The 72,089-nt window shown below is 35.3% G+C and overlaps 6 protein-coding genes and 2 pseudogenes across 6 annotated transcripts in view; 6 read left to right on the top strand and 2 right to left on the bottom strand.

Moving 5' to 3' along the window:
* The window catches only part of LOC707644 (olfactory receptor 6C1), a 7,938-nt gene extending 2,944 nt beyond the window's left edge, over positions 1-4,994 (top strand). Inside the window, exon 2 of the mRNA XM_001110573.4 lies at positions 3,176-4,994. Within this exon, the coding sequence (XP_001110573.2) occupies positions 3,209-4,147 (939 nt within the window). The 5' untranslated portion in view covers positions 3,176-3,208 and the 3' untranslated portion in view covers positions 4,148-4,994. The remainder of the gene's footprint in view (positions 1-3,175) is intronic.
* Positions 4,995-11,998: 7,004 nt separating this feature from the next.
* Positions 11,999-14,641, top strand: LOC705745 (olfactory receptor 6C3). Its single transcript, XM_015151908.3, has 2 exons — positions 11,999-12,311; positions 13,617-14,641. Exon 2 carries the CDS (start codon positions 13,661-13,663, stop codon positions 14,639-14,641), a length of 981 nt encoding a protein of 326 aa, XP_015007394.1. The 5' UTR covers positions 11,999-12,311; positions 13,617-13,660.
* Positions 14,642-23,810: 9,169 nt separating this feature from the next.
* On the top strand, positions 23,811-24,749 carry LOC705872 (olfactory receptor 6C3-like). Its single transcript, XM_015151944.3, has one exon. It carries the CDS (start codon positions 23,811-23,813, stop codon positions 24,747-24,749), a length of 939 nt encoding a protein of 312 aa, XP_015007430.3.
* Positions 24,750-40,279: 15,530 nt separating this feature from the next.
* LOC100425229 (olfactory receptor 6C75) lies at positions 40,280-41,218 on the top strand. Its single transcript, XM_015151945.3, has one exon. It carries the CDS (start codon positions 40,280-40,282, stop codon positions 41,216-41,218), a length of 939 nt encoding a protein of 312 aa, XP_015007431.3.
* Positions 41,219-45,528: 4,310 nt separating this feature from the next.
* Positions 45,529-46,350, bottom strand: LOC707979 (large ribosomal subunit protein eL8 pseudogene; annotated as a pseudogene).
* A 6,568-nt stretch (positions 46,351-52,918) lies between these two features.
* On the bottom strand, positions 52,919-53,858 carry LOC706111 (olfactory receptor 6C74-like; annotated as a pseudogene).
* A 9,803-nt stretch (positions 53,859-63,661) lies between these two features.
* LOC708285 (olfactory receptor 6C65-like) lies at positions 63,662-64,597 on the top strand. Its single transcript, XM_015151909.2, has one exon. It carries the CDS (start codon positions 63,662-63,664, stop codon positions 64,595-64,597), a length of 936 nt encoding a protein of 311 aa, XP_015007395.2.
* A 2,560-nt stretch (positions 64,598-67,157) lies between these two features.
* Positions 67,158-72,089, top strand: part of LOC100424863 (olfactory receptor 6C65-like) — an 11,000-nt gene continuing 6,068 nt past the window's right edge. Inside the window, 3 exon segments of the mRNA XM_015151910.3 lie at positions 67,158-67,705; positions 71,561-71,687; positions 71,690-71,724. Coding sequence (XP_015007396.2) covers positions 67,158-67,705; positions 71,561-71,687; positions 71,690-71,724 — 710 coding nt within the window.

A 72,089-nucleotide genomic window follows, 5' to 3' on the forward strand; every position in this document is an offset into this window, starting at 1 on the left:
GTTGCTGGAGCTGGAGTGAAGTGAATTGAAAGGATGAATTGTAAAAAAATTTAAAGACAGTAATTCAAAAATAACGTTTCTTGAAGTTTTCTTTAAACTTATGTATCAATGAAATGTGATTCCCTTTACATATCTTTTGTTTTAAATTTAGTCAATACGGTGAACTTGATCCAAATATGTAAACACATCTCACAAGGTAAGACATGTAAGAAAATACATCTTGTAAAACAAAGATAAAAAACTAAGTAAAATCCAGGCTAGAATATCAGCATAAAATAGCAAACTGCACTGATGGCAGCATGTGATTCAATAACAAACTCAACTTTAATTAATTAACTAATTAACTAGATGAGTGTTTCCTTTAAACCTACCATAACTATACTAAATACTGGATTATGCTGAAATAGCTTTGAAGATAAAATCCTGTTCTAACTCTCAAGAATGCACAGAATAACGGAGGAGTTAACAGGAGATTTCAGCCTATTGTAAGTGTGATGAGTTAGGAAGAATGAGCATAAGATTCTCATGCAATGCACACAGTGGGTATTAAACCTAGTGTTGTAGAAATAAGGACAGAGGTAATTTGGGATGTCATTACAATGTATTGCCCACAATGCTTATACACACACACACACACACACACACATAAATACGCACATTCATATATGTATGTATAATATATATGCACATATAATTTACTGCAAGCTTCAAGCACTTTTAGAAGGGTTATTACTAATGAAGAGCAGAGAAAATAACTGGCTATGAGTAGCAATGTTGATAAGCTATGAACATCACAGTGATCTAATCCTGGTTGAAGATAAGAGAAGTGGAGTGTGTGTGTGTGTGTGTGTGTGTGGTGGTGGTGGTGGTGATGAGGTGGAAGAGGCAGATACACCATGGTGGGAGAGGTCAGCGCCATGTAGACAAGGAAGAGCAAAGATTTATTTGCCTAGAATGCCTGACAGGTACTATGAAACCTGGTGACTTTTTTCCTATTGCTTTGTTGTTATTGTTCTCATGTGACTCTCTTGGTGCCAAATATAATTATTACTACTTATTTAAGACATAACGTTTTGGACAGGACACCTTCCCATTCCCAAAGATTTTCAGCTCAATGGTTAGGAAATACTTTCTCCATAGAACAAAGCCTCATACAGCTTTCACTAAATGCTTTAGCTTTCACTAAATTTCACTAAATATATTATATATATTTATTTATGTAAATATAAATTATATAAATATACATATTTATAAAGCATTTAGAAAGATCATAAGTAAGTTAATACATATTAAGTTATATAAAAGTTATTAAGTTAATATACATATTAACTTAATGCTCACAATAGCTCTATGAGATGCACTTGTATACAGTGGAAGAAACTACAGGTGAGGCTAATGAGACAGAGAAGTGTTAAGTGATTTTCAGATATAGTAAACAGGTTGGATTCATAACTAGATAACCTCACTGTTTTCTATGGAAATGTTTATGACAATATCATTTGTACTTTATTTTCAAAAAGAAAGAATTAAAAATTGCTATTTCAAAGCATGAATAAATAATTAAACAAATCTTGGAGAATACTTATGTATCATCTTTTTAACTGAGGGCATCCTTCTCAAATTAATATTATATTATTTACTTATTTATTTCAACTAGGAAGCAAAATGGCTTCTATAGGAATAAAAGTCATAAAATGACACATAGGTAGGCTGAAATATCATGAAATATTGTAAGATATTCACATGCAATAAACTTCAGTTTTGGGCTCTTCCAGTTTACATTATTCTATACTTCTTCCTCTCCTGTATTCCAGACATCTGAAGTTGTTCATGGCAATGGCTTAAGTATTTCCAGCTTTCAATAAAGTGGACATGGGAGTTGGAAAATCTGAATATTCACGAAAGTTGATCAATGGCATTAAGGTTAAATAAAATATGGAGACAAATCTCTAAAATTTAAAACATCTTAGGTGGTAACCAAAAACTTCAACTCAAGGCATATACACAGACCAGGTGGTTTTTCAGTATGTCCAAAGAACGAAGAGAAGGTTAGAAGCTGTATAAAAAAGAAACGTTACTTATTACTCTTCAAGAAAGTTCATTGACACTGGTAAGGTTTAGGGGAGCTGCCAAGTTTTGATTGGTAAGTTAAGGCAATGAGTAAAACTACCCATAGGATCACAGCAGGTAATTTCAGCAGCTATTAGATAACACTGATTTCAGGTTACAGCAGGCAATTTCAGCAGTCAGGCTTACACAGAATTACATTCTTAGAGCAATGCCACGTTCCCTCTGTGCTTCTTACCCCCTGGCATCTTGAACCTGTGGTGGTTGGGTATGACAAAAATGACCCAACCCAATCCATACAATCAACTTTCACAATGGCTAAGGACAAAGAACTCACTTTAAAAAAAAAAACTAGGCCAGGCGCAGTGGCTCATGCCTGTAATCCCAGCACTTTGGGAGGCCGAGGCAGGCAGATCACCTGAGGTCAGGAGTTCGAGACCAGCCTGGCCAACATGGCAACACCCCGTTTCTACTAAAAATACAAAAATTAGCAGGGCGTGGTGGCACATGCCTGTAATCCCAGCTACTTAGGAGGCTGAGGCAGGAGAATCACTTGAACCCAGGAGGCAAAGGTTTCAATGAGCCAAGACCGCACCAGTGCACTCCAGCCTGGGTGGCAGAGTGAGACTCTACCTCAAAAACAACAACAACAAACAAAACAAAAAAAAAAAAACAAAACAAAACAAACAAAAAACCTCAAGTATCTTCTCCATATTGAGAATTATCAGAGTAATCAAACTTTTACATAACTTGGAAACTTGTATAGGGATTGGTACAAGGATACAAAGGTGGTTCTGATTACAGAGGAAACTTATAGGCATGTCTCAGAAAGATAACAGGTGTTAAGTGGAGTCAGCAAAGTCTGGTTTCAAATTCCTCCCCTACCATTTCCAACTGTGATACCAAACTTTTATTTTTAACCTGTCTTATGTGAAGAGTTTTCACCTGTAAAGGAGTGGAAATTAAAGGACCACTGTTATTATCGGGTGGTGTTAAATTTCCCCTTGAAGTAGAAATGGCATACTATGTCAACCAAACTCCAGCTCCATATTTGGATATTTGTTAATCCATAACTCTTCAAGTGTGTTATTTGTGCTTTCTCTTATAGGTCTGGCAGGGGAAAAAAGTAAGCAACTGAAGAATGAGAAATCATACAGAAATAACAGAGTTTATTCTTCTGGGATTGACAGATGACCCAAAGTTTCAGGTTGTGATCTTTGTCTTCCTGCTTATCACCTACATGCTCAGCGTCACTGGGAACCTGACCATTATCACCCTCACCCTGCTGGATTCCCACCTGCAGACCCCCATGTATTTCTTCCTCAGAAATTTCTCCATATTAGAAATTTCATTCACAACTGTCAGTATACCCAAGTTTCTGGGTAACATTATTTCAGGAGATAAAACCATTTCCTTTAATGATTGCATAGTTCAGTTATTTTTTTTCATTCTCTTGGGAGTCACAGAGTTTTACCTTCTGGCTGCCATGTCCTATGACCGCTATGTGGCCATCTGCAAGCCTCTGCATTACTTGAATATCATGAATCGAAGAGTCTGCACACTGCTTGTTTTTACTTCTTGGCTGGTTTCATTCTTAATCATATTCCCAGCACTCATGTTGCTCTTAAAGCTTGATTACTGTAGGTCTAATATTATGGACCATTTTACCTGTGATTATTTTCCCCTGCTGCAACTTGCTTGTTCAGACACAAAATTCCTAGAGGTGATGGGATTTTCTTGTGCTGTGTTTACTCTAATGTTGACTTTGGCATTAATATTTCTGTCCTACATATACATTATCAGAACAATTTTGAGAATTCCTTCTGCTAGTCAAAGGACAAAGGCCTTTTCCACATGTTCTTCCCACATGATTGTCATCTCCATCTCTTATGGCAGCTGCATTTTTATGTACATTAAACCCTCAGCAAAAGATAGAGTGTCCTTGAGCAAGGGAGTGGCAATACTAAACACCTCAGTAGCCCCCATGCTGAACCCCTTTATTTACAGTCTAAGAAATCAGCAAGTTAAGCAAGCTTTCATTAACATGGCAAGGAAGACAGTATTTTTCACAAGCACATGAAGTAGTATGACGTGACGAATTAGAGGCACAGGAAAGGATAATACGAGTTTTCAATAGCTTCTTCCAATCAAAATGGCCTCTTTGCACTCTTCTGCATCATTTTCTTTTTCCTAAAAGTTTGCAAGCATATTTATTTAATATATTTCTCATTCGACTGAAAATAATTTTATTGTGTCTTCCTGACATCCCTTCCTTTGAACAATTTTTTAAAATTACAAGATTCAAAAATATTTTGAAAACTAAAATTATTCTTGAGTATTCTTCAAGAAATAAAATTATACCTAGATACATTGGAATGGCTTTATAAATATCAATCTGATATTCTACTTGTTATACACAGAACATACAGTTTTATAATTTTAATTTATTCTTATAGAAATTCCCTTCACTATGCTACTGGTGTTCTAGGAAATATGTAAAAGATATGATATAATTTTTTTAAAATGTTAAGTTAATTCATTTGAAAAGCAAAAAAACTTTCATTACTCATTTTAATTTGGTATGTTTGTGAAATTAATCTATTAATAAAGAAAAGAAGCCTAGACCATTATCAATATATACTTTTTTGTTATAAGTGCTAAGTGGATCTCCATATTTGTGAATCCCATAATATTCTCTCTATAGAATGACAGATGATGAATAGACACATACACAAATACATATACAGATTTCATCCAACATAGAAATATAGTTATTTATATAACTATATATAATATATTACTAAGATATGTTAAGTTTCTGTGAGTGGAAAATAAGCTTCTTTCTATCATTACCTAAAAGTAATATGTAAATCTTCCTACATTTTAGACTAGTTTAAAACAGGATATGCATTCAAACTATTTTGTACCTGAACAAAATTATGTAAGGTTTAGTTTTATACAAAATAAAAGCTTCACAACGAAGCAAAAGTTTTTTAGTATATCTAAAATTATGATTTTTATCTGTTAAAATTTTGCTTCCTTGTACTTAACATATTAATAAATGTCTAAAGTATGCAAGCAAGATGAGTGTGTGTGTGCCCATGATTTCAAAAGCTGAAATAAGAAGTAATGATACTAAAATACTGTAAATTTTATTGACCACATTTTTAAGTAATAGAAAACAAATTATAATTTTAATCAGTGATACAAATTTTTTTAAGATTTTTGTGCAATATATTCAACTGGGAGACTAAGAACAAGGTTTGCTGAGGAAAAACTGTCAAAGAAAACTGAAATGAATTCAAAATGTTAAACAGAAGATAGAAATGGTTTCTTAATTTTATTACTTCCTATTAGAAATAACATTTTCATGTTAAACAAGAAAAATGATAGAAAGCCTGTGGTCTCTATGCCCTCTGAGCATATATTTTCTCATGTGTAAACCAGTCATAACATCTTAAGTTAAGTTACTATAAGAATGGAAATCAATCTGTAAAGCATGTAACATAATGAGCTATCAATACATTAGTAACAACTATTTCTATTGTTATCTTTACATATAGTACATCTACAATTATGTTCAGATTTAAATTTTAAAAAATTTTATTTCTTTAGGATTTCAAGTCAATAATAGTTGACAGAACTAACAGATGCATTTATAAAAATTAAAACTAAATGACATTATCATCAATGTTTGAAAAGATGCATAAACTAAATTCAGTAACAGATGAGGAGGAGAAGGTTTTACTTGGGTTAGCTATGGAAACCTGATAAAGATGATTGTATGTTTATAAAATATTGAGAAATTCATTATACAGTAACATGATTGACATGAAAAATAATTACAGAATTTTGGAATTTTTGAAAGAGAGAGGTGAGAGAGTCATTGGAATACTGATATTGGTGCATACTATATTGTTACTGAGAAACAGAATATGTACATGTACTTAGCCAGAAACAAATTATAGAATTGCTTGAAGACCAGTCTGAAATATTTGTATTCTTTATGGTAATTGATTTAGAATTATTTTAGACTCTTTAGAAAGTAATCAATATGATTACCAGGAATAAGTGCTTAGATTCTAAAGAATAATAACTCAACCATTGTGTTCTTTACATGCAGATAGGTGATCCTACATTTGCAACACATAATCACACTGTTAGATTCTCATTGCTATAAACTTTGCCTGTCTATAATAGAGAGATTAGCATTCATTTGTCAGGCACTTTTTGAAGTGAGAGACACAAAAATATATATAACTCATGTAACTAGAGCTCATTCACAGTATTATACAAGAAATCTAAAAGATAACTATCATCAAGGCCCTGGATGATAATGCAGCCAGACTTCCATCAGAGACAACATTAAAATACCCACCAAAAGAAGCCTTTTTAGGCCAGGCATGGTGGCTCAATATATATCTTTTAAGACCTGAGATTCCTGAAATCCCCATCTCTCTTACCAACCAGACAGTCTGCAACAGTAGGGTTGCATTTTTCATTTCCAATGTCTTTAAGAATTTGAATAAACTATAGTATAGCTGTACACTGCAGCTATAAAAGGGATGAGAGATATACACTGTTGTAGCATGGTCCTCAGGGCATATATTGATTAAATAAAATAGGGAAAATATTTGTATGTTTTACTAAGAAGGGAGAATGTTAATGTGTAAATTATTTATGACTGAAGGTAACAAATGAGGTCATATGTAGTGGCTCATGACTGTAACCCCAGCAGTAGGGGAGGCCAAGGCAGATAGATCACCTGAAGTCAGGAGTTCAAGACCAGCCTGGCCAACGTGGTGAAACCCAGTCGCTACTAAAAATACAAAAATTAGGTGGGTGGGGTGGTATGCACCTGTAATCCCAGCTACTTGGGAGGCTGAGGCAGGAGAATCACTTGAACCCATGAGGCAGATGTTGCAGTGAGCCGAGATCATGCCACTGCACTCCAGCCTAGGTAATACAGCAAGACTCCATCTCAAAAGAAAAAAAAAAAAGAACAAATGAGCAATAAGCCATAATATTTTTTAAAACTGCCTATAGAGAAGGAAGTAAAGAGGTTGGAAGAACCAATGTTTAAATATAGACTTTTTGAAATGTAATTAGGTTTGATTATTAAACTTTGGGCAAATATTAGTATTTAATAATTACAAATGCATTAATTCAAAAAAACTCTGAAAAATAAAACTCAAGTGAATTAAATATAACAAACTGTGTATTAAGTTGGTGAAGTAACCACCTGAACAGAATTATTCCAGCTGGTTTTCAGTATATCAATTGGTCTGTACTTCCACGTGGGGTTTAATCTAAGGGCACAAAGAGAAGAGCTAAAAATAAATCTGAAACTGTTCTCAGGAATGACATTGTGGGTGACAATGGCATCATTATTATTCTAATACTGTTGTATGTGCAATATGAGGAACAGAAACAAATGAAAATTAATGTGATAGCCAGGGTACTCAATATGAGAGAAAGAAGACACAAATGGATCAAAGATAGAAAGGATTATGTAAAAGTCGTGTAGTCCTAAAGTTGAAAAATATTAACATGTTTTAGTGATACAAGACATAGAAAGAAATTATTTAGGTAGTGAAGGTAAGAGAGTCCTTGGCAAGGTTTCCCTTTTAATAAAAAGTAGCCCCCAAGTCATTTCTTTTCTCACAAAGAGCAGCCTGAAAAATCAAGCTGCAGACATAGAAAAGCAGGCTAGATGCTTACATGGGTGAATGCCAGCAGTTGTGCCAATAGGAAAAGGTTATCTGGGGGTCAGGCATATTCAACATGGCCACCCCATCTTCCCTTCTGTTTGTCAACCACATGTACAGTAAAGAAGTAGGCAACATGGCACTGGCCAGGTAGAGAACTCATCTGCATAATAAAAGATTAGGGTGGGGCGGCCATCTTCTTTGTGGGCTATGCAAATGACATATCTGGTCTGACCAATCTCTCGTCCTCTATGTAAATCAGACACTACCTCCTCAGGCTCATCTATAAAATCCTGTGCATTTCACCATGGCGCCAGAAGACCCGCTTAGAAGCCCCTCTCTCTGCAGGAGAGGGAGCTTTTCTCTTTCACCTATAAAACCTCTGCTCTTAACCTCACCCCTTGTGTGTTCACATCCTTGATTTCCTTGATATGAGGCAATGAACCTTGGATATTACCCCAGACGAATAATGTTGTTTCATTAGTATGCTCTTCTAAAGATTTTTTCAACAAGCTATTGTCCAAAAAATATTATATGTTAAAAAAATATGTTTGCTTGTCCTTTCCACTGAAAATAAATAGAAGAGATTATTGACTTCATGACAATTATTATAACTAGTGCTCAGATTCTTATCTTGATTTAATATTTTCCAGTCAATGCAAAGAGGACTTTTTGGAGAAATGATTGATTTCAGATGTAATACAGGAAAGTGTAACATGAGCCTGGAAAAACATACTACTTAAGAAGGAAGCTATCTAATACTAAAAGTATAATGTCCATGAGAGTCAGAAGACAACTTGAAGACTTTCTCCCTGGATAAATCACTCCAAAGAGGTAGAGATGTTAATTTAAATCTTCCTTGAAATGCATATGTCAAACACTAACATGACCAAAAGATGATTTCAAAATTGTGAATCTATGTGTTTATAATGATACCAACAAAAAGATACTGGTGAATCAACTTGGAATACTGAATGAAGAACAAAGTAAGCATTCATCTGAGATTTTCTACATGAATTGTAACAATGTATAAGGAAATGGTAAATGTTAGGTTGAGAATATAATCATTTTGTAGCACATAGTGAACAAATGAATCCAGCCATTGATCACCAATGAAACCACCACGGCAGGATTGTAACTGAGACAGTGAAGGAGATCCAACCTAGCCAATTCCATCTTGCTTCTAACCTCCGGGCTGTCCTTGTTCATTCTGGGCAGCTGAACTGACTTTAGGAGGAACTTAGTTTTCCAGGGCAGGCCTTCGTCTTGCCTGGGGACCAGACTGCCTTTGTAGGACTAACAAATTAGCCACAAGATTAGATATTACGGTTTAGAAGTCATGCAGCTGGAGGCTAAAGGATTCTGACCCTCCCTAAACTACTCCTGAGATAGTACTTGAGATATTTTACAGACCCTGCACTTGACAGATCAGTGGCACCACCCAAATGGATAAACTGGCTCATCTGATCTTGTAGCCCCCACAAAGGAACTGTCTCGGTACAAGAAAACAGCTTCAACTCCCTATGATTTCATTTAGGTCCTGACCAATCAGCACTCCCAGCTCACTAGCTTTTCCCCACCCACCGAGTTGTCTTTAAAAACTCTGATTCCCACACCTTGGGAGGCCAAGGCAGGCAGATCACCTAAGGCCAGGAGTTTGAGACTTGCCTGGCCAACATGGTGAGACCCAGTCTCTACAACAAATGCAAAAGTTAGCCAGGCATGGTGGTGCGTGCCTGTAGTCCCAGCTACTTAGGAGGCTGAGGCAGTAGAATCACTTGAACCTGGGAGGCCAAAGTTGCAGTGAGCTGAGATCGTGCCAATGCACTCCAGCCTAGGTAACAGAGTGAGACTCTGTCTCAAACAACAACAACAACAACTATTGTGGGGTCTGGCCAGCAGCCCACAATGCAACAGGGCTCTCTTTTTGTTCCCAGGCAGATCAGCAGGTCAAGAAATAATAGACATACACAAAATAGTAAAAGCTGGGTCCAGGGGATCACTGCCTTCTGGTCCCATGATGACGCCAATGCACTGGATATGCCAGCATTTATTATTAAGTTTAGTGAGGGCGGGGGTAGCTTAGTGAGGGATTAATGTTGTTTGATTATGAGGTAAAATGGTCACATGGGGATGAAGTAATTCCTTAACATGACATCTGTATGCAGAAGTACAGTATACAAAGATAAGAATTTACAGTAGAGTATGTGCATCAGTAATTTCTAACAGAGCCTTAAAAGAGAAACATGGTCTTTCCATAACCTATGACTAGCAAAACATTAATCAGTAGTAACAGTTGCAGCAAGATATTCATCAGCAGTAACAGTTGCAGCAAAAGCTGGTTACAAACAATCCACAGAAACAGGACGTGAAGCTAGACAACTGGTTAGAACAGAAATTCTCAGAAGGGAGCATGCCTTAACCCTAAAGAGGCCTAAAAGAACCATGGCAAGATGAGGGTGTTTATAGCCCTAACTTATCCATATGAACAGGTGCCTTCATGCATCCATTTATAGGCTCTCCACAAGGGTCGCATTTCATTCCCAGAGCTATGAACATCTGCTTTTCTGGGATAGGAATCTTGGTAATGTGAAACCTCCCTGACTGCACGTCTGTTCATAGGCTCCCTGCAGGGGAAAGCACATCACACGCTGTTGGCTCATTCTGGCAGTCCAACCTGGCATTGTCTTTACACAATCCTGCATGCAACTTTGTATTTACAATAATCAGGAGCATTTCATCTTTTATTCCATAGCAATAGTTTCAGGGGGTCTCCCTACAAACAACAGCAACAACAAAAAACACCTCTGATCCCCGATCCCAGAATCCTCAGGGAGACTGATTTGAGTAATAATAAGACTTGGGTCTCCTGCACTGCCAGCTATGCATGAATTACAGGATTCATTCTTTCTCTATTGCAGTTCTCCTGTCTTGATAAATCGGCTCTGTCTAGGCAGCAGGCAAGGTGAACTCATTGGGCTGTTACACCAATAGCTGCTAATTATTTTTGTAATCAATTAAACATGTATCTCTGTTGAAAGTATAAAATTCTTTTTTGAATTAGTTTTGAAAGGAAAAAAATGCCTAAGCCTAAACCTCAATTAAGCCTTTACACCTAAATAGCAACAACAGGATATCAATAGGACAAGGATGCAATCAAGCGAGGCATTAATGCACTTTTCCGTCTGTGAATAATGATAGAATTTCCTGCTTATTAATTGAGCTGTTATAATAAAAACATAACATCATTTTTATAATGGTCACAAAAGTGATCAACAAAACTTAAGTGATTAAGGGTAACACTCCCTATGATATGGAAACATATCTGCCAAAATGTTCCTTTACTAAATGCTCCTTTATAACAGTGAAATACATCTTAAGTATATATACTTTTGATTTCTAAATTATACCCCAATAAAGCTGGAAAAAAAAAACTAAAACATTATTTGATTACTTAAATTTATTATTGTATTTTTATATATTAAATGCACATTTCATAATTTTATTAAAACATATAATGCCTATTTTGTGTTAATCTGTATTATATAATATGCATTATTAGTTTAAATACATCAAATGTTAAATAAATGGTTTATCTGATTATACATTTTTTTGCCAAAATACTTGGGAAACATAAAAAGAACACTAAGGAGAATAATTAGTTATAATTCACAAACCAGAATTTCACATAAATAAAAGCACATTTTATGGGTTTTTTATTAGAATGTTGAAGGGATAACAGATGTAAAGGCCAAGATAAACAATAAGATGGACAAATTGACGCTGCTATTAAATATTGCAATTTATAATGATAATTGAATTAGTTAACCTGATAGCATTTTTAAAAACTTGTGAGCACAATACTTGCATTATGATAGTTATTCTTTACTTAGCATTGTGAAATAACCTTTTGCTTCTTGATGCCTTAACACTTAACAAAGCCTTAGGATAAAAAACAAAAATGGGATATGTAGAAAACTTTTCTAATCTCAAAAAGATGATTAAATATCAATTAGATTGTGCTCTAGTTTTGTAAGAAAATGGATGTCATAGCTATTTTTATTACTCATGAAATATTAAGGATGTATAAAATATTAATTGCAATTAATGGAAGTAAATATTTCACAGAAGACAATATTTGAGGTCCTCTGTGGGCCAAAAGATGAACTTAACTGCTCTCAAGGGAGATTGACTACAGATAAGAGTTAGGAGGCTAAAGGCGGCTTCCCGAAATCTCTCATGGTCTATAATACAGCAGAGGTGTGGCCTGGACTTTGCTTTGTTCCCAGATCAAATCTTTTGAGGTCAAAACAAAGAAACTTGAAATGATTTAGATATAAGTATGACCAGAGGGAAGCCAGATACCAGAATCTAACTCATAATATCCAATGTGTCACATATTTATCTGTTTTCTCTTTAAATGTTTTTTTCTTTTTTTAACTTCTGGCTCAACATTATTGAAGAGGAATAAATTTTTTTAACTTCTAGTTCAACATTATTGAAAAGGAATATAATGTATTTCCACGTCTTCCAAAAGTTTCTGGCATTCCATTTTTATTTCCTGAAGTATTTCCCTTAAACCATTATAAAATAGAGAAAAACATAAAATAAAATTTGGTAAGTGTGAACTTTAGTAGTGTCCAGAAGAGAAGCAATAATTTTACATTCTATCCATCATAGCAGAAATTTGACAATCTAAAATATGGAGGAGACAACTATTAGGATTTTAGCAGACCACGTCTATAGAATACCAGCAGTGCTTGAATAGCTGGAAATTAACTGACTAGTTTCGAATGAATGTGAGAGGGTTTCCTATACAATTCTGGATATTTTTATGAATGAATGGTTGCATAAGGATGAATGGTCTTATGTGGGACAAAATTTACTAGGAAATAAAACTTTTTTCCATAAAGCTCTGAAAGGAAGATGTTCAAATGGAAGATGCACTAAGTTATAATCCAAGTGAGAGAGCTGCTGAGACCTAAGGCAAGTAGTTACTTTTCCAATTTATGCTTCAGAGCAAAATGAAAAATAGATAAATACCACATGTTCCCTTAAGCTCAAAATTAAAAATGTCTGTATGTATAATATATACACACATTTCTTGTGAGTCATAGAAGACATCAAACATTAAAGATTTTGATGGAATTACAAGACAAACCAATAAATAAGTGAACATGTTCCCTATTTGTTAAGTAAAATAATTACATTATTTACTCTATCTTATAGTAAATATAAATCATATAGAGGATGTTCTAGTATCTTGACAATTAGACCAAAATATTAATATTAAAAATAAAATGAATAAATAAAATAACAATATTAAAATAAAAATATATGTTCTATTCGCTAAAAATCTTTGTTTCTCATATCATAAAAAGAATAATGGGTTATTAACAATCTTGTAATTTTCACTTTTATCTTTTGATGGAATTAAGAGCACCCATTTTGTATTTAGGTGGTAATATCCTTTAATGTATACATCATGGAAAAAAAGAAAAATGTATGTTTCTTGTGATTGTTTCAACAAAAATATAATGATATTTTGCATTAATGGGACTCAAAGCAGGAATTATACATTTTATTAGCTGTTTCTCAGTGATGCAGCTTATTGTATGAAAATATCCTAACTTCTGCTAGATTTAAAGTAAGAGAACCAGTAAATAGGCTGGACATAGAAAAAAAATTAAAACATAATGCAAAAAAGATAGTCAAAATAAAACTGTCATAGACTGTAGAAGATTTTTAGAATTGTATTAATGACGATTATATGGATCATGATGCATTATATCTCTTATCTATTTTTCCTTAATTGTCATTCTACCAAAATATCTTTAAAAGAACAAAAAGGAGAGTAGAGGAGGGAGAGAGAGAAAGGAAGCGACATGAACCACACAATGGTCACAGAATTTGTCCTCCTGGGCCTTTCTGATGATCCTGACCTTCAGATTGTGATTTTTCTCTTTTTATTTATCACGTATATGTTAAGTGTTACTGGAAACCTGACTATCATCACCCTGACCTTTGTGGACTCCCATCTGCAGACACCTATGTATTTCTTCCTCCGGAACTTCTCTTTCTTAGAAATCTCATTTACAACTGTATGCATCCCCAGATTTCTGGGGGCAATTATCACCAGGAATAAGACTATTTCCTATAACAACTGTGCAGCCCAACTCTTTTTCTTTATATTCATGGGGGTGACGGAATTTTACATATTAACTGCCATGTCCTATGACCGCTATGTTGCCATCTGCAAGCCCCTTCATTACACAACCATCATGAACAGGAATCTCTGCACCCTACTTGTGTTGTGTGCCTGGCTAAGTGGGTTTCTGACCATTTTCCCACCCCTTATGCTTCTCCTCCAGCTGGATTACTGTGCTTCCAACGTCATTGATCACTTTGCATGTGACTATTTTCCCCTCTTACAACTATCTTGTTCAGATACATGGCTCCTAGAAGTAATTGGTTTTTACTTTGCTTTGGTTACTTTGCTGTTCACTTTGGCATTAGTGATTTTATCTTACATGTACATTATCAGGACCATTTTAAGAATCCCATCTGCCAGTCAAAGAAAAAAGGCTTTCTCCACTTGTTCCTCTCACATGATTGTCATTTCCATTTCTTATGGAAGCTGTATATTCATGTATGCTAATCCAGCTGCAAAAGAAAAGGCATCATTGACAAAAGGAGTAGCTGTTCTCAATACATCCATTGCCCCCATGCTGAACCCTTTCATTTACACTTTGAGAAACCAGCAAGTAAAACAAGCCTTCAAAAGTGTGGTCCATAAAGTTGTGTTTTATGCAAAAAAAATGAATTTTTGGTCAAAGAGCCCTATAAAAAAACAAGAAAAATTTTGAAATTTCTCAATATCTCTGTAAGTATCCTTGCTCTCCTAGTTTCTTTATATGCTGCATTATAGTTAATTTTATAATTTCCCTGTCCATTTCTTCCACTTCTATACAAGTTTCTCCACTGCATTGTTTAATGACTTACTGGGAAAAAAAAGTAAAATTTATTTTCCTTACAAAATTGTCTGGAAATTATATATATTTATTTAAAACTCAGCTTGTGTATGATTTTATAGTAAAATAATTTTACTATAGTAATTTTAATTCTGTATGTCACTTCCTTAAAGGCACATATGTCCTCATGTCGTACTTCAAATGTAGTTTCAAACTTTAGTTTCTTCTGTATTTTCAACATAAATATTGATAATGTCATAACACTTTTAGACTCTACATGTTCTCTATCATGTTCACTAAATTCAGCGCCTGGAGGTACTATGCTCTGTTGCATTGTACTTTAAATGTAGAGATTTATTTGATGAAATTTAGTGCATGCCACTTTTATTTTCTTTGTAAATTAAGTTCCTTATTTAAAATACAAGAATAAATTTTAAAAGCACCATAATTTTTTATTTATACAAATATCAATTCAATTAGTAATTATTAGGCTTGAGGTATAAGTCACTGATAAATGGTTGGACTATAGGAGAATTCCATCTTCAAATGTTCATTTTACTTCCATGTTCTCCCAAATGATGTTGGTAAAAAAACTTTAGGTCTAGCACACTTCATTTACAAATTTGTATACTGCTGTAACTTACAAAGTAAAATGTAAAAAAAAAGATTTCAAATAATTGTAAAAAAAATTAAAACTTTAATTGTATAGATTTTAACATATTTCAAATAATTTTGAGTCTTTTATGTCTCAACTATTTGCTGGTAAGATCTGGAAACCAAAGTCTTCCAAGACGAACAATTAACTTGGAGACATCTCTGAGGAACTTAATCTTTAGGAATCTGTGATACTTTAAAAGTTAACCTATGCCTATATTTGAAATAATTTTAAATACCTTTCACATGTGCCTTTTGTTGTTTGTTCACTTATTTATTTATAAATGTATCTACTAAAGAAACCATTCAGTGATTTAAAAGATTTGTTCTTGCTCTCACACAGATCTAGTAAGAGAGAAAAACATAAACAAATGAATGATCACAATGCAATTTCATATGTTGTACCTCTATGAAGAATATATTATATAGATATGTACATATGTTGAGATCTAAATGATAATAGTCTTACAACATTAATAATATTAATAATTTGAAAAGACATATGGATAAGGAAGTTAGAATAATTGTTATTTTTATTTATTCTATCAGGATAGCCATGATGAAGATAACAGGTAAAGAAAAAAGTACAATATCAGAAAGCCTCAGATAAATAGACATACCACTCAGATCTAACAGTTAGTACTTACAATGTCAGACACATTACTAAGTGCATAAACTTAATTATTTCTTTGCACTGTTATGACATATATAGTCATATTTTTTTTCAGTTGTTAAATGACTTGATCAATGTTATCACATAAATGATATGAATAGATTTTATTCTTTTAAACTCTCCTGGCTTATTCAAACAAAATCTGTAATTCTGATCAACTTCATTACATTAAAATATTTTTATAAGTATAATATTTGGTGTGTGCAACTCCAGCAAAAAGAAAAAGTTGTGTTCATATATGTGTATTTTGGTTCCATCAAAATGTTAGATTTTAATTTTGTGGCTTTATATCTATAATTACCTAACAAACTATAAGCAATGAGAAACATGTTTCTCTTTGGTTAAATGAGTTGCAGACCATTTGTTGAATTTTTGAGTTATGACGCTTGACCTTCAATTTGCCATCAGTAAGAACTTAAATTAGATCATGCTAGCTTTTTGAAGCTAATCCTTCAGTTTTGATATTATTTTCTAATTGTGATATCAATTACAAAATACATGGAAACTTTTTTTTTACTAAGAAATGTTATTCAAATGCAACATGAGTATGTGAAGAGCCTATGAGATGAAAGTCTTAGATTTTGTTGCAAGTCCATGGCTTTGTTTGGCTGTCAGGAAGGTGGAACTGCCTCCCTAACAGGTAGAGACAGTACTCCTTGCAAGCAGTCATCAGTCAAGTTGCCTATGAAATTTTTGGATAAAATAAATATTAACAGTAAGGAGAATAGTGATAATTGAATTCATGTTGAAACAATGTGTCTTCATTCCCATTTATTTGGATTTAGACCAAGGTAATTTGCTACTCAACACAAGGAATTGAGAGTAGACGGATTCACTGTGAAAATGATGCTTTCACTCTCATCGTGTGGGTGTTTTACGTTAACATGCTGAGTTACTGCTGTAATAAGAACTTTGGCTATCAGGAAAAATCTCTGTCTCCTTGAGAAAGTTATTTTCTGTGCCTCATTTGCCACATAAACTTATGAACGTTTCATGGCCTCATTTTCCACATAAACTTATGAACGTTTCGTGGCCTAATACATATAGGAAGCTCCCCCTTATATGTAATGCAGGGTGGTTTTTCTGTTGTTACTAGTTTTGTTTTGGTTTTGGGTTTTGGTTGTTTTTTTTTTTTTTTTTTTTTTTTTTCCAGGCAGGGTCTGGCTCTGTCCCCCAGGCTGGAGGGCAGTGTCGTGATCTCGGCTCACTGCAACCCTCGCCTCCTAGGCTCAAGGGATCCTCCCACATCAGCCTCCTGAGTAGCTGGGAATACAGGTCTGCCCGAACCACCGCAACTGGCTAATTTTTGTATTTTTTGGTAGAGATAGGGTTTCGCCATGTTGCCAGTCTGGTTTTGAACTCCCAGGCTCAAGGGATCCACCTGCCTTACTGTGCTGCTGGATTTGGTTTGCCAGTATTTTGTTGATGATTTTTGCATTTATATACATCAAGGATATTGGCCAGAAGTTTTCTTTTTTAGTTATGTCTCTGCCAGGTTTTGGTATCAGGATGATGCTGGCCTCATAGAAGGAGTTAGGGAGAAGTCTTCCCTCCTCAATTTTTTAGAATACTTTTAGTGGGAATGGTACCAGCTCTTCCTTGTACAACTAGGAGAATTCACCTGTAAATCTCTCTGGTCCCGGGCTTTTTTCGTTGGTAGTCTATTTGTTACTTACTCAATTTCAGAACTTGTTATTGCTCAGTTCAAAGATTCAATTTTTTCCTGATCCAGTCTTGGGATGATATATGTGTCCAGGAATTCATCCATTTCTTCCAGATTTTATCATTTATGTGCATAGAGGTATTTATAATATTTTCTGAGGGTTTGTATTTCTGTGGGGTGAGTGGCAATATCCCCCTTGTCATTTCTGACTATGTTTTTTGAATCCTCTTTCTTTTCTTCTTTATTAGTCTAACTAGTGTTCTATCTATTTTATTAATTTTCTCATAAAAACATATATTGAATTGTTAATCTTTTGAGTGGTTTTTCATATCTCAATTTCCTTCAGTTCTGGTCTGATTTTGGTTATTTCTTGTCTTCTGCTACCTTTGGAATTTGTTTACTGTTGGTTCTCTACTTCTGTCGGTTGTGATGTTAGGTTGTTAATTTGAAATCTTCTAATTTTTGACTTGGACATTTAGTGCTATAAATTTTCCCATTAACACTGTTGTAGCTGTGACCCAGAGGTTCTGGTATGTTGTATCTTTGTTCTCATTAGTTTCACAGAACTTCTTGATTTCTGCCTTAACTTCATTCTTTATCCAAATGTCATTCAGAAGCAGGTTATTGAATTTCTGTGTAATTGTATGAATTAAGTGAATTTCTTAGTCCTGATTTCTAATTTGATTGCACTGTAGTCTGAGAGATTGTTATGATTTCAGTATTTTGCATTTGCTGAAGAGTGTTTTATGTCCGTAGTTGATTTTACAAGTGACTGATTTAGAGTATTTGCCATGTGGCAGTGAGAAGAATGTATGTTCTGTTGTTTTGGGGTAGAGAGTACTATAGATATATATCAGGTCCATTTGATCCAGTGCTGAGTTCAGGTTCTGAATATCTTTGTTAATTTTTTATATTTATGATCTATCTAATATTGTCAGTGGCATGTTAAAGTCTGCCACTGTTATTGCATGGGAGTCTAAATCTCTTTGAAGATCTCTAAAAGCTTGTTTTATGAATCTGAGTGCTTCTGTGTTGAGAGCACCAGTATTAATCCTTCTGCCACTTGCTTTAGTTTCAGTGTTCATATCACAGAGTGGTTCATGTCATAAAAGAAGTCAAAAGAATTCTTGAATAATCGGAACCCTTGTGCCAGATTGTCTAGTGTAAATATGTTTTCTAGCACTGCTTCTTCTGTATCTTCTTCCTCATCATCTGGCTCTGGTTTGGGAGCACTTATCTCCATTGGGTTATCTGCTGTTTTCTCCTTTAGTGGTGTCTATTAGCTCTTGAAGTTCTCCAAGATACATATCTTGAACTCCTTTACCCGCCCCCTTTTTTTTTTTTTTTTTTTTTTTTTTTTTTTTTTTTTTTTGCCATATCCACAATCTCTTCCATGATTTTCTTGATTGTTTCTGTCTTAAATCCTGTGAAGTCATGCACAACATCTGGACAGCTTTCTCCAGCACAAATTTATTGTTTTGGGCTTGATGGCTTTCACAGCTTTTTCTGTAACAATGATGGCATCTTAAATAGTGTAAACTTTTCAGACGTTGATGATGTTCTCTCAGAGATCTGTTCTATAATATTGACGATCCTTTCCATAGAGTACCATGAATAATGAGCCTTAAAGGTCGTTAAAACCCCTAATCTAAAGGCTGAATTGGAGACTTGTGTTTGGGGTCAAGTAGATTACTTTGGTGCCTTCTGCATTGAATTTACGCGGTTTGGGGGGCCAACGGTATTGCCCAATATCAAAAGAACTATAAAATGCAGTCTCTTACTGGCAAGGTACCTCCTGACTTCAGAGATGAAGCACTGCGAAACCAATCTAGAAAAAGGGTTCTTGTTCACTCTTTCTGGTTGTACAACCAAGACTGGCAGGTGGCATTTATTTTTTCTTTCCAAAGATCAGGGATTGGAGGCTTTATAAATAAGAGCAGTTCTGATTATAAATCCAACTGGATTTGCACAAGAATTAGAGTTAGCCTTCCCTTCTTTCCTTAAATCCTGGTGCTCATTTCTCTTCCTGACTAATAAGTGCCCTTAGTGAAAATTTTTTTCTAGAATAGTGCACTTTTGTCCGCATTAAAAAAACTGTAAGGGCAAATGTCGTTTCTCCTCAATGATTTTCTTAATAGTGCTTGGGAATTTGTCTATGGCCTCTTGGTCAGCAGAAACTGCTTCTTCAGTTAATTTCCTTATTTCATTTTTTACAATGGTCCTTACATTGGATTCATTTATTTTGAAATAGTGGGCCACCACAGCTGCAGACTTCAATCTCTGGTACATATTAAGCAACTCAAGTTTTTCTTGTAATGTCATATTTTTCCACTTTTTGGGGGCACTTTCACCATCAGTAGTGACACTTCACATGGGTCTCACATTTCTAGGCTACATGGTTTACCTGCAAGTTTTTTTAAATTGTTGCAAATCTCCAAAAGTTTTCCCAATATAGTTATTGAAAAAAAGTTCATATAGAAGTAGACCTGTGCAATTAAAACACATGTTGTTCAAGGATCAACCATACTGTAAAATTATGTATAATTTGTTTTCACTTTATATTTAAAATTTTCCTCACAATAACTCCATGAAATATTATTTTGATTTAAAAAATGAAAAAAGCTAAAATTCAGAGATATTAAATAATTTGTTCAAAGTCACAATATTGTATGTAGCTAAATTACATTTATAATCCAAAACCCATAGGTTGCTCCATTAGTCCCACAAATTATAAATTAATGTTGTTATGGTTTTCATAAGAACATTTTAATGTCCTGCTTTTCAGGAGAACTTCTGATTTTTAAGTTAAAAATCATCTTCAACTACAGATGGCTAGTTAACAAATAGAGACACTTGGAATATAAATAGAACATATCTGAAAACCTACAGATTTTGAGAGTAATTTGGATGATTACTATTTTCAATTTCTGTTAGAAAAAAATTAAAAGTCATTTTCCCCCGCTGAGGACTCCAAGGAAACAATTCTGTACTAAGTATAGGAATATCATAAGACAATTCCAAAGTAATAATCTGTAAGGTGAAATCTGAGAAAAGTTTAAACTGATTTTTATGAAGCTTTTGGCATTTAACCAGATTATATTATTGCACTCTGTATGTTAGTGTGTACCCATTGTTTAACTTCCACTTATAAGTGAGAACATATGGTGTTTGACTTTCTGCTTCTGAGTTATGTTACTTAGGATAATGGCCTCCAGTTCTATCCATGTTGCTGCAAAAGACATTATTTTATTCTTTTTATGGCTGAGTAGTATTCCATGGTATATAATTTATGCATATATATACCATATTTTCTTTATCAGTCATCTGTTGATGGACATTTAGATTGATTACATGACTCTGCTGTGGTAAATAGTGTTGTGATAAACAAACGAACGCAAATATCGTTTTTATTTAGTGGTTTATTTTCCTTTGCGTACTCAGAAGTGGGATTGCTGGATGAAATGGTAGCTATATTTTTAGTTCATTAATAAGTCTCCAAATTGTCTTCCATAGGGGTTGCACTAATTTACATCGCTACCAATAGTTAAGAAGCATTCCCTTTTCTCCCTATGCTTGCCAGTATGTTTTGTTTTGTTTATTTTTCTTTTAATACTAGTCAAAGAAATGCAACTTTTAGCAAATATTGCTCTGACACTGGTAGTGGGACTTGAGAAGGGTTTCCCTAAATTCAAAGGACCGGCCGGGCATGGTGGCTCATGCCTGTAATCCCAGCACTTTGGGAGGCCAAGGCGGGTGGATTATGAGGTCAGGAGATCGAGACCATCCTGGCTAACACGGTGAAACCCAGTTTCTACTAAAAATACAAGAAATTAGCCGGGAGTGGTGGCAGGTGCCTGCAGTCTCAGTTACTCAGGAGGCTGAGGCAGGAGAACGGCATGAACCCGGGAGGCAGAGTTTGCAGTGAGCCGAGATCGTGCCACTGCACTCCAGACTGGGCAACAGAGCGAGATTCCATCTCAAAAAAAAAAAAAAAATTCAAGGGACCAATACAGGCATAAAACTCCCCATAGATCCTTAATATTGTCCGTTTCAGAAGACAATTAAGTCAAACTGGAAATCCAAAGCTGTGTTTTCTACTATCTCAGTGAAATAGAAAAGTCTCTTTTCTGGGTTGCCAAAATTCAAGAGATACGCTTATATAAGTATGCTAATTCTCCTGAAGATAGGTCCAGATTTTCTGGAAGAAACGTATGGATTAGTACAGTTGCAGAATAATCAAATTCTAAATCAAAGTTTCACACATTCATTATCACATGTGGTTTATATATTTGCCTCCTTTACACTAATAATTATGTTTTTATACTTTCTTATCAATATTTATAAAATGACTAATACCAATGATTCATCTGTATTTTCTACTGATGCCTCACCTTGGCACACTTTGCTTACATAATGAATTCCCATGAGCCAACAAGAAAGACACATAAAATAAATCTAACTCCATTTGTGTAGCATACATAGAGAGGGATATTCCTTATTTTCTATTGTTCAAATCAGCATTTTCAGGAAAATGTAACATTGTCTGAAGCCTAAGGGAAGTATTAATTAAATTTTATGAATATATAATTATAAGGTTTTAAAATATTATTTTAAATGTTTTCATAAATTCAAAGAAGAATGTTTTAACAAGTGTTTGTGTATTACATGGAAAGGAGAAAATGGAAGACTACTTTACTAACCAATCCAGGTATAACTATGTTTATAAATGGATCTTGGGTAAGAGAGAGGAAAAGCAGGAATTCATTGTAACATAATAAAATGTTCCAACAATTTTACAATATCAGGAATTAAGAGTATTGTGGGTCAAATATTATATTCTAGGGGAGAACTGTAAGGTCTAAAAGCCATGAAAAATAACTACATTTATTTTACAAGTCCAAAAGAAACCAAATAAATTGATAAATCGATTTTCCAGCTCTGAAATTACATGGTTATTTAAGAAAGCTAGATGGTAGAATTTGAGATAAAATTACTGAGAAAAACCAAGGAGTAAGTAAGTTTGTTACTTTTAAATTTCATACATATTATTCCACTTTATTTACATATTTTAAAAGATTATTTGCACATATGATTGTGGACTTACAGCCCTTACAGTAGTAAAAGTTTTATGGTTGTTTATTACTGAGAAGACTATAAATGTAGTCCCAAAGCAGAAACACAGCAGTAACTCTTGGTTTGTTCATTTTTCTAAATAAGTTTGGATGTTATGCTGTGATAGAAATAGGATTTTTAAAAGGCATTTGCTATTTGAAATACTTATTTCCCATTAAGTCTTATTTTGACCATCTACTTGTTTCTTTGCTATAACAATATTGTTATAAAAGAAAAAACTACAAAACAAAAAAATATTGTATATGATATGAATTAAAATGTTTTTAGGCAATTATTTGTTTTTTCAACAGATGTTTTCCTTTATTATTCTTCTCATCTTTTTGCTAAAAAAGAAAAAAAAAAGTGGATCAGGGAAGGTGCTAGCATCAACCAAGCCCATAAGTAATGCCAGGAGGCAATGCCAGCAAAACTGTCTATCCCAGGAATAGACATGCATTATTTTTTCTAAAGTGAGATGGTTTACTGTGGTGACGAGTTGTTTAACCTCATGAAAGTCTCCTAACCTATATGAGACTGAGTTTCTCAAAATATGACACTTCAAGATAGAACTAAATAACATCAGTAAATTTTTAAACTCTATATTTAGATTGTTCTACATTCCAGATTGATTTAAGTAACTGGAAGGTTAGTTTTGAAGAAATATTAGAAGTGGCTTCTGTTTAAATGTTAGCATCATAATTTTTTATTCATGGCCTGTAATAATGTATTTTCAGTGAAGAAAGACTGATATTTCACTTCTTATATTATTTGTTACTGGAATGAAAGGCAGATTGGAAACCACAGAGGGTTGCTAATGGGGAACCCTTAAAATTTTATAGATTATTCATTAATTATGTATATTTTTTAAATGTTATGCCTGTCTTCAACAGTTTTAATTTTTTTTAACATTCTGTAGGGGAAACATACATTTTCTCTTCTAAAGGAGAAAATAAAGATCTGCAATGAAAAACTACACAGCACCCACAGAATTCATTCTTCTAGGGCTATCAGATGACCCGGAGTTTCAGATTGTGATTTTTCTCTTTTTAATTATCATGTATATATTAAGTGTCACTGGAAACTTGACCATCATCACTCTCACCTTAGTGGACTCCCATCTACAGACCCCCATGTACTTCTTCCTTAGGAACTTTTCTGTATTAGAAATAACTTTTACAACTGTCTGTATCCCTAGATTTCTGGCCACCATTATCACCAGAGACAAAACGATTTCATACAATAGTTGTACAGCTCAGTTATTTTTCTTCATCTTTATGGGTATAACTGAATTTTACCTTCTAACAGCCATGTCCTATGATCGTTATGTAGCCATCTGTAAACCCCTGCATTATATGACCATCATGAACAAGAGAATCTGCATATTGCTTGTTTTTTGTGCTTGGTTGGCAGGGTTCTTAAATATCTTCCCACCAGTTATTCTTTTTCTCCAGTTAGATTACTGTGGCTCCAATGTCATTGATCACTTTGCTTGTGACTATTTCCCCCTATTGCAATTATCCTGCTCAGACACATGGCTCCTAGAAGCGATTGGTTTTTACTCTGCAATAGTAATTCTGCTTTTCACTTTGGCATTAATCATTCTATCCTACATGTTTATCATTAGGACAATTTTGAAACTTCCTTCTGTTAGTCAGCGAAAAAAGGCATTTTCTACATGTTCCTCCCACATGATTGTCATTTCCATTTCCTATGGAAGCTGCATATTCATGTATGCTAATCCCTCTGCAAAAGAAAGAGCGTCGTTGACCAAAGGAGTAGCTATTCTCAATACCTCCATTGCTCCTATGATGAATCCGTTTATATACACCCTGAGGAACGAGCAAGTGAAGCAAGCCTTTAAGGGCACCATCCAAAAGGTTATGTTTTTCTCTGGTAAATGAAAGTATTAATAAGGCTTTAAAAAATCAAGTTACAGTAAATGCTTTCTATTATACATATCCTCTCAACACCCTCTTTCCTTCATTATAGTTAAACATGCATTTTTTATTTCCACCACGTTGTATTCAATAAATTTGATAAAGCTGAATACTGCTTCATAGTTTTCTGAAAATTAAAGCATTTTATTCACGTGTATTTGGATGAAGTAGAAAATCTGGGTGAACGATTATGATTTTGAATAGGGGTGGTTAGCTTTGGAAGAGACTTAAGGCATTTAGTTTGATGATGTAAGTGTCAGGATAGATGTGGACCTGGGAACTATTCATTCTTACCAGGTACTAGATATGAATGTTCTTAGGAAATGTGATTCTACTTGGCATTTCTGTCAAATCAAATTCTCACAATAACCAAGAGTTTGAAAGTAAAATATAAGTAACCATGTAAATATTTGAAAATATTAGAAACCCATTTTTATACAGCATTTTTATGATATTAATAAGTATGATAATAATGAGGAGAAGTAATAAGAGGAGGAGAGCAGAAGATGAAATAAAGATTTATAGCAATTATATTGCAGGACTATTTTAATTATTTTCTATGTATTGGCTCATTTAATCCTGCCAACAACTTTATGAGGTACCTACAATTATTATTATCTCTTGTTCAGAGGTATTTTTAGGTAGATTAAATAACTCTAAAAGTGAATAACAAAAACCAGAGAACAGAAACTATAAAATAATATCAGGAAAATGATGGATTATGGTAAACAGGTGAGAGTTCAACTTTCTATAGAACTGAGTTTTACTCTGAGGGTCCAGAAATAACTTTAGAGTTTCTGGAAATAGAGAAGCAAAATGAAATCTGCTGCAATAATGTTCTACATCTCCACTTTGCACTACACAAGTCATAAGCAATAGCATTTTACAAAACCCCATAGAGAGTATTATACACTGACTTTCATTTCTAATAATTAACAGCTCATGTTAAATTGTTAAAGGACTTTCTAATGTACAATTAATTCATTCAGGTTATACTTATGTATCTTATGACACATATTGTGGATATAGTGATGAAAAAAGATGACCCTTACCCTAAGTTTTCTAAAATTCTAGTGAGAAAAAAAACACATAATTAAAATTTAAACAAATGCAACAATTTGGATCTAAACTGCCTATAGGTCAAGTAATGTTACCATGATCAAAGATAGTATATCAGTTTTCCTGACTTTTCTCTTAGCAGAATTATTTCCAATTTCACAATAATTACTAAATATGGGTTCATTTTAGCTCTAAAATCACAAGCATATAAAAAATCCTTGGCTGTCACCTTAGTTTTCACTCATTATCTTCCTTGATTACTTTGTGTGCTGTAACAAATGGCATTTTTTCCTAATTTTAAAAAGTTACTGGGAATAAGATGATGATGGTCTCCAAGCAGTGACAAAACTCCCCCAGTAGCTCTCTGTGGCTCTGATTGGTATCATTAATCATCAATTGATCTTCCACACAGTTTGACCTGTGTACCCTGCCACATCTATTATGCTCCAAGTCTATTTGAAAGAAGTTATGTATATACAACCATGTCATAGATTTCTAGAAGATGCCAAACTGTTTCAAGCACTTTTAGGTTGCATCCAGAAAACACTGAGTTTTATTTCTCATTTTAAAATCCATGCACAAGGAAACAGAAAATCCATAATAATTAATAAATATTGAATAGTCTAAGATAATATCTGGTAAATAATTGATTTGGTAAATAATATCTGGTAAATAATTGATGCTTAAAGTGATTATGCATGCACTATTTTTTCTAACTCAGTATCTGTATGTGAATTGTTTCCTATAAAGAGAATAAGAATTTCCCAAATGTAAATTCTTCCCAATTCTTATATGATTATGAAAATTCATTCATATATTATTCTAAAAATATTTTTTAAAGCAACTAAGTTGCAAGTATGTGCTAGCCATTTGGGTTAATGGAATAATACTATCTTCACCTTCTGGGATTTCAGATGACAGTTAAAAAGGTAGATATTGACATATAGAATAACTTTTTTCATAAAAACATATACCACATGCTGTATCAATGTAAAAGACGGGGTTGCTCACAACACCTGCATTATCCAAGAATTACTTCCAGTAAATACAAGAAATTCAATTATATGAATATTCTGGGCAAAAAGAATCATGATTGCAAATAACATGGAGTTTTAAAAGTGAAGGAAGTAGTGTACGGTGAATTATGATGAAACAGAAAGCAACAAATAGCAATTGATTTCTTTTTATGCTTTTCATGAAAGAGTTAATTTTATTAGTTCAATTTATTACGCAAAGCAACATAAAGCTATAAAACAAATATTTATGTCATGTGAATATTATATCCTAAACTCTATTAAATTTTTTATCTATCCCTCTAAGATTTTAACAGCCAATTTGTTTTTCTCCTCCTTCTAAAGAATGAAGCATAAAGAGTCATAGGAAATAAGTAATCACATGCAGTCAATACATATCAGAACAGTGATTCAAATCAGGGCTAGGCCCCAACAAATAAGCCCTGTACCAACTCCTGGGGGAGGGGAGAAATCTTGCAAAATAAAAATATCCAAGGGAATCTTAGAATTTCAGAATAAGTACTATGATGTCATTTATTCCTTCACAAAAGTATTAAGTGAGCACATCAAAAATGTCAAGCTTGGCTTATAGGGATTTCTGTCCAAATTATCATACTCTGAAAAATTAAACATTCAGGAGACTATTACTCTTTTGGAATTAAACTTACATTCTTGGACAACAAAGAAAACACTTTAGCTAAAGACATTCAGAGTCCTCCAACTCTTCTATTACTTATTTCGTATGTAATATATACTTGCATGATAACTGTGGTGCGCTTTCTGTGTATCCTTTTTTCTTTAGGGTTTCATGGGCAAGACTCTGTTACTTTTTGATTGAACACTGAATTATCCACAACACCAACATCAACCACAGCTATAGAATATGTGGTTGATAATTTATTATCTCACCCTTAGATATTACTTAGTCATTCTCCATCCAATTGATTTAGGTCACAGTAAACCTTTGTATCCTCAAATAATTAAAAGGCATTCATTATGTCCTACATCTCTTTCTGATGTTAGGGCTCTTGTGCTAAATTTCCTAAGCTCAAGTTGACTTTTTTTTGCCCCATTTATATAATTGGACTTTTATTGCTATATTTTATGATCACATATGATCACATAAGCATCCTGGAATGGAGAAGTGGGCTTATCAATATGATAACAATTTTTACAATGTACTAGAACTTTATTTTTCTTGGCTATCTCTACTAGTAACCCGTAAACATTTTTTTTTGTTGTTTTGTTTTTGTTTTTTATTATTTTTATTTTTTTTTAATTTATTTATTATTATTATACTTTAAGTTGTAGGGTACATGTGCATAACGTGCAGGTTTGTTACATATGTATACTTGTGCCATGTTGGTGTGCTGCACCCATCAACTCCGTAAACATTTTTTAAGCAAAGGAAACATTTTGTTCATTATTGCCTACTAAAGGGTTTATTGTAGTGTAGCAATTCAATAAAATATTTGTTAATCAACAAATGGATGGAAGTCTCAAAATGCCTAGTTTCTATTTACATTATCAATACATTTTGCCTTTAAATTATCGTTGCTCTGCTCTGACATCTTTTTTGAACAAGTTTTTATATCAGGGCTTTCTAGGACTCCTTGCTTTTCATAACTATGGATACAAACCTCTATATCCCATCAGCAATGCTGGCCACCTCTTAAACTCCTTATTCACCCAACTGAACCTCTCTGATTTTAGGTCTATGTCTCAGGATCTCCACTGTGGACATATGTGGGGCAAAATGTGTCTGTGACTCATTAAGCTACTAAATAGATTTCTATAATCAGATTTCCATGGCTATCACACTTTTGAAGCTTTCTTGACTTCAAATATTTTCATATACACAATAGTGAAATAGCACAGTAACACTCAACCATATTATTAAATTAGGAAAGTTCTGTATCACTCCTTGATAACAGTGGCTTCTATGAGGTGAAGTTATTCAAGTATGAGTAGCAGCTTTTGTACTCCCTCATTCACTGTATTATAGTCTCAGAAATCACAGTCCATTTGTATGACCTCGAGCAAATTAGGGAAAACTCTCAATGACTCAGTTTCCTTATATGAAAATTAGGAGAAATAATAGTAATTTTCTCAGAGTAGTTGTGAATATTTATTAAAACAACACTTTAAAAAGTGCTTACAAACATGTCTGATACCTTCCAAGCACTTAATAAAGTGTGACTATTACTATTATTATAATGCCAATTTTAATTTAATAGCATACAACCATCCACGTACAATTTACTCAAGGATAAGTCAGCTTTATGCAGCACAAGAGTGTCAATAGAACAACTGCCTTGTATAGTATATTATATGGAATTCCCTTAATCACAACTAAAGCATCCCAGTTGTCTCATCTGTAAATTGAGGATTACAGTAAATTTTAGTTAATTTATTTTTATAAATTATTTAAATTTCTCTTCTGGGTATTACTACTCTAAAAATGTTGTGTATTTGCTCATTTTGCATCTTTCAAATACCTTCAAATAAGCCTATCTATGTGCACAGACTGTAAGCACCACATTTTCGGTGGCAATGTGATTTGGTTCTGCTAATCAGATACATTCATAAAAGAACTTTTAACTCAGTCATCTATATTGCTGATGCAGATCATAGTAAGTGCAGGTGACTCTGAAGCTTGTGGCAATAGTGGTAAATTCCTGAGGAGCCATTCTCATGGAGACTCATGACTTATGCATGAGGCTGTGCTTCTAAGTGCATTAAAGAACTTAAAGAGAGAAAATGTAACTTTAATGTTTCAATTATCTCATATTTTAATGTTTTAATTATCTCATTATTTTAATATTTCAATTATCTCATAACTGCAGAGATGACATAGCCAATAATAAATCCTAAGTTTCCTTAATTATAAAGTTGATTTAATTCACAACGTCTACACCTAGGTAAATGTTAGTGTGTTGACTGTGAAAGAGATGAGATTGAGTATTGGAATGAAAGACTAGTGTCAGAAGATTTCGAGTACCTGAATTTGAAAGTACTACCAGCCTCCTTACCAACACAAGAATCTATATTTCTCTGTCTCATGAAGGTGGCCATGCATTGTTTAGAAACCCTATTATTTGGCCATCTTTCCAGCAATTCATCTGCTTGCAAGATATCCAAATTACAGGGTTTCTAAACCAAATAGGAACAGCTCTGGTTTGCAGCTCCCAGCAAGATGAATGCAGAAGGCAGGTGATTTCTGAATTTCCAACTGAGGCACCCAGTTCATCTCACTGTAACTGGTCGGACAGTGGGAGCAGCTCACAGAGGGTGAGCCAAAGCAGTGGGAGATGTTGCCTCACCTGGGAAGTGCAAGGGGTTGGGAAATTCTCTCCTCTACTCAAGGGAAGCCATGAGGGACTACGCCATGAGGAATGGTGCACTCCAGCCCAGATACTGCACTTTTCTCATGGTCTTCAAAACCCGCAGACGAGAAGATTCCCTCCCATGCCTACCTCACTGGAGCCCTGGGTTTCAAGCACAAAACTGGGTGGCTGTTTGGGCAGACGCTGAGCTAGCTGCAGGAATTTTTTTTTTTCCCCATAACCCAGTGGCACCTGGAACACCAGCGAGACAGAACCAGAAAGGGGCCTGAAGCCAGGGACCCAAGTGTTCTGGCTCAGCCGGTCCCACACCTATAGAGTCCAGAAAGCTAAGATACACTGGCTTGAAATTCTCACTGCTGGTACAGCAGTCTGAGGTTGACCTGGGATGCTCTAGCTTGGTGGGGGAGGAGCGTCCGCCATTGCTGAGGCATGAGTAGGCAGTTTTACCCTCACAGTGTAAACAAAGCCACCAGAAAGTTTGAAATGGGTGGAGCCCACTGTAGCTCAACAAGTCCCCTGTGCCCAGACTGCCTCTCTACATTCCTCCTCTCTGAGCAGGGCATTTCTGAAAAAAAGGCAGCAGGCCCAGTTAGGGGCTTATAGATAAACCCTTGATCACCCTGGGGCAGAGCACCTGGGGGAAGGGGTGGCTGTGGGGGCAGCTTCAGCAGACTTAAATGTCCTTGCCTGATGGCTCTAAAGAGAGCAGCAGATCCCCCAGCACGATGCTCAAGCTCTGCTAAGGGTCAGACTACTTCCTCAAGTGGATCCCTGACCCCCATGTAGCCTGACTGGGAGACACCTCCCAGCAGGGGCCGACAGACACCTCATACAGGAGAGCTCTGGCGGGTGCCCCTCTGGGATAAAGCTTCCAGAGGAAGGAACAGGCAGCAATCTTTGCTGTTCACCAGCCTCCGCTAGTGATACCCAAGCAAACAGGGTCTGGAGTGGACTCCCAGCAAATTCCAGCAGACCTGCAGCAGAGGGGCCTGACTGTTAGAAGGAAAACTAACAAATGGAAAGGAACAGCATTAACATCAACAAAAAGGACATCCACTCAGAGACCCCCAAAGGTAACCAACATGAAAGATCAAAAGTAGATAAATCCACAAAGATAGGAAGAAACCAGCACAAAAAGGCTGAAAATTCCAAAAACCAGAACACCTCTTCTCCTCCAAAGGATCACAACTCCTCACAAGCAAGGGAAGAAAACTGGATGGAGAATGAGTTTGATGAATTGACAGAGTAGGCTTCAGAGTAGGTGGGTAATAACAAGCTTCTCCGAGCTAATGGAGCATGTTCTACCCCAACACAAGGACGCTCAGAACCTTGAAAAAAGGTAAGATGGATGGCTAACTAGAATAACCTGTTTGGAGAAGAACATAAATAACCTGATGGAGCTGAAAAATACAGCACGAGAACTTCATGAAGTATACACAAGTATCAATAGCCAAATAAATCAAGCAGAAGAAAGGATATCAGAGATTGAAGATCAACTTAACGAAATAAAGTGAGAAGACAAGATTAGAGAAAAAAGAATGAAAAGGAATGAACAAAGCCTCCAAGAAATATGGGACTATGTGAAAAGACCAAATCTACGTTTGATTGGTGTACCTGAAAGTGGCAGGGAGAACAGAACCAAGTTGGAAAACACTCTTCAGGATATTATCCAGGAAAACTTCCCCAACCTAGCAAGACAAGCCAACATCCAAATTTGGGAAATACAGAGACCACTACAAAGACACTCCTCAAGAAGAGCAACCCCAAGACACATAATCATCAGACTCATCAAGGATGAAATGAAGGAAAAAATGTTAACGGCAGCCAGACAGAACGTTTGGGTTACCCACAAAGGGAAGCCCATCAGACTATCAGTGGATCTCTCTGCAGAAGCCCTACAAGCCAGAAGAGAGTGGGGGCCAATATTCAACATTCTAAACAAAAGAGTTTTCAACCCAGAATTTCATATCCAACTAAACTAAGTTTCATAAGCAAAGGAGAAATAAAATCCTTTACAAAGAAGCAAACACAGAGTTTTGTCACCACCAGACCTGCCTTACAAGAGCTCAATGAAGGAAGCACTAAACATGGAAAGAAACAACTGGTATCAGCCACTGCAAAAACATACCAAATTATAAAGACCATTGATACTACGAAGAAACTGCATCAACTAATGGGCAAACTAACCAGCTAGCATCATAACGACGGGATCAAATTTACACATAACAATATTAACCTTAAATGTAAATGGGCTAAATGCCCCAATTAAAAGACACAGACTGGCAAATTGGATAGAGTCAAGACCCATCAGTGTGCTGTATTCAGGAGACCCATCTCACATGCAAAGACACACATTGGGTCAAAATAAAGCGATGGAGGAATTTTACAAAGAAAATGGAAAGCAAAAAAAAGCAGGGGTTACAATCTTAGTCTCTGATAAAAAAGGCTTTAAACCAACAAAGATAAAAAAAGACAAAGAAGGGCATTACATAATGGTAAAGGGATCAATGCAACAGGAAGAGCTAACTATCCTAAATGTATACAGGAGCACCCATTTTCATAAAGCAAGTTCTTAGAGACCTACAGAAAGACTTAGACTCCCAAACAATAATAGGAGACTTTAACACCCCACTGTCAATATTAGATAGATCAATGAGACAAAATTAACAAGGGTATTCAGGACTTGAACTCAGCTCTGGGCCAAGCAGACCTAATAGACATCTACAGAACTCTCCACTCCAAATCAACAGAATATACATTCTTCTCAGTACTACATTGCACTTATTCTAAAATTGACCACATAATTGGAAATAAAACACTCCTTAGCAAATGCAAAAGCATGGAAATTATAACAAACAGTCCACCAGATCACTGTGCAATCAAATTAGAACTCAGGATTAAGAAACTCACTCCAAACCGCACAACTACATGGAAACTGTACAACCTGATCCTAAATGACTACTGGATAAATAATGAAATTAAGGCAGTAATAAAGATGTTCTTTGAAACCAATGAGAACAAAGACAAAATATACCAGAATCCATGGGACACATTTAAAGCAGTGTTTAGAGGGAAATTTATAGAAGTGAATGCCCACAAGAAAAATCAGGGAAGATCTAAAATCAACACCCTAACATCAACATTAAAAGAACTAGAGAAGCAAGAGCAAACAAATTCAAAAGCTAGCATAAGACAAGAAATAACTAAGATCAGAGCAGAACAGAAGGAGAGAGAGAGTGACACGAAAAAACCTTCAAAAAATCAATGAATCCAGGAGGTGTTTTTTGGAAAAAAGATCAACAAAATTGATAGACTGCTAGCCAGGCTAATAAAGAAGAAAAGAGAAGAATCAAATAGATGCGATAAAAAATGATAAAGGGGATATATCACCACTCTTCCCAAAGAAATATAAACTACCATCAGAGAATACTATAAACACCCCTACACAAATAAACTTGAAAATCTAGAAGAAATGGATCAATTCCTGGACACATACACCCTCCCAAGACTAAACCAGGAAGAAGTTGAATCCCTGAATAGACCAATAACAGGCTCTGAAATTGAGGCAATAATTAACAGACTAACAACCAAAAAAAGTCCAGGACCATACAGATTTACAGCCGAATTCTACCAGAGGTACAAAGAGGAACTGGTACCATTCCTTCTGAAATTATTCCAAGCAATAGAATAGAAGGAATCCTCCCTAACTCATTTTATGAGGCCCGCATCATCCTGATACCAAAACCTGGCAGACATACAACAAAAAAAGAAAATTTCAGGTCATTATCACTGATGAACATCAATGCGAAAATCCTCAACAAAATACTGACAAACCGAATCCAGCAGCACATCAAAAAGCTTATCCACCATGATCAAATCAGCTTCATCCCTGGGATGCAAGGCTAGTTGAACATATGCAATTCAATAAACTTAATTCATCACCTACACAGAACCAATGACAAAAACCACATGATTATCTCAATAGATGCAGAAAGGCCCTCGACAAAATTCTACAGCCCTTCCAGCAACATGGCACAAGTATACATATGTAACAAACCTGCACGTTATGCACATGTACCCTAGAACTTAAAGTATAATAATAATAAAAAATAAATTAAAAAAATAAAATAAAATATCTACCTTCTAAAAAACAAAAAAAAAAAACTCTCAATAAACTAGGTATTGATGGGCTGTATCTCAAAATAATAAGAGCTGTTTATGACAAACCCACTGCCAATATCACACTGAATGGGCAAAAACTGGAAACATCATCTTTGAAAACTGGCACAAGTTTCTCTCTCACCATTGCTATTCAACATGGTATTGAAAGTTCTGGATAGGGTAATCAGGCAAGAGAAAAAAATAAAGTGTATTCAGATAGGAAAAGAGGAAGTCAAATTGTCTCTATTTGCAGATGACATGATTGTATATTTAGAAAACTCCACTGTCTCGCCCAAAATCTCCTTAAACTGATTAGCAACTTCAGCAAAGTCTGAGGATACAAAATCAATGTGTAAAAATCACAAGCATTTCTATACACCAATAACAGACAAACAGAGAGCCAAATTGGGAGTGAATTCCCATTCACAATTATTAAAAAGAATAAAATGCGTAGGAATACAACGTACAAGGGATGTGAAGGACTTCTTCAAGGAGAACTACAAACCATTTCTCAAGGAAATAAGAGAGGACACAAACCAATTGGAAAATATTCCATCCATGCTCATGGATAAGAAGAATCAACATCGTGAAAATGGCCATACTGCCCAAAGTAATTTATAGATTCAATGCTATCCCCATCAAGCTACCACTGAATTTCTTCACAGAGTTGGAAAAAACTACTTTAAATTTCATATGGAACCAAAAAAGAGCCCACATAGCCAAGACAATCCTAAGCAAAAAGAACAAAGCTGCAGGCATCACGCTACCTGACTTCAAACTATACTACAAGGCTACAGTAACCAAAACAGCATGATACTGGTACCAAAACAGATATATAGACCAATGGAACAGAATAGGGGCCTCAGAAATAATGCCACACATCTAGTCATCTGATCTTTGACAAACCTGACAAAAACAAGCAAAGGGAAAAGGATGCACAATTTAATAGTGTTGGGAAAGCTGGCTAGCAATATGCGGAACACTGAAACTGGTTCCCTTCCTCACACATTATACAAAAATTAACTAAAGATGAATTAAAGATTTAAACGTAAGACATAAAACCATAAAAACCCTAGAAGAAAACCTAGGCAATACCATTCCGGACATAGGCATGGGCAAAGACTTCATGATTTAAAACACCAAAAGCAATGATAACAAAAGCCAAAATAGACAAATGGAATCTAATGAAACTAAAGAGCTTCTGCACAGAATAAAAAAAAAAAAAAAAACTATCATCACAGTGAACAGGCAACCTACAGAATGGGAGAAAATTTTTGCAATCTATCCATGTGATAAAGAGCTAATATCTAGAATCTACAAAGATCTTAAATAAATGTACCAGAAATAAACAAACAACTCCATCAAAACATGGGTGAAGGATATGAACAGACACTTCTAAAAAGAAGACATTCATGCATCCAACAAACATATGAATGATCATTAGAGAAATGCAAATCAAAATCACAATGAGATATCATCTCACTCCAGTTAGAACGGCAATCATTAAAAAGTCAGGAGACAACAGATGCTGCAGAGGATGTAGAGAAATAGGAATGCTCTTACACTGTTGGTGGGAGTGTAAACTAGTTCAACCATTGTGGAAGACAGTGTGGTGATTCCTAAAGGCTCTAGAACCAGAAATACCATTTGACCCTGCAATCCCATTACTGCGTATATACCCAAAAGATTATAAATCATTCTACTATAAAGACATATGCACACGTATGTTTATTGCAAAACTGTTCACAATAGTAAAGACTTGGAACCAACCCAAACGACCATCAAAGATAGACTGGATAAAGAAAATGTGGCACATATACACCATGGAATACTATGCAGCCATTAAAAAGGATGAGTTCATACTCTTTGCAGGGACATGGATGAAGCTGGAAACCATCACTCTCAGCAAACTAACACAGAAACAGAATATCAAACACCACATGTTCTCACGCATAAGTGGGAGTTGAACAATGAGAGCACACGGACACAAGGAGAGGAACATCACACATCAGGACCTGTCAGGGGGTGTGGGGGACTAGGGGAAGGATAGCATTAGTAGAAATACCCAATGTAGATGACAGGTTGATGGGTGCAGCAAACCACCATGTCACGTGTACACCTATGTAAAAAACCTGCATATTCTGCATATGTACCCCAAACTTAAAGTATAATAAAAAAAGATAGAAAAAGTGGGCAAAAGACAAAACATTTTATTTTTTTAACTGGCAAAATTGTCCATATTTATAGGTTACATAGTGATGGTTTGATAATATAATGTGTAGTGATGAGATCAGAGTAGTTAGAAAATTTGTCATTTCAGGCATTTATAATTTCTTTATGTTGGGAACACTTGTTTGTTTATTTATTTTTTAGAGACTGGGTCTCACTTTGTTACACAGGCTGGAGTGCAGTGGCGTGATCACAGCTCAATGTAACCTTGAACTCCTGGGCTCAGGCAGTCCTTCTGCCTCAGCTGCCTGAGTAGCTGGAACTACAGGTGTGCACCACCACATCTGGCTAATTTTTAAAAAAAAAAGTTTTCAGAGACAGAGTCTCACAATATTGCTCAGGTTGGTCTCAAACTCCTGGCCTCAAGGGATCTGCCTGCCTCTGCCTGCTGAGTTTCTGGGATTACAGGTGCAAACCACCATACCTGACTGCATTGGAAACATTCAATATCCTCTTTCTAGCTATTTGAAACTGTATAGTGTATTATCATTAACTATAGTTGTCCTATCATTGTATAGAACACTAGAGCTTATTCCTCTTATCTAGCTGTAATTTTCTTGAGATATAAAAATCCAGGGGAAGCAGCAGTGACAGAGGCAATGGGTAAAACTGGAAGCAGCAGCTCCTGTGGGAACAGGTTCAAGATATCCTCTGCCAGGACAGACTCCTGGACAAGGAGCACAGCAGGAAGAACTCAAAGGACCTGTGAGGATGCATGAAGTTAGCACCCCCAGGAAATTCATAAGTTACCCAAGGACGTTAAAGGAGACTACATTCCTATCTGGGGACATGGACATTTGAAGTCTTTAAGTGTTTTTTAATGAAGATGCAACCTTATTTTATACTTACCAAAAAATGTAGAATTTTCACACTTTTCTGCAGGAAGTAAAAATCGTGCAAAGAGCTCTTTATCATCTCTGCATTCTCACAACCTAAGGCTGAGCCCAACACTTTAAAAGCTTTAAAAGGTAAATATTGAATGAATAAATGGTAGTGATTATAATCACAATCTGGTTTTCTATGCTATCAGTCAATGGAAAAATTTAAAACCTTAAACACAAGTCTGACATCTTTTATGATGTGGAATAATGGAGACCACTGGCCTGTTCTAAAACATCAGAATGAATTCTTAACATTTCCCTAAAATAGAGAATCAACTCACTAACAATTTAGTAGTTGACCATTTAAAGACTACGAATCTTTTTTACTTCATTATTTATTTTCTTCTATTACTGCAGTTTTGGATTATTATAAAAAAGTAAATTTTTCTATATATTTTTCTGCTCTAATTTCAGGCTTCTGTATCACCTAAATATTTTATTCTACATTGTATACCAATTTGGACTATTATTTAGTGATTGGTGTCATGAGAACACCAATCTTCATGGTACCTTTTATTTATTCATTTAACTAATCCCCCGAGTCCATCGTAAACAGAGCAGATAAAATCATGACTAGCTTGAATAACATTGCTTCTGCACAGAAGATCATTTCTTCTTACCTTTCAAGCTTGGAAAGACACTATATTAGCCTTCATTTCAACTAAAATTTATAGCAAGATAATACTTTTTAAAGTGGCAATAGGTAGGATATCCTAAGATCTCAGATCCTTGGTGAAATTTGGGTTGATGTATAAAAATGTATTTATGTATGCCCTTCTTGTAAACGTTACAGAGAAGCTCTTGAAATTGTTCTTTATTATCAATATTTTGGATATTTTGTTACAAATACAAGATGATAGAGGAAAAATAGATTGCAAAAGCTCTTGAAAAATCCAACAGCATTTATGTTTCAGCAATGAATAAACCTTTTGAAATAAGATACACTAAACCATTCATATTTACCATAAAAGTAAGTATGTTTTTTCAGGAATATAATTTTTGCTTTAATGGCTTATATTTATGTTTTATATAAATTCAGTTATTCACATTACATATAAGTCAAATTAAACCACACAATTTAAATGAAATAGATAAAGAAAAGATAATGTAAAGAATATGATACTCTTCTGTCCACGAAACACTTCTATGTACCATTATCAGAGACATTTCTCTGATAAATTTCTCTGAGTAAAGACAACTGAGTCAATTGTAAAAAGTAGATTATAAAAATTTGAATGAGGCTGGAGAAAGACATGCTTTCTTTTTTTCTTTTCTTTTGAATAAGCGTCTCTTTCTCCACCCTCATTCAAAAGAAAAAGAACGGAACAGATAAAGAGAAAAATAACAATAAAAAATTTTCAAAGACTACCATAGTCGGCTGGCTATGAATTCTCATGAGCTTCATTTGAAAAAGTCTTAATCTCAGAAGTTTTAGTTTCTTTTTTCTTGTTTTCAGGGAATATACTGAAACATTTAGAAGACAGAGATTTATTCTGAAATATGTAAAAATATAATGAAGGAAATATAGAAATAATTGATTTATAAGGTAACAACAGAGTTTTTAAAATGTATTTGGTATCTATAGAGTACAAAACCGTTTTTCTCTAAAAGCAAAAAGCAACAATGAGGTTTTCTAAAGGGGTGTGTGTGTGTGTGTGTGTGTGTGTGTGTGTGTGTGTGTGTGTGTGTTTTGAGACAGAGTCTCCCTCTATTGCCCAGGCTGGAGTGCAATGGCACAATCTCGGCTCACTGCAACCTCCACCTCCTGGGTTCAAGCAATTCTCCCGCCTCAGCCTCTGGAGTAGCTGAGACTACAGGCGTGCGTCACCATACCCAGGTAATTTCTTTGTATTTTTAGTAAAGATGAGGTTTCACCATATTGGCCAGGCTGTTCTCGGACTCCTGACCTCAGGTGATCCATCTGCCTCAGTCTCCCAAAGTGCTGGGATTACAGGCATGAGCCATAGCATCCGGCCTAAAGTTAATTTTTTTTTACATTTAGTTTCTTTTCCTTTTTTATTTATTATTATTTTTTTTTTGAGGTGGAATTTCACTCTTATTGCCCAGGCTGGAGTGCAATGGTACAATCTCAGCTCACTGCAACCTCTACCTCCCGGGTTCAAGCAATTCTCCTGCCTCAACCTCCCGAGTAGCTGGGATTAAAGGCCCCTGCCACCACACTCCACTAATCTTTTGTATTTTTAGTAGAGACAAAGTTTCACTATGTTGGCCAGGCTGGTCTCAAACTCTTGACTTCAGGTGATCCATCTGCCTTAGCCTCCCAAAGCAGTGGGATTACAGGCATGAGCCACTGCACCCAGCCTACAGTTAATTTCATTGTGTATACGTAAGGTATATAACATAATCTTTCTATATGTGTATATACAGAGAAAGGATTACTACGTCCAAGCAAAATTATTCTATCCATCACATCCCATAGTTATCTTACGCAATACATTATTAACTGTAGCCTTTGTGCTGTACATTAGCTCTCTAGATTTATTTATCATACATAGCTACAAGTTTAAACCCTTTGAAGACATTGAATATATACATATGTATTAAATAGATAGATGCATAGGTGGATAACTAGATACAATGGAATGTTATCCAGTCTCATAAAAGAAGGAGATACTGCCACACTGCCATTTGTGACATCATGGATGAACCTGGAAGGCATTATGGTAAATAGAAAAAGCCAGACAGAAAAAAAATACTAATTTTCTTTACTGGTGTCATAGCTTTCTGGTTTCTTCACCTATTTTACAGCTAAAATACAGAATACTTTTCTAAAGAAAAAAATAATGAGAAATTCCACAGCAGTAACAGACTTTATTCTTCTTGGATTGACAAGTGACCCACAGTGGCAGGTTGTACTTTTCATATTTCTTCTTGTTACCTACATGTTAAGTGTGACTGGGAACCTGATCATTATCACCCTCACACTTTCAGATCCCCATCTGCAGACTCCCATGTATTTCTTCCTTCAGAACTTCTCATTCCTGGAAATTTCATTCACGTCTGTCTGCATTCCCAGATTCCTTGTCACCGTTGTGACAGGAGACAGAACCATTTCTTATAATGGGTGTGTGGCTCAGCTATTTTTTTTCATCTTCTTGGGGGTGACAGAATTTTACCTTCTGGCTGCCATGTCCTATGACCGCTGCATGGCCATCTGCAAACCTCTTCGTTACACAACCATCATGAACACCAGAGTTTGTATCCTTCTTGTCTTTAGCTCCTGGCTTGCAGGGTTTCTGATAATCTTTCCACCAGTAATGCTTCTGCTGCAGTTGGATTTCTGTGCCTCCAGTGTAATTGATCATTTTATCTGTGACTCCTCTCCAGTGCTGCAGCTTTCTTGCACAAACACTCACTTTCTAGAATTCATGGCATTTTTTTTAGCTGTGGTAACATTGATGGTCACCTTGACATTAGTTATTCTCTCCTACACAAACATCATCTGGACAATTCTGAAAATTCCTTCTATGAGTCAAAGGAAAAAAGCCTTTTCCACTTGCTCCTCGCATATGATAGTTGTCTCCATCTCTTACGGTAGCTGCATCTTCATGTACATTAAGACTTCTGCCAGAGAAAGGGTGACTTTCAGCAAAGGAGTAGCTGTGCTCAATACCTCAGTGGCTCCTCTCTTGAATCCCTTCATATACACACTGAGAAATCAGCAAGTTAAGCAAGCCTTAAATAGCTTGGTCCAGAAGATGATCTTTTCTTTAAATAAATGAATGTGATTATGTAAAAAATGTACACCTAAAGGCAAAGCTGAATGAAAAACTCTCTACCCTTCTCTATATAAACTCTTTCTAAACACCTTATTTCACTCTTTTGGTTAGACGTAGTTACATATCATCAACACTTCTTTATGTAATTGGCCTAAAAGCCAAGATTTAACTCTTTTAAAAAAACTGTATAGAAAGTGTTTGGTCTCTCACCTATGTAACTAAATTTTAGGTAAATTAATAATCACTATTGTTTATTATATAAAGGCAAAATAGATTATGAATTCATTCATAAAAGAGAGAGCTATAAATTTAAAACTTACTAAAAACCACATTCAACTATGAAATTAATTTTATGTGAAATATATAAACTATGTATCTTAATTAATATATCTAAAATTTTTTCTTCAGTGTAACCAGGAAAAACATGTTATAAAACTAAAAGCATTATTAAAATGTTTCCTTGTATTTGTCAATGAAATGTCGTTAAAATGTGTGTAAACATTAAATAGAAGTGTAAGACAAACGTGCAGCTATTATCTCTGTCGTTTGAATTAAGGTTGTATTATTTTTTGTCTTAGCTTTCCTAGAAAAAAAAGCAAAGCGTAATCAAAGAGTTGATATTATTTATGTTCTATTTTTCTTTGGTGATTGTTCCTTAAAAATAGGTTACTTAACAGAGAACTTTTCTGTTTCTGCCAATATTTTAAACGAAAAACTATGGTCTATAAAGGCAAGTCATATTTGTGTTCAGATTCCTTAAATTGATACAAAATTGCCTTTCTACTGATATGAAGAAAATGACAAAGTAAGGTCTACAATGGTGTGATACTGCCTTTTTATAAGGTATTTGGCTAATGATGACATGTGAATTATTAATGTCTTGGATTTTCCTTTATTAGTAAACCCATAATATTTTCTTTATCTTTCCATTGTCTCTTTCACAGAAGGTTTCACTCCCTTCACCTATGCCCAAGAAAATGACTTTTAGAGGTATTTGAGAACTGTAAAAAATGTGTTCAAGCCCAGTTCCTATAGTTAATGAGTCCCTCAACTCCCATGTGTCATTAAGAAAACTGGTTGTCAAATCCAGCAGCACATCAAAAAGATAATTCATCACGATTAAGTGGGCTTTATAACTGGATGCAAGGATGGTTCAACATATACAAATCGATAAATGTGATTCACCACTTAAACAGAATCTTAAACAGAATTAAAAATAAAAACCATATGATCATCTCAATAGACACAGAAAAAGTAGTCAATAAATCCAACATCTCTTCATGACAAAAACACTCAACAAACTACTCATTGAAGGAACATAGACCAAAACAATAACAGCCATCTATGACAGACCCACAGCCAATATCATACTAAACCAGCAAAAGTTGTATGCATTCCCCCTAAGAACTGGAATAAGACAAGGATGTCCCCTCTCAGCACTCCTATTCAACATAATACTGGAAGCCCTAGCCAAAGCAATCAGGCAAGAGAGAGAAATGAAAGGCATCCAAATAGGAAAAGAGGAAGTCAAATGATCTCTGTTTACTGAAAATATAATTCTGTACCTAGAAAACTTTAAAGATTCCTCAAAAAGACTCCTAGACCTGATAAATGACTTGAGTAAAATTTCAGGATATAAAATCAACATAGAAAAGTCAGTAGCATTTCTATACACCAGTAACATTCAAACTGAGAACCAAATCAAAAATGCAATCTTGGCTGGGTGTGGTGGCTCATGCCTGAAATCTCAGCACTTTGGGAGGCCAAGCTGGGAGGATTGCTTGAGCCCAGAAGTTTAAGACCAGCCTTGGCAACATAGTGAGAGCCTGTCTGCACACAAAAAAAATTTAAAAATTAGCTCAGCATGGTGGCACACATCTGTGGTCCCAGCTACTCAAGAAGATGAGGTGCGGGAATTGCTTCGACCTTGGAGGTTGAGGCTGCAGTGAGCTCTCATCATGCTACTGCACTCCACCCTGGACAACAGAGTGAGATCCTGTCTCAAAAAAATAAATAAATAAAAATTGTCCAAACATGGTGGCTCACGCCTGTAATCCCAGCACTTTGAGAGGCTGAGGCTGGTGGATCACTTGAGGCTAGAAGTTTGAGACCAGCCTGGACAACATAGCAAGACCCTATCTCTATTTTAAAATAATAATAAAAAAAGATGCCTGTAATTCCAGCACTTCGGGAGGCTGAGGCAGGCAAATTACTAGAGTACAAGAGTTCAAGACAAGTCTGAGCAACATGGTAAAACCCCAACTCTACAAAAAATACAAAAATTAGCTGGGCATGCTGGCATGCACCTGTAGTCCCAGCTACTTAAGAGGCTGAGGTGGGAGGATCGCTTGAGCACAAGAGGTGGAGGCTACAGTGAGCCAAGATCGCACCTCTGCACTCCAGCCTGGGCGACAGAGCGAGACTCTATCTCGATAAAATAAAACAAAATAAAAAAGTTATTTTAAAATTTCTAAAACAAGAAGAGAAAAATTGGTTGTCTTGGAATAGTAGCTGTGAATCTGACTAGACACAGGATAAATGGATTGTAGTTTGGTTCCTTGGTTTTCAGCTTCATCTGATATACAGGTGAATGTAAAGAGCTCTGCAGGTTTTCTAAGTCTGTAACAGATACTTTTTTTTATAGATGTGAGCATCCTTCAGCACTTGTCTATTTCTTACCATTGTGTTTTATGGAATGGCATACTTTTTTTTTTCAAACAGATTCTAATATCATCACAAAATGAAAATTACATGATAATGATTACATAATTATTTGATTATGAATTCTTTATTGTGGCAATTTGTAAAGAAATGAGACATTGTGGGTTGGGTGCGTTGGCTCACACCTGTAATCCCAGCACTTTGGGAGGCGGAGGCAGGTGGATCACGAGGTCAGGAGATGGAGATCATCCTAACCATCCTAGCTAACACAGCAAAACCCAGTCTCTACTAAAAATAAAAAATAAAATAAATAAAAATAAATAAAAAATTGCCGGACCTGGTGGCAGGCGCCTGTAGTCCCAGCTACTCTGGAGGCCCAGGCAGGAGAATGGAGTGAACCCCGGAGGCGGAGCTTGCAGTGAGCCTGGGCGACAGAGCGAGACTCCGTCTCAAAAAAAAAAAAAAAAAAAAAAAAAGAGACATTGAAAGTTTGCTTTTATTAAGATTACAACAAGTAAGCAGAAATGCAAAAGGGAAAATCAGGAGTGTGGAAACAACATACAAACGTTAACTAAGTTAAGATGAAGTGTATATACATATATAATCTACATGATAGATAGATAAAGAGAGATAGAGGGAAAGAGAGGGAAAGAAGAGAGAAACTGGAAAATTAGAGAGTCAGGGAAAGTAAATTTTCTTAATCAACAAAAATTTTTCTGAAGAAGTTGATTCCAATGTTCAATAAATGTAAACCCCTGAAAATCACTATGAATCTTTCCTACAGTAGTAGTATCATGCTGTAAGGTGAAATATTATTCACTATTATTTATTATGTATTTTTATGTAAATATTTTATACATAAAATAGGTCAGGCATTTAGAGGTTTTTTATTAACAATTTATACTCGTATTTAATGTCCATACTGTACTATTTCAAAAAATACTTTCCACAATGTGAAAAATTACATTTGTATAATGCTTACAGAAAATATGTCTGGGTCATAACCATTTTTAAATTACATGGCAATTATTGTCACTATTGTTTTGAAGTTATAGAAATCATAAATAATTATTAAATTTCATTGGTAAAAAATCATCTTGGAAATTGATTCTAGCAAATAAATGGTTGTTAAGAATGAAAATGTCAATATTACTGTAATTGGCAACTTCATTAATTCATATTCTCTTGGAACATTACTCAAGTCTTAGATATTAAAAATGCTCTCAACAGAGTAATAATCATTCATAAATCACTGATTCTCTTGGGATCAAAATAACAGATAGTTAGTGATAAATAAAAATGTTATAATCATTAATCACAAAAGTGATCATAAAATCTAAGTAAAATCATACAATCAGACAATTTTAGTAAATGCTTTACTGTTTGGTGTATATATATATATATATATATATATATGTATATATACACACACACACACACACACACTCAGAAGGAAAGGTAAATTAAATTAATAGATAATTAGGATAGAAAAATAGGACACCAGTAATTTTTATCTTGCATGACATTCCTGTCTTGATTTTAATTTGAATTTAATCAAGTACAGATGCTTGTACTTAGTTAAATTTATTTTTTGTTGAAGGAAAATTTGTATTTTAATTATTTTTATGTACAGAAAACTCAGCAGTGTACATTTAACCCAGTTTAGTGGCAAGTTCTTTAGCCTTTGCCTTTTGGAGCTTGGCGATACAAGCCACAGACTTGGGACCCAGGACATTGCCACCCCAAGGACGGCGGATCTCATCGTATCTGTCGTTGGAATTGGTCCTGATAGCTTCCACCAGCTTAGCCAAAGCGCTTTTGTCTTCAGAGTTCACCTGTGTGAAGGCGACAGTGGTGCAGGTCTTCCTGTGGACTAGATAGCCCAGTCTGGCCTTCCCTTTGATAATGCAGTAAGAGACCCCCATTTTACCACACAGGGCAGGCAAGAAGACAACCAGCTCGATGGGATCCATGTCGTGTGCAATCACCACCAGCTGAGCTTTCTTGTTCTCCACCAAGGTGGTGACGGTGTTAACTCCTGCTCGAAGGACAGGTGGTCTCTTAATGGGGACGTCCCCTTTGCCAGCAGCTTTCTTCTGGGCCCGGGCCAACAGCCTCTGCTTCTTCTCTTGCTTTGTCTCTGGTCTGTATTGTGGGCCAGCTTAAGCAGCTGAGTAGCTGTCTGGCGGTCCAGGGCCTGGGTGAACTGGTTAATAGCAGGAGGCACTTTCAGCCGCTTATAGAGGATGGCTCTCTGCCACTGCAACCTGATATAGCGAGGCCATTTCACAAAGCGGGTGAGGTCTCTTTTGGGCTGGATGTCCTGTCCAATGCCAAAATTCTTAGGTCTTTTCTCAAACAGGAGATTCACTACTTTCTTGGCCTCCTGCTTTTTCACGACAGCAGGGGCCGGAGCCACCTTCTTTCCCTTGGCCTTCTTTCCTTTCGGCATCTTGGGCGGCAGGAGGAGAGAGCAGTTAAATTTCTTTAAGTAAGGCTAGAGTAAATGTCTTAACATTTTTCTGATATTCCACATAATCATGTTTTTATAAAAGACAAACCAAGTTTATCATTTGTTCAAAAACAACATTGTAACTCAGGAATGGTGGTGGTGTTTTCTACTTGTTTGAAACTACTTTTGGTATTATCTCTACGCCTTCCTAAAACTTCAGATACTTTCTTTGTGTCTGATTCACAAGATGCTAAGTGAAACCTTTCAACAGTCATTCAGTGATTCTACCTTCAATCCCCTCCTGAAATTGAAATCATTCATACAGATCACTCTATAAAGAGAGAGAGAGAAATAGGTAAAAAGACAGGGGAGGAATTGCCCGAGAGCACAGAAAGGTTGTCAATTTTGCTGTCAATAAGGATTTTAGTGTGATGTACAAATGAGATTATTAACAACTTAAAATAGTGTAGAGAAAATTGGACAAAGCAGTCTGTTTACTCTCTTTCTGTGGCCAAAAACACTAATAGGCAAAGCTCCACATGAAAAGGATTACTGTTAGGAATGATGTGTTATTTAGGAATTAGGTAAATAAATTTTATAGCACATTCAATTACTTAAATTTCCCTCCAGTTATTTTTATGAGGCATATTATTAAAAACCATTAGATATATTTTTATTTTTGTTTTTTATTTTTTAAATTGACATAAAATTATATGCATTTATTATATATAACATTACATTTTGAAGTATACATACTTGTGAGATGACTAAATCTAGTTAATTAACATATTCATTACCTCACATAGTTATTTTTTGTAGTGAGAACACTTTACATACACTCTCTTAGCACTTTTCAAGAACACAACATATTGTTATTAACTGGAGTTGCTACGTCATACTACAGATTTCTTGAACTTATTCCTTCTTTTTGACCAACATCTACCCATCCAATCCATCTACTCCCAACCCCAACTACCCTAGACTCTGGTAACCACCATTCTGCTCTTTCCTTCTAGAGATCAGCCTGGCCAGCATGGTGAAACGCCATCTCTACTGAAACTACACAAATTAGCTGGGCATGGTGGCAGTGGCGGGAACCTGTTGTCCCAGCTACTTGGCAGGCTTAGGTAGGAGAATCGCTTGAACCCAGGAGGCAGAGGTTGCAGTGAGCTGAGATCGTGCCATTGCACTCCAGTCTAGGTGACAAGAGTGAAACTCCGTACCCAAAAAAAAAAAAAAAAAAAAAAACCCAACCCTCATGTACTCCATAATTACATGTCCCTACTATGTATCAACAAAAATTAAAAATTAAAAAAGAATTAATGAAGTTGAAGACAGGCTATTTGAAAATACACAGTTAGAAGAGACAAAAGAAAAGAGAATAAACAGAAATGAAGCATGCCTATGAGATCTAGAAAATAGCATCAAGAAGCCAGATCTAAGAGTTATGTTTTTTGACTTTTTAATAATAGTCATTCTGACTGGTGTGAGATGTTGTCTTATTACGGTTTTGGTTTGCAAGAAATTTATTTTTTCACAGTTCTGAAGGCTAGCAATCTGAAATCAAGGTGACAAAAGGGTCATGCTTCTGAAGGCTCTAGGGAAACATCCTTTTTTCCCTTTTCTAGCTTTTTGTAGTAGAAAACAATTCTTGGCATTCCTTGGCTTGTAGCTCCATCACTATAATTTCTGCCTCCATCTTCACATGTCTTTTCTCTGTGTGTCCTTGTCTCCTCTTCTAAGGACACCAATCATATTGGAGGGATAGCAGTAGGAGAAATACCTAATGTAGACGATGGGTTGATGGGTGCAGCAAATCACCATGGCATGTGTATACCTATGTAACAAACCTGCACGTTCTGCACATGTATCCCAAAACTTAAAGTATAATAAAAAAGAAAGATACTACAAAACTTCATTCTTTGTCCCCACATTCAGAGGATAAGTTCTTTTGTTTTGTTTTGGTTTGTAGTTAATAGCCATTTTTTTCTCCCTCAATAGGTTCTGATACTAGAAATAAAGTGACGTTTGAGTATATTATGATGTATGCCTTAAAGTATAAAAGAAATGTATGTTGTGTGGTGAGTAGTGGTGGTGATTTATTGGATTTTCATAGATATAATACACACATACACAAATTTTTTGGGAAAATATCTGTCATACACCCTGTTGATAATTCTGGTTTTTTAATTTATTCTTTTAGTGCAGAAGAAGAGAGGATACTGGAATATGTCACATGCCCAAAACAATGGTAATGGGAGTTGTATACAAAACTCTGCCTTTAGAGATTTGGCTGTAACAAAACAAAGTTTAAAATATAAAAGAAAAACATAATATAAAACCTATAAAAAAAGAGAAGAAAGAAAATATGTGGAAAATAATTGTCATTCAATACACTCAAAAAAAAAGAAAGAAAGAGGAAGGAAGGAGGGAAGGAAGGAAGGAGGGAAGCAGGGAGGGAAGGAGGGAGGGATGAAGGAAGGAAGGAAGGAAAGAAGAAAGGAAGGAAGGAAGGAAGGAAGGAAGGAAGGAAGGAAGGGAGGGAGGGAGGGAGGGAGGGAGGGAGGGAGGGAGGGAGGGAGGGAAGGAAAGATCAATCTTCAGTAGACCAGCTCAAAATGTAAAGCCTACCTGTCCCTGATTAAAGTCAAATTCTGTTATGTGGAGCTTGTATTTTCTAGGAGTATCATGTTTTGTTATTTCATTTTTATTCTATTTCTGTATTTTTGGGTTTTTTGTTTGTTTGTTTGTTTGTTTGACACCAAGTCTCACTCTGTCACCCAGTCTAGAGTCCAGTGGCGCGATCTCAGCTCACTGCAATCTCCACCTCCCAGCAAGTGATTCCTCTGCCTCAGCCTCCTGGGTTGCTGGGATTATAGGCGTGTGCCACCACACATGGCCTATTTCACTCTATTTCTGACAACAATTTTCCCTCATAAAAATATCAAATTTATCAGTAAAACAAATTTTAAATGAGAAGCTTATATGCAACACTCACACAATGAGAAATCTATTTCTGAAAATTCCCAAATCCACAAGAGAGTTTGAAAGATCATCAGTAATTTCAATGCCATTTTAAAAATTATGTAGTTGTTTGGCCGGGTGCGATGGCTCACACCTGTAATCCCAGGACTTTGGGAGGCCACGGTGGGCAGATCACCTGAGGTCAGGAATTGAAGAACAGCTTGGCCAACATGGTGAAAGCCCATCTCTACTAAAAATGCAAAAAAACTAGCCAGGTATGGTGGCACACACCTGTAATCCCAGCTACCCGGGAGGCTGAGGCAGGAGAATCGCTTGAACCCAGGAGGCGGAGGTTGCAGTGAGCCAGGATTGAACCACTGCACTCCAGCCCGGGGGACAGAGTGAGACCCTGTCTCAAAAACAAAAAAAAAAATGTAGTTGCTATTTTAAAGCAAAATAAAGTAAAATATAAAGTCATGCAAAAAAGCAATCAAATTATGACAATAGCAGTAAAAGTAAAATAAATCAAGGGTATAAGAAAGGCTTAAAAGAAAGATAAAATAACAAAGCTCTATAGAGATATAAACTGATAAATTGATAATGGAAAGATAAGTCAAATCTATAAAAATTCATAAATCTGATGTTGCAGCAAATCAAAGCTGTGATGAGACCGAAAAACATTAAAATTCAGAATATTTTTAAATGACCAAAAATAATTTAGTGGAAATGTGGAAAACAAATAGCAAGAGACCAAAATGTAGAACTTAGGTTTCACTTTAATAGAAAAAATAAGTGATACAAAGGTAGAGAAAACACAGATAACTACCTGGAAAAATGAATCATAAAAGCAAAATATAATTACAAATGTAGATAGACATATGTTAGAATAGATAGATAATAAGTGAATGATAGACACAGATATACATAGAAATATCTTATGACTGTGATAAGCTATGTATAATAAGTAAATACAACATTAAAGATAAGTATTATTAAAATGAGTTTTAAAAGATAATTAAAAAGAAATATTGGTAATTTCCATTAAAATATAAACTGCGATCTTTTTAAATAGAGAACATGTCTTATTGTTTACATTAACAGAAAGCATGAAATGATCCAAAAAATTCTGACAAATATATTAAAGTGTGATGTGAAACAAGTATTTGAAGGATTGGGGGAAGTGGGAATGGTTAATGGCATAAAATTTGTTAGAAAGAATAAATAGGATTTAGTATTTGATAGTACAACAGGGTGACTACATTCAGTAATAATTTAATTGTACATTTAAAAATAACTAAAAGTACAGTTGGATTATTCATAACACAAAGGATAAAAGCTATGGATACCCCATTTAGCATATTATTATTATACATTGTATGCCTGTATTAACATATTTCATCCCATAATGTATGCACGTACTATGTACCCACAAAATTTAGAAATTAAAAATTTTTTAAAACAATTATTTTAAAAGAATTAAAGATACAATCATTCTAGAGTTGGCGTTTATTTATTTAACAAATGTAATTTAATATGCCTTTGTACCAGATAGTGTGGTAGGCCTTGAAAATAGTGTGTTGAATAAATTAGAGCCCCTACTTTAACTGAGCTTCTATTCTACACGTGAAACAAATAATTAATAAATAATTTGTATTACTATAAGCCATAAAGACAAATTAATTCAGATAAAGAGAGAATAATGAAGTTGCTATATGAGAAATTAAATTTGAAAAGTAAAATGCCATGGTTTAGTCAGATGGTTTAATTATATATATATACCCCCTTTTATGTGTCTGAACACATAAATTCACATATACTGAATAAAAGCGTCTCTTAAGAGAAAGTGGACTCTTAAGACTAGAAGAATATTAACAATGATTTCAGAGCAGAACATTTGGAATACAAAGGAAGCAACTGCAGAGCAAGAAAAGGGCATGTGTAAAGACACACCAGTGGGAGAAAACATAGCACATTACAAGATATAAAACAGTTCTGTATGAGTTAAGGTATATATTTTTAAAATCTCAAACATAAGATTTAGTTGTGTTCCTAGAGTTATACAGAGCCAATCTTCTCTGCTTCCTAGGATGGCTTTTTAAATATTTTAAAATCGCTGTTTTTTTCTCAAGTGTTTTTCAGATTAATGCCAATTGATAAAAACTCAATATTCCTTGATAATTACTTCATAGGATTTGAATTTTAAAATCTAGATACAAATTTAAGATCTAACATTTACTTGCTGTGTGACACTGAGATAGTCTACCTAGGATCTTTAAGTTAGTTTTCAACACAAGCTCCCTTTCCTAAATGAAAAAGGCTCCTTTCATTTACACTAGCATAGAGATTTGGAGATTATTTTTTTGTGTTTCCTTTTTTTTTTTTTTTTTTTTTTTTTTTTTTGCATCCAGATAATATACTTTTCTTTTTTTAATTATGCTTTAAGTTTTGGGATACATGTGCAGAACGTACAGGTTTCTTACATAGGTATACACGTGCCATGGTGGTTTGTTGCATCCATCAACCTGTCATCTACATTAGGTATTTCTCCTAATGCTATCCCTCCCCTAGCCTCCCACCCCCTGACAGGCCCCAGTGTGATGTTCCCCTCTCTGTGTCCATGTGTTCTCATTGTTCAACTCCCACTTATTAGTGAGAACATGCAGTGTTTGGTTTTCTGTTCCTGTGTTAGTTTGCTGAGAATGATGGTTTCCAGCTTCATCCATGTTCCTGCAAAGGACACGAACTCTTCCTTTTTATGGCTGCATAGCATTCCATGGTGTATATGTGCTGCATTTTCTTTATCCAGTCTATCATTGATGGGCATTTGGGTTATATTATTAAGCCTGAAAACAAATACTTATTTTTGAGACGGAATCTCTCTCCTGTTGCCCAGGCTGGAGTGCAACAGCATCGTCTCGGCTCACTGCAACCTCCGCCTTCTGGATTCAAGCAATTTTCCTGCCTTGGCCTCCCAAATAGCTGGGATTACAGGCATGTGCCACCACATTCGGCTATTTTTTTTTTTTTTTTAAGTAGACACAGGGTTTCACCATGTTAGTCAGGCTGGTCTTGAACACCTCAGGTGATTCACCCGCCTTGGGCTCCCAAAAAGCTGGGATTACAGGTGTGCGCCAGCACACCTAGCCCAATAAATACTTCTATTTAAGTTCACTATTATGTTTCTGGAAACATCACATACTTTAATAAAATAATATTATTATTTGGTTTTAAGAAATAAATCTTTCTTAGAGATGTATAAAATCAAATAAATCAATATTGAAAGAGTTCACGAGTAATCTATAATCTGGGCACATTTATGCTAGAAAAACAGAGAGCTTTTAGATTTCCAAAACGAATTCATAGTGAAATATTTTTAGGGTGAGCAAAGTCAGATTATTAAGTTAAAAGAAGAAGTAATTTCAGCAATGCATAAGAGAATATCATGGATACAGAAAATACCATTGAAATGATAAAAATTCACGAATAGATAAAATGGCTCTTTATGGGTGACTTCAGTTACTATCATAATATAAACATAAAATAAAGGGGTATGTCAAAAACCCAGCTGATTCAGGCTACAATTTTCAATTAGTTTGAGTGGCATTCTATTATAATACCCCAAACTATTATTTCAAAGTAGTAAAGATACACTTTTTTCCTATATTCTTCATGGCTTGTTTCACTTGCTTATTTCTTAAGGGATATATAAAAGGATTTAATAAAGGTGCAACTGAAGTATTGCTACTCCTTTGTTTAAAGCTGCCCTTTCTTATGCAGAAGGTTTAATATACATGAAAATACAGCTACCATAAGAGATGGAAACAACAATCATACGGGAGGAACAGGTAGAAAAAGCCTTCTTCCTCTGCTGGGCAGAAGAAACCTTAAGAATTGTTTTTTTGATATTTGCGTAGGAGTCCATTACCAGGGCCAATGTAATCAGGAGTGTGACAGTGGCTAAAATAAAGCTTAACAGTTCTATGACCTGTGTGTCTGTGCAGTAGAGTTTCAGAAGAGGAGAATAGTCACAGAAAATGTGGTCAATAATATTAACATCACAGAATTCCAATCTCAGGCCCATGGTAAGTCCAGGAAAGATTGTTAACAAACCAGCCCACCAAGAGGCAACAGCTATCTGGTTGCAGACTCTGTTGCTCATAATGGTTGCATAATGCAGGGGTTTGCAGATCATAGGATCACAGGACATAGGTCATAGGACATGGCAGCCAGCAGAAAAAACTCCGATACACTCAAAAGAATGACAAAAAATAATTGTGTCCCACAAGCATCATAGGAAATAGTTTTATCCATAGTCACTATGATGACTAGGAATCTAGGGATGCAGACAGATGTCAACAAGATTTCTAAAACAGAACAATTCCGAAGGCAGAAATACATGGGTGTTTTGAGGTGAGAATCCAGCAAGGTGAGCAGGATAATGATCAGATTTCCAATGACACTCAATAAATATGCTAAAAATAGAAAAAGGAAAATTACAATTTGCCAGTGTAAATCATCTGTCAGTCCTAGAAGAATGAAGGTTGTCACCATTGTATGGTTTCTCATGATTAAATTCCTTCTGAATTTCATCAGACCTGGAAAAAAATAAATAATATATGTTAAAAAGCCTTCACTGAGCATAGGTTTAAAAGTGATGTGAAGAACCAAGTAACTCACTTGAGAAGCACACACTTTATTCCCTTCTATGATTTTAACAATTTTGCCTAGTGGTCAGAACCCCAGAATCTCTTTTCAGATCTTTTTTACTTTGAGAAAGAATGGTTTTATTAGTTCCTGTTATAAGTACCTGTACATTTTTCTAGTTTAAAGTTTTGTCTAAAATACGAAAATGTTAACTCCTGCAATTTCATTCAATCCATAAGAAAACATCTTTCAGATTAGATTGGTTAATCCCCTGATTGTTAACATAATCTCAGGTTTTTTTCAGCTAGATATAGCTTTTCTGCACATTTCTACATCTTAAAGAGCTAATTAGAACTGAATTTTTGTAATTAATCTTTTTACAATTGCTCTTTTCTGATCATATATTTCTGGTTAGTCTTTGGGTTGTTTGGTACAGCCAATGAAAACATTTTCAATGGAAAGAATATTCATGAATCTCAAAATTATGCAAATCTCAAAATTAGTATGTAAATATGAAGGTAAAATTTTACATGGAATTTGAAATTTATGTACTCAATTGTTCAGTAAACTTCAACTTCATAAGTAGCTTTATCAATGTAGAAAATATTTTATAGTCAATACTGTTAGAGTAGTTAATCCTTTACTAAGTATGAAGGGATATATACATTCTAGTCAAATTTTTAATAAAAATAACTATAAATCATTGTTCATGATACTATTCTAATAGACAAACTTAGAGACTCTTTTAAATATATATATATAGAATCTTTAATCAAGAGTTACATAAATATTTTCTTTATTTTTCTAATTCTGAATTTAATGAGTTTAATCTATGGACACACATTCAGAATAACTTATGTAGCAATTATGTACAAAAAACAACAATATACTGAAAATATTACTTTCCACAAATTTCACAAGGTTTTTGTTTGCTGAGGCATTGTGAAATTTTTTGGTATCATTAGCCAAAAATGTAATATTAAATGATTTTTTTTTAATATTTATTTCTTCCTAACCCATATTTTTTCTCTATTTCCTCACTCTTAACAGAGAGATCTGTTCACACTAAAAGCCAGGGATATTTAAAAACATTTGTGGATCTTTCTCTTTGTCTCTCTCTCTTCCCTTCCTTCCGTCCTTCCTTCCTTCCTTCCTTCCTTCCTTCTTCTTTCTTTCCCTCCCTTCCTTCCTTCCTTCTCTCCCTCCTTCCGTCCTTCCTTCCTTCCTTCCTTCTTCCTTCTTTCCCTCCCTTCCTTCCTTTCCTCCCTCCTTCCTTCCTTCTTTCTTTTCTTTTCCTCTCTCTCTCTCTCTCTCCAATCAGCTTACATGTGCCATTTCAAACACATTTTTCTGACTTTTCCTATAAATAAAATGAATAATGTCTGGATTCAGTCTAACTTAAAATCTGAAAATCTGATTTACTTATTAGAATCAAAATAGTTTTTTTTTGTTTTTTTTTTTTTTAGTTTGTCTTTTAAGAACTCTGGTCACTACTTAGAGTTTCTCATTCTCTCTGGAATAAAAAAGGTTTTGTCTCCACAGTGCCATAGATTTATCTTTGTTCTTTAATAATGAATATGTTTACTCAGAACTGATGAGGAGCTCTGGGGATTCTTTTGGAGAAGATACTAATTGGCTATTTTCTTCCTTAACTCTAAAAAGAAAAACAAAATCACAAAGCTAATTGAAAGTCTTGTTATGGCATCTGTAGAAAAATCAGAAATGTTGATATTAAAACGAAGTCTAATTCCTGGAGTGGGATTAAAAGGTTGTATAAAGTACTTTAGGCTTTTCAGAGTGTCTGAGCTAATACTAGTCCAAAGAAAGAAGAGAACTAGAGCTTTTTCATTCTTCATTCCAAAAAAAAATCAATCTATCTAATGGCATCTGTCTAATGACAACATTGTCTGTAACTTCTAATTCACTGAATCTTCACAAATTGACTCATATGTTTTTATGAGTCAAATATACTCATTTCTTATTCTCTCTGTACAACTTCATAGCATTAAATATGTATTATATACTAATATAACAACTAGGAAAACAATGGCATAATTAGAAAGTAACAAATAATAGAAAAGTCATTAATAAAATCCCTTTAGAAGAAAACACACGTAGATTTTTGCCGACATGTCCCCTAAACCAAGGAGATGACTTATTATGACATGAGATATAACGTAAAATTATAGGAACATGAGAAGAGCAAATCTTTTACTTTTATTCTTTATTAAGAAAACCAAATTAAAATTATAAAAATTGATGAAAGAACAAATTGAATTGGTAACCAAGAAGTTAGAGAGATTTTATATAGACAGTAATATCAGTAACTGATTTAGGTATATAGGAATGGTAAGATATTTTCCTTGCAGAGGATTGGTTATATTTTAGAAAATGTCTAAAATGTAAATATTAAATTAACAAGCAACATGCTTCACTTTTTATGTGTTAAATATATTCTCTTCACATGAACTTTGAAAACAGCAGAGGAAGATGGAACACTTATTAGAGTTCTATAAGGGAAGCAAATCTATTTTGAGGGACATGAAATAAAATAATTTTTAGAGAATATGAATGTATTAAATCATGTATGATTGTGTAATTGATGAAGAAATATATGAAAGATTATTGCTTTAATTTCTGGTGATACTCCTGAAGTTTTCTGCAGAAAGCAAGGTAGTCAGTTTAGAAGAAAGCCAGAGGTGAAGCGGGGAGACATCTTACTTTTAAAGAAACAGATTACTGCAGAAACAGTGATGATTAGAGAGATTAAAATTCCAGAAAGAAAAAGAAAAATCTTCAGAGATAACATCAATATACATACAGGTGTTTTATTCATTATTTGTTTTACACTGGGATTTTTTGTTATATATGACTTTTGGTCAGAAATGAGAATTTTGGCTTGACCCTGGTAGAGGGCTGCTTTTTTGGGTCAGATACATCAAGAAAATTATTCATAGTACAACAGAGTTAAGAGTGAAAAAATGGAAACATTGATGGACTTTGAACAAATGGCCAACTGTACCATTAAAGACCCTTACTCAATTTTAAAGCTGTGTAGATTTGGAAGCTAACTACTTAAGCGGATCCAGCAGGCTTCTTCTCAAGATGTTTGCCAAATTTTGAAGATGAATAGAGCAGAAGTTTGAAGAGATAATTTCTGCATTTCTAAAATGCCCAGACTCCTAGTGGTAGGAAGACATATATCTCACCTCCCACCCCAAGGTATTAACTGGAATCTTGAAAGAACCACACACTATGCACTGAATTAAGCCAAAGGTACATTGGATCTATCTATATAAATCCAGCTTCAGTTCAAAATCTAGCTTAATTCCAGTTCAGGTTAAGTTGTTCTCCTCATTTCTCTCTGCATAACACTGAAAACAATAACCTATCAGAAGCATAAAAGAATTTTTAAAATAAGGTTTAGTGCTCAGCAACACAAATAAGCAAGCAAAAATGTAGGGTTGCAAGACCAATAAAAGCAATAGAAATAAAACCACAGATGATCCAGACATGGGAGTTAGGACACAATGATCATAAAATTGTTATTATTTTTGTATGCTCAAGGGAATAAAAAATTGATAAAATAATTAAAATATGATATTGCAATAGATTTGAAATATATAGAGAGGGATCATAAACTTAATAGCATTAAACAACAATATCTAAATTGAAGAATGCAGTAAATCACTTTAATAGCTAAAAGTATACATTTGAAGGTAGGCGTGAATAACAAATATCCAAAGTAAATAGAGAAAAGAAGAACATGGAGAATAAGATACATGTGGAACCATGATCAAAAGTTCTAATACATGTAATTTGGCATCCCAGAAGAAAAGTAGAAAGAATATAGGGGGCAGCAATATTCAAAACAATAAGTGCAAAGAGTGTCCTAAAGTGCTAAAAGACATCAACCCAAAGATTCAAGAAGCTCAGTGAACCCCAAGTGAAAAACCACACTCAGTGGTATCTTCACTGGTATCCACTGAAAATGAATATAGGCAAAATCATTGTGAGTTCGAAACCCTAGATATGAATTTTTGTGTCTCTTCAGCTAGTAACTAAACATACTTTTGCTAACGTCTGAGCCAATGCCATAGGGGAAATAGAATAACTAACAGAAGAATGATGCATAAATACCACATATGGTAGACACTTCTGCTATTTATCAATATCCCTTTCTTCTCAATTAAGATTCAGAAAGGAAAGGGAAAATATCACCAGGGTAAATTTCACATAAGAAATGTTTAATTCAGGTTGGAAAAGGTGAAAGGAAAAAAAAAAAAAAAGAAGGAACACTAAGGTCACCCAGAGATAAAAACTATCCCATGAAGGATAAGGTTTATAAAAAGGAAGTATAATGTATAACTTCTGAGAATAGATCATAAAGGGCATTGATACTTTTGCCTTGGTCTCTTGAATTACCTGTTCTGGGGAAAGAGCTGGATTTCCAGAACTCAGGATCTTAGAGTAGGTGCTAGATGGAATTGGTGCTCTTATGAGGCTGTAATACTGCATGGATTCCTTCAGTAGCTAGGAACTCCTTACAAAGCCCCCACAGATTTTATACTCCTATCTCTGAAAAGGGGGCACTGTCTGTTACTGCTTACACATCTGAAGGCCATGATGCAGCCAGTTCTTCGAATGAAGAAATAAGCTGATCCCTAGGGCTAATTGCCTCTGTAAAGTCAACTGCCACTGTTAGGACTATCAGACAGATACTCAGACTCCTCCCCGCACACACGAAAAAAGGGAAAAAATAAATTATCTCACCTTCTCCCACTTCTGATTTTGCTGTAGTGCCTCTTACTGGCAGTGCATATTAGGAAATCTGATGGTGAAAGAGACTGTAGTTTGCAGTATCTGATCCCTGATATTACAGAGTTAAATAATAAATGTTAGTTTTGGAGCTGAAAAATAATCAATAAAAATTAATGTTTTCTGACATTTAGTATTATTTCTTTGTATTCATTATTATAGATATGTCTATTTGACTATTTTAGGCCATGAAATATAAGTAGAAATCCCGTGTCACTTATTAATGGCAGTATATAATGGCCTCTATGTTTATTTTCTACCTTATTTTCCTCCTGACAGTTGCTGATTATGTTTAAATTAGATTAACTTGGGTCCTGACCGGAGCAAGATGTAGAACAGAGTCTTCAGCTGGCCTTCACTTTATATGTGTTGGGAATGAAAAATAACTTTGGTTTAAGCCATTGAATTTTTTTATATAAACCAGTAACATAGGTGTTTATTATCATTATCAAATATGCACTGTGTATAATTGTATGTGCTATACTTTTATCCAACTGGTAGTGCAATAGATTTGTTTATACCAGCATCACCATCAACACATGAGTAATGCATTGTCACACAACATTACAGCAATGTTGTGCTGCATGCAATGAATGTGGTTCAGTAGTGATGATGGCGACATTCCTGGGTGACAGGAAAATTTCAGCTCCATTATAATATGATTGGGACCATCATATATGCAGTCCATCATTCACAAACATTTTATGCAGTGCAGGACTTTTATACACACACACACACACACACACACACTTATAGTTAGCTATTATGTATTTTTAAATGTGTTTTCCTTTTTCTTTTCTTTTTTTTTTTTTTCTTTTTTTGAGACAGAAACTCACTCTGTTGTCCAGGCTAGAATGCAGTGGTGCAATCTTGGCTCACTGCAGCCTCTGCTTTCTGGGTTCAAGCAATTCCCTTGCCTCAGCCACCTGAGTAGCTGGGATTGAAGGCGTGCACCACCATGCCCAGCTAGGTTTTGTATTTTTAGTAGAGATGGGGTTTCATGTTGACCAGGCTGGTCTAGAACTCCTGACCTCAGGTGGTCCACCCACCTCGGCCTCCCAAAGTGCTGGGATTACAGGTGTGAGCCACCTCGCCTGGCCTTAAATGTTTCAACTTTAATTATAGAATAAAGGGTCCATGTGCTGGTTTGTTACAGGGATAAGTTGTGTGACGCTGATGCTCGGGATGCCAACAATCCCGTCACACTGAGGTAAGCACAGCACCCAACAGGTGGTTCTCCAGCCCATGCTGTCCTCCTGGCTACCCCAAATAGTGACTTCTAGTGTCTGTTCTTTCTTTATGGTTAGTCAATTACCCCAACACCATTTTTTTGAACACGGAGTCCTGTCTACATTGCCTATTTTTGTTGATTTTGTTGAAGATTGGATAGTTGTAGGTGAGCAACTTTATTTCTGGGTGATCTATTCAAGATTACTCGGTTGCTGGCAGAATCACATTTTCTGTGGCTGTGGAATTCATGGAAGCTGTTTACTTCAAAGTCAGCAATGGAGAGATACACTATAGCAAATTGGCAAGCAAGAGTCTTTTATAATATAACATAATCATGAGTGTCGATGCATCATCTTGGCCATATTGCATTGTTTAGAAGCAAGTCACAGGCCCTGCCCACACTTCTGGAGAAGAGATTATACAAGGCCATGAACACAAAGAGTTAGGTACTATGGGGACTATTTTAAAGTCACCTGCTACACCTTGGAAAAAAGATGTGTTCCTAGAAGCTTGGTGGTGAAAGTAAACAAACAAACAAAAAAGTATCTGAAACACTGAAATGGAAACATACTGAATATAACATGTAGAAAATATTAGAAAAGAAATGTATTAATATTTGGTTAGAAAATATTGTCCTTCTTTGAAAGTTCTCTTGAAATAAGACAGTCAGCCTAAGCCTCCAATATTTTCCCTTCATTCTAATAGATTCAGCTCCTATAGCAAGTCCAGGTAAATACAAACATATAATCCTAAAAATGAAAATAATTTGAATCCAGTATCCATAACAAACATACTGTAAGAAAAAGATTAAAAATGAGGATGAATTCAGTAGTTGTAAACAATGTACTAGGTCCAAATTGTCTAGTATAAACTTTGCTTTCTTTGTTTTCTAATGTGAAAGAAACAATACTTAAGGAAGTCTTTAGATAATCAATTTCATGAGATTTATGTTTACATTATACTTTCTATTTTTACTGTGTCTTAATGGTGTGCCTATATACTAGTTAAAATATGCCATATTTTCTTTATTAACAAATGAAACACTTAAATAGCACATTTTATATCCTAGGGTCCTTTTCTTGTTCTATTTTCTGCTTCTTCACACGCTTACATGTAATTGAATTATATTACCTTGGCAGACATTTATTTCAGGTTAAAATAAAACTATGTTGACAATACATCCAAAATAATTATAATACTGTTATTTCCTCACTGCCGTTGTTTTCATTATACACTTCCCTAACATTTAAAGATTAAAAATAATAATTTCCAAAGGATGCTTAATTAAAATTATTCAACATAACCTCTATGTGCATTCATCACTACCATCTCTCTCCAGAGACATTTTAATTCCGTTTTACTGCAACAGTCTCCTATGAATATTTTCAAGGAGAAAGAAAAAAGCTGCTAAAAACAGTCTGTGTTGGGAGAATACTTTAAAAAAACAAGTTTTCCTGCGGGAAGGTGAAGAAAGGAAAAAAAATAGTAACAACAGACCTTTTTTTTCACAAGAGTTACTGAGAGTCACTTAAAATATTATATTAGAGAGTTTTCCTAGTATCCAGGCTCAGGACATTGTTATTTTCACGGAAATTTTGGGGAGAAAAAAGAGATACTGAATGCCTAGTTGAAGAGTCCTTTTACACTTCAAGGATATTCCGTCCCAAAGTTCCGTCCCAACGTTCCGTCCCAACTGTTTTCATTCATATGCCATGCAGTTCATCTTTTCCACTGGTGGTGTTTTTGGATTCTTACTTGTGATTTGAACCCTCTCCTTCTGATGATCTAAGAACTTCACTTAATTAACAAGTAAAATACACAACTTCATCATCTCTGTTTACCGATTTCCCTGTAAGTATTGTCCTGATTCTAACAAGGATCCACATTTCCTTCCTTCCTTCTTTCCTTCCTTGCTTGCTTCCTTCCTTCCTTCCTTTCTTCCTTCCTTCCTTCCTCCCTCCCTTCCTCCCTGCCTCCCTCCTTCCCTGCCTCCCTCCTTTCCTGCCTCCCTCCTTCCCTCCTTCCCTCCTTCCCTCCTTTCTTCCTCTTTTTGTTTCTGAGAGTCTCATTGATTGACACTCCAGGAAAGCTTGATCTTTCCTGGAGTGTCAGCAGTCTGCATCCAGAGGCTGCTGTAACCAGATGCAAACTGCCCATTTTGCTACTGCCCTTTCCCACTTCCATGGCCTCTAGCTTTACTACTAACAACAAACTAGTACTAGAGACACTGTTACTCAGTGAGTTTCAGACTTTCAGACTTTTGCCACTGATTGAGACACCCAGATTTTTCACCGTATTGTCAGCTCTTTCCTGGATCTCCAGCTGCGGGACCTTTTGGATACTTTACTGGTTGTAGCACCTCTGAACATCAACTGGGACTATGTCACCTATCAGGGCCTCTCCTACTTCTGGAAGAGAAAACAGAATTTTCAGCTGGACTTATTCCTACATTATGTTCCATCCCACTGTACATAACCAGGTTCATCTTTCCAAATTCCATCTCCTCGTTATATAAGTATGTTATTATGTAAGAAAATTAAAGGCAGAAACGAGTTGTGAAGCTTATGAAATGTTCCCAAAGTAAAGCATCAAACACTGACGCCAGTTAAAGTAAAACCACATAGCATTTGGGTTTTAGCAGTTAAACTGCTGCCATGTGGAATTATATTATTGTAAGTATATTTTCAATTACTTGCCTCATTTTTTCCATTTTTCTAATTAATTTATAACTTAGATGACTTAACTTTGGCTGTTAGAATATCTTCTATAGAATAATATTTAATTAGAAAGAAAAAACTTCGAAAAATTCTGTTGGTATTTTAGGATTATAGAAATATTAGTTTGATGGTCCTGATTTATTTATAAATTATTAATTCTCTAGGCAAGACTGAAATTAAATATCTTGAAATATTATGGAAAATAACTTTTAAAAACACTTCAAAATGTTTTATTTTCAGACAATCAGGACATGTGATCCTTGGTATAGTATCTTAATAATAACAAAAAGAATATTTCACATTTTGATGTTTTTTATGTTTCTAGTTTTCGTATACATATGATCAAATTTTTTTTTTCTTTTTGAGATGGAGTCTTGCTGTGTCACCCAGGCTGGAGTGCAGTGGTACAATCTTGGCTCACTGCAACCTCCGTCTCCTGGGTTCAAATGATTCTCCTGCCTCAGCCTCCCAAGTAACTGGGATTACAGGCACCTGCCACCATGCCAGGCTGATTTTTATATTTTTAGTAGAAACAGGGTTTCACCATGTTGGCCAGGCTGGTCTTGAACTCCTGGCCTCAAGTGATCTGCCTGCCTCGGCCTTCCATAGTGCTGAGATTACAGGTGTGAGCCATTGTACCCAGCCAATCAATTTTTTTAAGAGAAAGTAAAACACAGTTGGTAAGCATATTTTTCTTATTTATTAAATCTATCAAGTAACACACTCAATATTAAATGGCTAGTGACCAGCAAGGCAAGTACCAGACATAGATTTGTTTTTGTTATGGTTAACACATATTGTTATAATTCAGTATAACTTGGTTGGCTGATTTTTCTTTTGGTTTATTATAGGCCTTATATGATTTCTAACCCAGCAGATGTGATAAAATGTAACCTTGAACTCACTAAATCATTGTTTCTTGTTTTCCTTTATAGACCTGGTAGCAGTCAACAATAAGCAATGAGAAATTACACATCTGTGAAACAGTTCATTCTTCTGGGATTCACAGATGACCCAAAGCTAAATGTTTTGATTTTTATATTTCTATTTTTTACATATATACTGAGTATAACTGGGAACCTGACAATTATTACCCTCACTTTGATAGATGTGCACCTAAAAACGCCCATGTACTTTTTCCTTAGGAATTTCTCTTTTCTAGAAATCTCATTCACAACAGTTTGTATTCCTAGGCTTCTGGTCAGCATCATAACAGGGGATATGACCATTTCTTATAATTCTTGCATGGCCCAGGTGTTTTTCTTTATACTCCTTGGTTCAACAGAATTTTTCCTTTTGACTGCTATGTCCTATGATCGTTATGTTGCTATCTGTAAGCCACTGCACTACACAACAATAATGAACAGCAGAGTCTGCATCCAGCTTGTAATTAGCTCTTGGCTAGCTGGATTTCTCATTATCTTTCCACCTGTGATCATGGGGCTTCAACTGGATTTCTGTGACTCCAACATCATTGATCACTTTACCTGTGATTCCACTCCTATGCTACTGATCTCCTGCACAGACACAGCCTTTCTAGAGTTCATGGGATTTTTCCTGGCCATATTCACTCTTATGGTAACCTTAACATTAGTGACTCTTTCCTATGTATTCATCCTTAAGACAATTCTGAGACTTCCTTCTGCTGAACAAAGGAAAAAGGCCTTTTCCACTTGTTCTTCACACATGATTGTTGTCTCCGTTTCTTATGGAAGCTGCATTTTCATGTATGTCAAAACGTCAGCAAAAGAAGGAGTGGCTTTGACCAAGGGTGTAGCGGTGCTCAATACCTCTGTTGCCCCAGTGTTAAATCCTTTTATTTACTCCCTAAGGAACCAGCAGGTAAAACAGTCCTTTCAGAACTTGATCAAAAAATGTTTTTCAAATAAATTTTAGTCACAAAGAAATGTATAGCCTGAACTTGAAATGGAAACTTATCTGTAACATAATACTGACATTGTTCTATATCTCCATCCAGTACCATTAATATATTCAACTATTTTTCCTTCAGGATTTTTTCTTCTATCTCATTTTGACCTCACTTGGCTTGATAACCCATTTATATTTACATGCTGTGAACATTTAGGTGTTGTGTTTTCTTGTTTGTTTGTTTGTTTGTTTTTTGAGATGGAGTCTCACGCTGTTGCCCGGGCTGGAGTGCAATGGTGCGAACTCGGCTCACTGCAACCTCTGCCTCTTGGGTTCAAGTGATTCTCCTGCCTCAGCCTTCTGAGTAGCTGGGATTACAGGCACCTGCCACCACGCCCAGCTAATTTTTTGTAGTTTAGTAGAGATATGGTTTCACTATGTTGGCCAAGCTGCAGAATTTAGTTTTAAACAATCATTGAAAGACTTTCCCTTTGATCACCAAGAAAAAAACTTAAAAAAAAAAAATTACCATCAAGCTAATCTGAAAAATTATTTATCCCAGTGCATTAGCACACTGTACCGAAATAAGTTCTTCTGTGAGGTGAAGTCTCCTACCTCTAGTATATTTATATTTCTCCTTTAATCTCATTTGGTTTTTGCATTATAAATGTTTACATATGCTATTTGGTACATTGGCATTCTATGTCCTCAGTGTGAATTCCATTCTTTAATATTATAAAATATCTTGCTCGATGTCTTTTCTTGGCTGAAATGCCAAAAGTACTTCAAAACCGGTTCTGATATTTCTGTTAGGCCCCAGTACTCTTACCACAAAGCACCCTTAATGAACTACACTGATGATAGCCCATTTCTTTCTGTTAATTTACTCATGCTGGGTCAGGAGTTTACCTGCAGCTCCTTTGAAAAGAATCTGGCTTGCCTTTCTCTCTTTTGATTTTACTAGCCCTTTAAACCCCTGTGCTTTCTATCTCCCAAGTGGTTCTTAAAATTTCTAGTATACTAATGACGCTCTCGACTGTATTTATATGGTTGCATTCTTTTTAAAACATTTTGATATTTTTATGGACAATGCAGAGTATGGGATTAAGTATGTTTACACTGTCTGCACCTTGATATAAACTTTTCCTATAAGAGGTTCTTAATGATAGTTATACACTTGTAAGAATAAAAATGTGTTTAGTATTTATCAATTTGCTTTTTTCCTATCTTCTTCCACAAACAATGCATGAACACATGAAATCATTTAATTTACTATCAGATCACTTTTCCTTAATATGTATTCAAATTCCTAGTTCTTAGGTTCTCTTTTCTCCCCTGTTTAAAAAATGAGTTATTCAAACAAGTGTTTGTGGAAACAAGGTTATATGTAATCAAAAGCAGATGAACGAAGACTAACACATTCGATCTGAGAGAGAGTATGAATGTCTAAATGTCTAAAATAGCCATATGATATTTGCATCTGTGTATCTGAGCAAAATGATTTACTACATCTGCTTATACGAAGTGTTTTGTTAAATTGGTAATAAGTTCAGTTAGAATTGATAAGAATACTGGACTCCTTTAGGCATCATAGAGCTAAATATTCCAGCTAATCAAAAATTACATTTTTATTTCTCATTGCTTTACAAAGCTTTTTATTTTTCTGGTAGTTGCTTAGCATATTCTACGCAAATCTGAATTTGCTTTGCATCTATTGATGTGGATATGGCTCAAGCAATGTGATGCTCAATAAAGGCCAGATCCTTCAGTGCATGTGGGCAGAGAGAAAGGATATGCTGTGTAATGTTTAACAACCAGTCCTCCAAAAAATAAAAACCTGACATAATTATAAATTTTAGTGCCAATTCTATATACCAATTGATTTTCATGCAATATTTTATTGACTTTTACCGAACTTGTGTTCATAAGCAATTTATTTTTGCAATTCAACCGCAGTTTGACAAATGGAATTGTATTTCAATCTGCGAACTCTTTTTCTATAAATTTACTGTCATTAAATCTGAGAATTAATGAGTTTTGAATTGTATTAATTTTAAATGTAATTTATTTAATTACTAGTTTTTATAATTTATATTAGCATTATGTATGACTTTTTAAAATAACTGCCTGCCAAAAGTCCTAAAAACTAAATGTAATGGGATCTTTAGGGTGTCACTTTTCTGGCTGGAAACCTCTGTGGCTAGTGGCACCTTTGCCTGAGTTCTTGCCGTGAGTCCAGGAGAATGAGGTAGGCATACAAGTGGAGGGTGAGCAAGATGAAGAGAAGCTTTATTGAGTGATAGAACAGCTCAGAGGAGACCAGCAGGGGGCAGCTCCTCTCTGTAGGCAGGTTGTCTCATCCAGAGTTCAGCTCTCAGCAGAGAGGAGGCCCTGAATTGGGAGGCTCCTCTCTGCCGTCAGGTAGTCTAGTGGTCTCTGCAGCTCTCAGCAGAGTGGGTAGCTCCTCCCTTCAGCTGGTCCTCTAGTCATCTCCAGCTATCAGCAGAGAGGGTAGCTCCTCACTTCAACCAGTCCTCTGGCCACCCTCTCCATCCTCTGCCCCATTCTGGCTGAGCCCGGGGCTTTTATGGACCCCAGAGGAGAGGAAGTACATGCAGATTGGTCCATGGGCAGCCATCAGCAGCAGAAGAGGCACGACAAGTTCCCACTCCAGTCTGCCGTCTACAGGACTGACAGCCCGGTGCCCAGTCTTCAGGCCATCCCTGGCCTGAAGGTGGGGCCTTACAGGGGCACCACCCCCTTCCTCCCAGTAGCCTGTCTGCCTACAGTAGCTATCCATGGCACCCAGACTGCTGGCACCAAGGGGCACCTGCAAGCCAGCACCCAGACGCCCCCACCACCCCTCAGCTTCTCCTCCTGTGCTACTCTGCTCCCAAAGTCCAGAGGGGGCCCAGTCCACTGGGGGCTGGCATGTCAGCAGTGCCCCCAGCATGAGCATACCCGGCCAGACTGTGACAGCGCCTGGGTCAGCCCCAGCACCACTCCGAGATCTGAGCGGGCATTAGGAGCGGGGAGAGGACAGGCAGCAGGAGCAGGCACCTCCGAGCCTGCAAAGGCAAAGAGAGCCTTCCCAGGCCACCCAAGAGTGCGGGGATTGCTGGGCGTGCAGCCCAGGTTTGGACGGCTACAGCCGCGCTGAGGGACCGGGCTCCTGCCTGCTCCGTGGAGCCAGAGTCCCAGGTCTACAACCCTGGTTTAGGCGGGCACCCGGGAAGCTCCTGCCCCAACTCGGAATGGGCGGGGCTGTCACTTGTCCTGGACTCCCGCCGGCTCCACTGAGCGTGCAGCCTGCTGTGGCGCCTCCCTGCTGCAGCTGGCTTGAGGACAGCAGCTGCTGCCATCACAAACACTGTGGCATCATCCTCTATACTCAAAATTCAGAATAGAAAGGGTTATATTAGGTCATCGACTAAAAAGTGTACCCACCCTACACCTCAATTTATTTTTTGTTCACTATGCACATTAAACCAATTTTCCAATCTTTATATCATGCTACTAAATGTACACTTTAAAGTAGTATTTTGATCTGCAAGTAACCATCTTCCTATAATAAATAATATTATAACAACCTCTTTATTAAAGCATACTTACAATGTTTTCTCAAGTTCTTGGCTTTAATCATGGCTAATTAAATATTATATACTTCAAACTTAAAGTAGCTGTTATACTTTAACAATTTTTTCTTCATATGCCATCTGTATTATTTAATTATATACCTTTAATAGTTTTGTTGTAACTTTATTTTACAAACATTAAACATCTTAAAATCTTTAAGAAGTATCTAACATCTTATGACCATTAAATAATCTTAGTTCTGATTTAATTTAAAATACTTATAAGTTTGATGGGGTTCTTGGATTAAATATCAACTAAATATGTCTCAAAATAACTAGTGTAAAAGGGATATTATAAATGTCTTTTTATATCAAAGCAGAGGATAGTGAATTGGCATCTGTGGGAAAATTGTTGACTGGAAATAGGAAGAAGGGATTATGAGATTTAACAAATAATGTAGCCTTCTAACGGTATTCCAGAAGATGTAAAAACTATGCAAGCGGCTAACTTTATCATGACTGCGTTCTATTACCCAAGAGTGAGCTCAATACGTAATAAATATGTTAAAAGTTATCTAATAAATAAGCAGTAATTTTTATTATAATCATATTTTCTACATTTTCAATCAGTGGGAAAACATAAAACCTTAAAGACAATCTTGACATTTGATTCAGTGTAATGAGAACCTTGGCCTAAGTCTAGAACATCACAATGAATTTTTGACATTTTCCTTAAGATTAAAGATAGACCTACTTGTTCACAGCATAGTCTGTGTCATCTAGAGGCTGCCAATATCTAGTACTCCACTATTAAGTTTCTTCTCATTGTAAAGTTATAAGATATTTATGAATCTGTAAATCTTCCTATATCTTCTGCTTTGTTTTTAGGCCACTATTACCTAAGTATTCTATTCTAAAATGTGTGTTAATTCAGACTATTGTTTAGCTCCCAGTGTCTTGAGAACACTAATCTCCTTTTGTTTATTCATTTAATAAATCCTGAGGTAGTAATATTATTATTCAAGCCAGCCATTATTCTGTTCCCTCCATTCAGAGGAATATTAATAGGAACATAAATAGAATATGCTAGCCATTATTGTTTTCTCCATTTAGAGGAATAGTAAAAGGAATATTAATAGAATAAGCAAGCCATTATTCTGTTTCCTCCATTTAGAGGAAACAGAGCTTAAATAATAAGCTTTGCAGGCTATCCTCCATGTAGAGGAAACAGAATAATGGCCAGCTTGAATAATAATATTACCACACCCAAAATATGATCTTGCGTATCAGGCTTGGGGAGATGTTACCTTCACCTCTACTTCAACTATAATTTATTTCATTTTAAATGCCAGGATAATACTTCCTTCAGTAGAAATAGGTAGAGTATCCAATGACTTCAGACCCTTAGAGAAATTTGATTGGATGTGCAGAAATGGGTGCCCTTCTTGTGAACATAGTAGAGGTACTCCTGGGATTTTACCTGTTCACATACCCTTCTTGTGAACATAGTAGAGGTACTGCTGGGATTTTTATTTTCTGTCCATATATTGAATATTTGGTTACAAATGCAAGGAAATGCAAGGAAGAAGAAACAGAACAATACGCAGAGGTTTTTTGAAAAATCCTGAAGCTTTAAGTAAATTTAAAAAGCAACTAGAAATGACATTTTGACTAATCCAGTCATGTTTACCTTAAAAGTATGTATATTCTTAATTGTTATTTCAGGAATATAATTTTTCTGCTTAATAGTATATGCTTATGCTTTATACAAGTAATCTCAATTATGTACAATATTAAGTATTAGTGAGTTTAAACCACACAATTATGACATTTCATAATATCAAAATATATAAATAGCAGGAAAATTTAAAAACCATTACATTCCTATAGTTTTAAGCAACAAGTTTCAAGTTTCTTCTTTATAGCATGGGTTGCAACTCATGGTACTGAATGACATTTTGTGTTCTTGTGGAGATATCCTATACAGTTGTTTGTAATATAATCAATATCAGAAAAAATATAATTATTTTTACACAAGATTCAAAACAATTTGATGCATTTTTAACACAGTAGATATACCTTATGTATTTAGTTTTACACGGTGTGAATTTTACATGTGGTGAAAGTCAGTACCCATAATATAAAGGCAAGAGACTAAAAGAAACTGCAACTCTGGGTTCACAAAGAACATAGATAATAGGAAGGGGCAAATATCTCCCTCTTAGGAATCTTGTAGGTAAAAATCGGTGACAAATATATTCACATAATAAATTATCTAATCCTGAGAAAATATTCCGTTTGAAAGTGCTAAAGTCTCTGAAGAATACCAGAACCAGATGAGACTTTACAAACTCAGAAAAGCTGTCCGGATCCGGATCTTTAAGTATTTTAAAAAATTATGCTAAGTGGCAGCACATTTAAGCTTTTGTGGAAAATAACTAAACTTGAACAAAGAAGTAACATCATAACATCAAGGATGATATCAGAAGAAAAAAAATGAAGGAAAAACAATCTTGCCTCATCTAAAATGTATCTTGAGTATCAAACTAATTTATCACCACTGGAGAAAAGAACACACAGTAATGTGAATTCATGTTATATTGGTCTAGAAATAGGATTAATAAAACACTTGCAGCTTACTAAAATACAGTTAGAATTAAATAAAATACTACTTTACATAACAAACAGTAGCTTTATGATAGGTAGCTGGTAAATAAAAACATATTCAAGAAGAGTACATTTTACAGTCTTACAGGAGATTATCATAGATGATTAACTAAACTAGAATGTCTTCCATTACAACATTAGAATTAGAGTAAAAACCACTTCCAGATTAAATATCTCTGCAAACCATTATTAGGGACAGACTACTCTACCAGATTAAGGAGTGGGCTGACTTTTTTAACTCTAAACTTTTAAATAGGGGAGGTAAAATACATGCTTATTCAAAAGTTTTAAAAAATTAAAACTATCAAGGGAAAGCAAAATAAAATATCAAAAAGTATTGAAATGAATATCGAAGTATTGAAAAATGCTGGCAAATGAACTCTCAGAATGTTATTTGAAAAGTTTCAATCTAAGAGGCTTAATTTTATTTTCAGGAAGTATGTTGAATATTCAGAAGAGAGATATTTGTATTGTAATATATGAGAATGTAATGAAAGAAATATACAAATAATGAATTAATATGTGAGATAATAAATAATAAAGTTGTTAAAAAATATTGTGGGTCTATGTACCACAAAATCATTTTATTGTAAAAGAAAAGATAACAATGATGCTCTTAAAATGCGTGTTTGTGTGTGTGTGTGTGTTTAAGTGTCTTTACTGGTGCTATAGCTTTCTTATTTCTTCATTTATTTTGTAGCTAAAATAAAGCGTAACATAATAAAGAAAGAAAGTAATAAGTAATAAGAAATTGCAAGGCAGTAATAGACTTTATTCTTCTTGGATTGACAAGTGACCCACAGTGGCAGGTTGTGCTTTTCCTATTTCTTGTTACCTACATGCTAAGTGGGACTGGGAATCTGATCTTTATCACTCTCTCACCCTTTCAGATCCCCATCTGCAGACTCCCATGTATTTCTTCCTTCAGAACTTCTCATTCCTGGAAATATCATTCATGTCTGTCTGCAGTCCCAGATTCCTTGTCACCATCGTGACTGGAGACATAACCATTTCTATAATGGTTATGTGTCTCAGCTATTTTTTTCATCTTCTTGGCGGTGACCGAATTTTACCTTCTGGCTGCCATGTCCTTTGACTGCTACATGACTTCTAACGAGTTTTCTATAAATGAAGAGATAAATTATTTATATGTTAGTTTTCCTTTATTGCCAAACCTGTGATACTGCCTTCATCTTTTCATTGTCTCTTTCACAGTTTCAACATCTTCCCCCAACCAAGCAAATGACTTTTGGAGGCCTTTGAGAACTGCAAAAAAA

The sequence above is a fragment of the Macaca mulatta genome, chromosome 11, assembly GCF_049350105.2.
Source record: "Macaca mulatta isolate MMU2019108-1 chromosome 11, T2T-MMU8v2.0, whole genome shotgun sequence".
NCBI classification, from domain to species: Eukaryota; Metazoa; Chordata; class Mammalia; order Primates; family Cercopithecidae; genus Macaca; species Macaca mulatta.

What these genes read in the sequence shown, in the direction of transcription:
- LOC708285 (XM_015151909.2), top strand. Translation starts at nt 63,662, where the DNA reads ATGAGAAATTACACATCTGTGAAACAGTTCATTCTTCTGGGATTCACA.
- LOC100425229 (XM_015151945.3), top strand. Translation starts at nt 40,280, where the DNA reads ATGAGAAATTCCACAGCAGTAACAGACTTTATTCTTCTTGGATTGACA.
- LOC705745 (XM_015151908.3), top strand. Translation starts at nt 13,661, where the DNA reads ATGAACCACACAATGGTCACAGAATTTGTCCTCCTGGGCCTTTCTGAT.
- LOC705872 (XM_015151944.3), top strand. Translation starts at nt 23,811, where the DNA reads ATGAAAAACTACACAGCACCCACAGAATTCATTCTTCTAGGGCTATCA.